This window comes from Schistocerca piceifrons, chromosome 5 (assembly GCF_021461385.2).
Source record: "Schistocerca piceifrons isolate TAMUIC-IGC-003096 chromosome 5, iqSchPice1.1, whole genome shotgun sequence".
Classification (NCBI taxonomy): domain Eukaryota; kingdom Metazoa; phylum Arthropoda; class Insecta; order Orthoptera; family Acrididae; genus Schistocerca; species Schistocerca piceifrons.
Genome location: NC_060142.1, coordinates 352,687,536 through 352,759,624, shown reverse-complemented (window position 1 = coordinate 352,759,624; position 72,089 = coordinate 352,687,536). Strand labels below are relative to the sequence as shown.

The 72,089-nt window shown below is 43.6% G+C and overlaps 1 protein-coding gene across 1 annotated transcript; it reads right to left on the bottom strand.

Moving 5' to 3' along the window:
* Positions 1-43,307: 43,307 nt before the first annotated feature.
* LOC124798290 (Krueppel-like factor 3) lies at positions 43,308-50,189 on the bottom strand. Its single transcript, XM_047261617.1, has 4 exons — positions 49,961-50,189; positions 47,593-47,817; positions 46,157-46,985; positions 43,308-44,763 (listed from the first exon to the last, which is right to left on the bottom strand). The coding sequence occupies exons 1-4, from the start codon at positions 50,024-50,026 to the stop codon at positions 44,474-44,476; spliced, it is 1,410 nt and encodes a 469-aa protein (XP_047117573.1). The 5' UTR covers positions 50,027-50,189; the 3' UTR covers positions 43,308-44,473.
* Between the last annotated feature and the right edge of the window lie 21,900 nt (positions 50,190-72,089).

Sequence of the window (72,089 nt, the reverse complement as noted above, 5' to 3'; positions counted from 1 at the left end):
AAACGGTTATTAAAGGACGTGAATAAAAAACTTTTCACTTGTAATTCATAATAAGTCCATTTAACAATTGGTCTCTCCACTGGTACGTGTTATGTGTCCTATGTGCCGTCATTTCCTTTTCAGCGTCCGCCGTAATTTTTGTGTTCACATATAGTGTCTGTATTTCTGAGCCGGCCGGAGTGGCCGTGCGGTTCTAGGCGCTACAGTCTGGAACCGAGCGACCGCTACGGTCGCAGGTTCGAATGCTGCCTCGGGCATGGATGTGTGTGATGTCCTTAGGTAGTTAGGTTTAATTAGTTCTAAGTTCTAGGCGACTGATGACAGAAATTAGGTCACATAGTGCTCAGAGCAATTTGAACCTTTTTTTTTTTTTTTTTTTTAATCCGTTTCCCTACGGTTCGACGATCCTTATGATGAACGGATAATGGGTCGTCGCAACTGTCAGGCAATCATTTCCGTTTACAATAATTCCCTTGTCCATGGGGTGAACTTTTTGTAGTGGGGCTGGCGACCCAAAATAATTAGAGCTGTCGGAGTCGGGAAAGCTGGATTAAAGGCTGCCGATAGCAAATAACTTGATTTAAGTACTAAATTTTTGGAGGGTCCATTGCAAACGGACCTTCTTAGGAGATTCAACCAATATATTCCTTGCTCCTGCGTATATCTCGCGAAACGATCGTGGAGACAGAAAAATTCTAACGCATGCTTACCAACAATCGTTCTTCCCGCGCATCATTCGCGACTCGGACACGATACGGGGGAAGCGACGGTCGTAAATAGGGTAGGATACAATTGCCACCTTAGCTACACCCCACTGTCGCTCAGCTGTGAGTTTTTGGGGCCCACCAGAACATCAGAGTTTGCGGGCAAGTGGCGACAGTCACAGACCGCGGCCCCAGCCGTCCAGGGGCGGCGCCGGTAGGTTTCCGCGATTGCTGGCTGCTCGCCGCCAGATCCCGCGCGGGCTTCCGCTGCCAGAATAGCGGGCAGGGCCGACCGGCCGCTATTCCTGGCCGGCCGCGACCTCGGCCCGCCCACCTCTGCCCTCTCGTTCAGAGTCACCGTCGCCATCTTCTCCCGTTTGTTTACCAAACCCTTGGCGAATCCCCAGGTTCCAGCTAGATCCGTTTCCTTTGCGTTGAAGAGCGTCTGCTGTTCCTTTTCTGTTTCGTTCCGTAGCGTTGCTGATACGTGGTACTTACTGGAACTAAGGAAAACGTGATAGGGAGGACCCACCAATATACCTTTCTTTTCACACAATCTGTTTATTTAATAATTTGTCAACTGTGTTTTACAGATAATCGAAGCATATAACCATAAAATTTTCTTTAACAAAATGAACAAATTTGCAAAATTCTTTTGACCTAGAAACTTAAGTAGAATAAGTTTTTAATCGTCGCTAAAGAAATCTAAAGTGCTGTATTGCAAAAAAACAAAGAATATGACAATGATTACAAGACGGCTGGACATGCAGCCCGCCCGTTATCGGATGAAACAGCGGTGTATACTACCGCACTGGACACAGTCTATCTTATTAAATGGTCTTCTGCAACACATGAAACTACACAGGGTGTTACAAAATGGTAGGCCAAACTTTCAGGAAACATTCGTCACACACAAATAAAGAAAAGATGTTATGTGAACATGTGTCCGTAAACGCTTAATTTCCATGTTAGAGCTCATTTTAGTTTCGTCAGTATGTACTGTACTTCCTCGATTCACCGACAGTTGGCCCAATTGAAGGAAGGTAATGTTGACTTCGGTGCTTGTGTTGACATGCGACTCATTGCTCTACAGTACTAGCATCAAGCACATCAGTACGTAGCATCAACAGGTTAGTGTTCATCACGAACGTGGTTTTGCAGTCAGTGCAATGTTTACAAATGCTGAGTTGGCAGATGCCCATTTGATGTATTGATTAGCAAGGGGCAATAGTCGTGGCGCGGTACGTTTGTATCGAGACAGATTTCCAGAACAAAGGTGTCCCGACAGGAAAGCGTTCGAAGCAGATCGGCGTCTTAGGGAGCACGGAACATTCCAGCCTATGACTCGCGACTGGGGAAGACCTAGAACGACGAGGACACCTGCAATGGACGAGGCAATTCTTCGTGCAGTTGACGATAACCCTAATGTCAGCGTCAGAGAAGTTGCTGCTGTACAAGGTAACGTTGACCACGTCACTGTATGGAGAGTGCCACGGGAGAATCAGTTGTTTCCGTACCATGTACAGCGTGTGCAGGCACTATCAGCAGCTGATTGGCCTCCACGGGTACACTTTTGCGAATGGTTCATCCAACAATGTGTCAATCCTCATTTCAGTGCAAATGTTGTCTTTACGGATGAGGCTTCATTCCAGTGTGATCAGATTGTAAATTTTCACAATCAACATGTGTGGGCTGACGAGAATACGCACGCAATTGTGCGATCACGTCATCAACACAGATTTTCTGAGAACTTTTGGGCAGGCATTGTTGGTGATGTCTTGATTGGGCCCCATGTTCTTCCACCTACGCACAATAGAGCACGTTATCATGATTTCACATGGGATACTCTACCTGTGCTGCTAGAACATGCGCCTTTACAAGTACGACACAACATGTGGTTCATGCACGATGGAGCTCCTGCACATTTCAGTCGAAGTGTTCGTACGCTTCTCAACAACAGATTCGGTGACCGATGGATTGGTAGAGGCGGACCAATTCCATGGCCTCCACGCTCTCTTGACCTCAACTCTCTTGACTTTAATTTATGGGGGCATTTGAAAGCTCTTGTCTACGCAACCCCGGTACCAAATGTAGAGACTCTTCGTGATCGTATTGTGGACGGCTGTGATGCAATACGCCGTTCTCCAGGGCTGCATCAGCGCATCAGGGATTCCATGCGACGGAGGGTGGATGTGTTGTGGGTTGGCAGGAGAGCCAACACCGTATTATTAGAGGAAGCCGAAAGGCACGCGTTTTAGCTCACGCAGGCTGGCGTGAGGTCTGGAATAGGACAAGGAAATTAGACTTTAGAAAAAACGGACGTAGCTGGTGGAATACTTAACATTAATCCATAACTGGTGAACGTCGCTCTTGACTGTACATGATTCACAATATCAATAGTAACTGAACATGGCGCCTTGCTAGGTCGTAGCAAATGACGTACCTGAAGGCTATGCTAACTATCGTCTCGGCAAATGAGAGCGTATTTTGTCGGTGGACCATCGCTAGCAAAGTCGGTTGTACAACTGGGGCCAGTGCTAGGAAGTCTCTCTAGACCTGCGGTGTGGCGGCGCTCGGTCTGCAATCACTGATAGTGGCGACACGCGGGTCCGACGTATACTAACGGACCGCGGCCGATTTAAAGGCTACCACCTAGCAAGTGTGGTGTCTAGCGGTGACACCACATTCCTCCCCCGCAAATCGGCGTACGGTTGTGGCATAAGGCTTACGCCCGCCTTGGGGAGGACCCCATGTTGACGTATGCGACGAGGTGGGGAGCCTAACAACAGGCGAGGCTGTGCCACCCGCACCCTGCCATTCGGACCGCGGGGAGCTAGGAAACGCCTGAAAACCTGCTCCAGGGTGCACGCCAACATGCGGTGTATGCGCCCGCAGAGAGAAAGGAGGGTGCGAAGGGTCGACCTCCATCGGGCCGGGGCACCCGACGGGCGAAGACGACATATGGTCCGGAGCGGGCAAAAGTTCCATGTCGGAGGACAACCGGTCACGGGAAGCGTGACCCAGGGAGGCGCCCGGCGGTTGCAGCGACGCGTCCACTGCGGGCGTCGCCGGCGGGTGAACAGGCGGCAGCGGCGACGGCGGCGGCGGCTCGTCGCCATGGGACAAAATGGAAGGCAGCGTCAGTAACACCTGGGGCTGACGCGAGCCAGTAGATGGGTCCCCAGAGCGCTGACCGGACGGCACCGTCGCTGAAAGCAGACGGGGAGCGGCAGATCCCGTGCGACGACAGAGGCGCAGCTGATTGAGATGCCGACGCACCTCACCAGAGGCCCCCAAAACCAGATACATAGCGCGGCCGAAGCAGCGAAGAATGCGCCCTTCGAGCCAACGCCGTGAACCTCGATAGTGGCGGTAGTAGACAACGTCGCCTGGGGCAAAAGCAGGTGGCTGACGCTGCGCAGGAACCTGATGCGGCGGATGTAGCAAAAGACATCAAGGTTCGATGAGGGCGACCGTGGAGCAACTCAGCCGGCGAGCGACCATCTCGGGGCTGAGAGCGATACGAGGACAAAAAGAGCAATAACGCGTCCTCCCGAGAATGCGACGCTTTCAACTTCAACATCTGTGACTTGAAAGTCCTGACCAATCGTTCAGCAGCACCGTTTGACTGTGGCGAAAACGGCGCGGACGTCAGATGTTGAATACCATTGGCCTTGCAGAATGACTGAAATTCTGCGAACATGAATTGTGGGCCATTGTCAGAAACAATAGTCTGTGGAAGACCTTCAATGCAAAAGATAGCAGATAACGCTTGGATGGTGGCAGATGACGTCGTGGAAGACATCCGGACAACAAAAGGAAAATGACTGAACGAATCTACCACAACCAACCATCGAGCATTCCAGAATGGACCAGAAAAATCGATGTGTAAGCGTTGCCAAGGGGAAGTGGCTTTTGGCCATGCAAAGAATTTCCGCAGTGGTGCTGATTGTTGTTCGGCACACACCATGCAAGAAGAGCACATATTCGTAATCGCGGCATCGATTCCGAACCAAGTACAGTGCCGACGAGCAAATTGTTTCGTTCGCAATATACCCCAATGTCCTTGGTGGAGAAGCTGTAAGACAGAGGACTGTAACGAACGTGGGACCACGACCCTGGACTGATCATTATCAGAACGCAACAGCAAAACACCACATCGAACAAAACGTCTCTCCTGGTGAGCAAAAAATCGGCGAACCAACAGGACCCCGATCCGTGACTTTGACAAGGGCCATTGCGTAGCAACAAAACGCAGAACGGTAGCAAGGACACGGTCGGCAGCTGTGGCTTTAGCTACACGACGAAAATCAATCGGAAACGATTCGACCACGTCATCGGTTTCCGAATCAATGAACATGCAAGCAAGTTCGGAGGAATCGAATGCTCTATCCTCAGCAACAGGCAAACGGGACAATGCATCGGCGTTTCCGTGCTTAGCAGTGGACCGATACAAGATATCGTAGTGGTACTGCGAGACGAAAACAGACCAGCGAATGAGTTTTATGCGCTGTACGTGGAGGTACAGGCTTGGTCGGATGAAAAAGCGATGTCAAAGGTTTGTGGTCTGTGAGGATGGTAAAGTGACGACCATACAAGAAATCATGAAACTTTGTAACACCAAATACGAGAGCCAATGCTTCTTTCTCGATCTGTGAATAATTTCTTTGTGCAGACGAGAGCAATTTGGACGCAAACGCAATAGGGCGATCGTGCGAACCATCTTTGTGCGCAAGCACAGCACCGATCCCGAAATCTGATGCATCCACCATCAACAAAAGGGGCTTCTGGAGATCGAATGGCGTAAGGCAAGTATTGGAAAGCAACGCCGATTTCAACTGGCGAAAGGCGCGTTCGCATTCCGTCGTCCAGACGAACGGAACACCTTTACGGCGTAAGCGATGAAGCGGAGCTGAAATGGAAGAGGCATGGGGAACATAGCGATGATAATAGTTAATTTTTCCCAGCACACTCTGTAGCTGCTTCAAATTCTGCGGCGAGGGCAAGTCTTGTATGGCACGGAGGTGCTCGGGACTGGGATGTATGCCTTGGGCATTGAGTACATGTCCCAGGTAGGGTAAGTCACGAGCAAAAAACACACATTTGCCCTTCCGCAAGCGAAGACCATTTTGTCGCAAGACCTGAAATAATGTTCTGAGATTGGCTAAATTTTCTTCTTCCATCTTTCCAGAGATCACAATATCGTCCAGATAGTTTGCTGCAGTAGGGAACGACGCACAAACAGTTTGTAGATATTGCTGAAACAATGCAGGGGCGGATGCACACCCGAATGGCAGTCGTTTGAATCGATACAAACCAAAATGCGTGTTAACCACCAAAACGCGCTGGGATTCTTCGTCCACTGGTATTTGCAAGTACGCGTCTGCTAGGTCCAACTTCGAAAAATATTTACCCGGGCACAGTTTGTCAAAAAGATCTTCCGGGTGGGGTAAAGGGAAAGTTGCAGTCACTAGTTGTGGATTCACTGTTGCCTTTAAGTCCACACAAAGTCTCAATTTTCCGGAAGGTTTTTGCAAAATTACTAAGGGTGATGCCCAGAGAGAAGCCTGCACACATTCAATTACACCTTGTGATTCCAAATCGTGTAATGTTTTTGCGACCTCATCACGCAATGCGTGGGGAACATTGCACGCTCTGAAAAATTTCGGTTGCGCATTGACTTTCAGTTCCAAATGTGCTTTCTAGTTCTTAGCGCAACCGAGGCCCGGTGCAAAAATGTCTGCAAATTCTTCACATAGACGAGAAACACTGTCTGAAGGCACAGTCTGGTTCACTGACAGGACCTGAGTTACGATAGACAAGTTAAACAACTGAAATAAATCGAAACCAAACAAGTTCACTGCAGAAGAAGAACAAAGGACGGAAAATGGCACAAGTTTTGTTTGTCCCTTGTATGTTGCAAGAAGGCTGCACTGTCCTAACACAGGGATCTTGTGAGCTGAATAGCTAGTTAACTTAACAGTTGCGGCATGCAACGGAGGTGTGCCCAGCAGTTTGTAAGCGTCTTGATTGATCAGTGAAACTGCAGCCCCAGTATCGAGCTGGAATGGTATCACTTTGCCGTTAATGTCCAAATCCACAAAAAGTTTATTGCCCTGCTGACGACAAGAGCGACTGTCTCGACAACGTGAACTGACACTGGTACAACATCACTTGCAACTGGACGGGAGTTCCGGCGATGTCGACTCACACTATTTGTGGGACGAACACAGCCACTTTTAGAGAGAGGGGCACTGGACAGAGTGGAATGGACTATATGAATTTCCATGGGCAAAGTTTCGTGAGCCTGAGTATCCTTGGTTCGATTCCGATTCCGGCGCGAAGCAAAGGGCCTGGAATGATTTTGAGTTGCCAATCGGAGCTTTTTCTGTCAAACACTCTGAACATGTCCTTTTTTATTACAGAAAAAGCAAATAGCTTGGCGTCACGGGCAATTCTTACGCAAATGTCTAGTAGCACACCGCGGGCATGATTTTAGTACTGCATTTGCTTGCCGGCGCGGTACACGTGGCTGAGAGCCTGGCGGCAGCGGCGCGGCCGGGAGCGAGGACTGTTTACTGTTCCGTGCAGCTCGCCTGGCAGGCCGGTTAACCTGACACACGGGTGGCGAAGTTTCAAATGATTCCTGAGCAAAGTCAAGTGTGTCCTGCCGATCCAATATGTCCATCACTTGTTGAAGGGAGCGATTGATTAGTTTCAAAATCTGTTCCATTATACGAACATCAGAAACGTTCTGTACAATTGCATCACGCACCATAGTATCTGAATAAGGGAGTCCACATTGACACTCAAAAGCACAATCCCTAGTAAGGCCTTGCAAGGTTGCAACCCACTCCCGATTAGTCTGACCTGCCGTACGTTTTCCACGAAAGAAGGTATACCGTTTGGCAACTACATTGACTGATTCTTTCAAATAATCATCTAATGCAGACAAAATTTCGTCATAGGACAGAGTTGCTACGTCGCATCGGGGAAATAATTTGACTATCACACGATACATGGTCACCCCGAAAGAAGATAACAAAAAAGGGTGCCGCTCGTTACCTTGAATTCTGTAGGCGGCGAGAGGGAATCCAAATTGGCGTGATCACTCCGTCCAGCTTTCCAGTGCAGCATCAAAAGGACGAAAAGTTGGTGCAACTGCGTGTTGTGGCTGCGTTAGCGGTGGGGCGTCGGCTGCCGCATCGTTTTGCATTGCACGTTGACCCTGGACGAGCTGTCCAAGGGCATCCAGTAAGGCCTGCATCTGCTGATTATGTATGCGATAAAATTCGGACAGTACATCTGGAGATGGTGGCGAAGCCATTACACAAGTAAATCAGGGCAGTATAGTTAAGAACGCAGTGTTGCCTCGTCGCCAATGTTGTGGGTTGGCAGGAGAGCCAACACCGTATTATTAGAGGAAGCCGAAAGGCACGCGTTTTAGCTCATGCAGGCTGGCGTGAGGTCTGGAACAGGACAAGGAAATTAGACTTTAGAAAAAACGGACGTAGCTGGTGGACTACTTAACTTTAATCCATAACTGGTGAACGTCGCTCTTGACTGTACATGATTCACAATATCAATAGTAACTGAACATGGCGCCTTGCTAGGTCGTAGCAAATGACGTAGCTGAAGGCTATGCTAACTATCGTCTCGGCAAATGAGAGCGTATTTTGTCGGTGAACCATCGCTAGCAAAGTCGGTTGTACAACTGGGGCGAGTGCTAGGAAGTCTCTCTAGACCTGCCGTGTGGCGGCGCTCGGTCTGCAATCACTGATAGTGGCGACACGCGGGTCCGACGTATACTAACAGACTGCGGCCGATTTAAAGGCTACCACCTAGCAAGTGTGGTGTCTGGCGACACACCTTTTACATACAAAGTAACTAAGAACCTTAAGTGAGGATCAGCAATTACATAACAACAGCCAAATATATTAATTAAAACAGAACATTTGCACATTTTGGTATTTCTACAAAAAATTATTTAAACAAAATTATTCAGTCTCAAAGATAACCAAAGACATTAAGCAAGAAAGACAAACGTATCATTTCCTCATATCGTATATATTACATAGCTCAAACTTCCCACATTTCAAAAGACATCAAGTTGATAACAGAGAAAAGAATAAACACTCCCATGGTATGGATTCAATCCAACAACATTTACAAAAACTCAGTGATGTAATATTAAACAAAACAAAAAGGCAAAATAAATCAGTAGAGCGGTAGAGCTATGGTGTTAGAGGGTCAAGTATTTTATGCTATCGACAGATTAAAACGAGCTCCTCGTCCAAGTCTTGAAGGCCCAACGGATGTCCGCCGACAGCCGTGTCACCCTCTGCCATGTGGATGTGATATCGAGGGGCATTTGATCTACACGCCGCTCGCCGACTTTCCAGACCGTTGTCAATCGATTTCAAAAAAGAAACAGGAAGTGTACAGTACAGGTCATAACATAGCTTTTCAGTGAAGAGTATAGCTAGCTCGTAAACAGATGTTGTAACAATATTACAGTCAGATAACAAACAGATGGGCCAGACGTTGAGTGACTGGGTAGTGGAGTGCTTTTGGATATCAAAGAACAATGAAAGAGGAACAGTGGAATGCGACATACTGCGGCGCTGAATGCAGGAAGCTTAAACGACAGACAAGCTTAGAAGTATTGCAAAGAGCCTCTCGGAGTTGCCGACTTAGTACTGGGTGCTGACTGGATTACAATCAGGAACTTTCTTCGAGTAGAAGAAAATACATCCATCTAGGCCTCGGATCGAAGTTAGGAGTCGAACGTACCGCCCAATCATTAACTTTCACCCCAGGCCAAACATCAACGTCATCTTTGTGCGTTAGGCGAAGTAATCTGTCAATGCTTGCTGAGTCGTGGTTGTAACACAGTGGCGGCAGCGCTAATATGTCTGGCCTGCTACGAGCACCCATTGAATTTTTCGATCTCTCTTTTCGGTCTCGTGGTAAGGAGTAGTAAGTTTGTTCAATGATTTTTTTGTTTATTATAAGATACCAGTTCGCTGACTGCAAGTTTCATGTTCTTCAAATAGAACTAGCAAGTCGTCCAACAGCCTCTCAAGTTTGCTCAGAATGTCCTGAACTCAGAATCCGGTGGAATAACTTGTAAAGGGTTTAAGTTAGGTAATCTGCATTCCATTAGAACCGGTTATGTACACTGAAGACCTGTTAAGCTTCGATGTGTGATAAAGGAGACAGCCCACGAAGCACATCGTCGTTTGTTGAATTCCGTCTGATTTCTCCTAGTCCGATTTAAAGTAGTTGTCACTTGACAGGCAACGGGTTGCAGGGCTCCCGCCACCAATAAACCAATGGCAGCCGGCGCTGTCGGCTGCCACTGCGTTGCCACTTCGCTCTGCTGAGCTGACTAAGGCATTGTGCCAGACAGTCCTCAGTGAGCCGTTCTAGACGTGCGGGTGAGAGATTTGGGTGACTTGTAGCTTCGCGTGTTTACGATGTCTGATGAAAGCAGTCGCAAGAGAGGGAGGCCGAGGCTGCAAACTCCTCGGAAAGCTCCAAAAAGTGGCGGACATGGCGTCGTTACACGCAGTCAGGCGCGTGAATACGTGTGTTCCTTAAGGGAGTATTTTGAGAGAGAGAGGGATGCAGGAGGGCCTCTCGTTCCTTTGGATAAGGTGGTGGAGCGAACCGCAGCTGCTCTGCAAGTTGGCGAGCGATCAGTAATAAGAATCTGCAAGGAGAAATTCACGAAAGAAGGCTCAGGTGAATCATCTAAATTGGATACACCTGGGAAAAAGAGGCGACTAGAGAAGAGGGTCACAAAACTTGACTCTTTTCAGGAAGATGCCATTCGTCGTCAAATATACGCATTTTATTCCAGGAAGGAGTATCAAACACTCAAAAAACTACATGCTACCCTCAGAGCGGCTGACCTGTTTCAGGGTAGTAAATCGTCTTTGTTACGTGTCGTGAAAATGTTAGGATTCCGCTATAAATCCATCTCTGGCAGAAAGTTACTAATGGAACGCCAAGATATTGCAGCCTGGCGATAACGCTTTCTTAGAGAATTAGTGGGGACAAATTTTGATGATATTATTTGGCTTGATGAACCGTGGGTGAATGCAGGACACAGTTTAAAAAAAGGCTGGACAGACGGTACCATCAGCGGAAGTATGGCAGCTCCGATCGGCAGAGGAAAGAGGATAATTGTAGCACATGCCGGAAATTCAGAAGGTTTCATTCCAAATTGTCTGCTGCTATTCAGTTCAAATAAGACCTCCGACTACCACGAAGAGATGAACCACAATACTTTTGTGAAATGGTTTGAAGACTGTGTGCTCCAGAACTTAACAAAAAACTCTATTATTGTTATGGATAACGCTCCTTATCATTCAGTAACACAAGACAAAGCACCCACAAAGGCAACGAGGAAAAACGACATTGTTAGCTGGTTACAGAAACATAAGGTGCAGTTCGACAGTAATTTTACAAGGGCAGAATTATTAGAACTTGTATCGCAACACAAGCCAAAGAACCCGATTTACATTGTGGATGAAGTAGCAAAAAAATACGGGCATAAAGTGCTCAGATTGCCTCCTTACCATTGCCATTTCAACGCCATAGAGCTGATTTGGGCTCAGGTTAAACGGCATATTGCTGCAGAAAATAAGAAATTCACCTTAACTGAAGTGGAACACCTTTTGAAAGAGGCAGTTGAAATTGTGACCTCGGAAGACTGGCAGAAGGTAGTGCATCACGTGAAAGGAGTGATACAGGACGCATGGAACAATGAAGGTATCTTACAACAAAGTGTCGAAGACTTCGATTATATCTGTCAATACGAGCAGCGAGACGGATAGTTCCACTGAGTCTGACTCTGAATTAAGCGGTGTTTTCGCATTTTCTGATTAGTGTGTAGTGTACTTACTGCCATTAAATGTTGTGTTTGTGAATTTATTTCGATTAATTCTTATTTTTGTTGTGAGACTAAGAAATACTGTTTGGCCAGCTCTCGTCATTTCCTTACAGTAAATTAGACTGAATTTTAATTCTATTTCATTTTGTATATACACCAAGATGTTATTCAATGTGTGTAATAGTTTTCGAGATTTGCAATCTAAAGAAGAAAACTTTTCCGGACGCGAAAATTTCTCACACTTCAATAGTTAATGTAACAACGGCCCTAATTAAAATTAAGAAAAGATATTTGATTTGCTTATAGATACCACTGAGACCGATACTGTACGTAAATTTCAAAATATTTACATAATATTTATAGGAGATAGAGATTTTAAGCGTCATACTTGTTTCTAGTTCAGTACTGATAGGGTTGCTTAAAAATGCTGTTTTCAGAAATTTATATACAGGAAGGATTCTTTGCCGAGTGCATTATTTTGGTAATGAATGGAAAAAATATTTTGCTGTGACACCAATAGTTTTTCAGTAATGACGTGATAAGTTAGAAGCTGTTTGCGAAATCGAGAATTTAAATCATTTCAAACAAATTAACATAACTCTTGTCCTAATTAAAATTAAGAATAGATATTTGACAGATTGAGAGACATTGTGGAGATATACGTCATATGTGGGTTTGAAATTTTTTACTTACTTTTTGTAGAAGATACAGGCTTTAAAACGATTTTCTATTGCCGGGGGTAGCGATGCGCTGAGGCGGCTGCCTCCAGCCAGTGCTTGACGTGACAACGCCGCAACTTCGCAGCGCAGTCAAGTGACAACTACTTTAAATCAGTTGGAGCTATAATTTAGACGCACAGGGCCTTTCCATTTCGGAAATCGTTAAGGAATTCAATATTCTGGGAATACAATGTAAAGAGTGTGCGAGAATACCAGCTTTCAGGCATTACCAATCAGCACGGACAATGCAGTGGTTGGCGGCCTTCACTTAAGTGTAAAGTCAATGAGTCGGATGCAAGTTTTGCAACTGTGAAATACTTTCCTGCATTATAGAAGCGAATATTAAATTTGAACTAATACTGTGAAAATTTTGTGCTTGGATAGCTTAGAATGAAAATCTTTCTGTTTATTTCAAAGGAAAACAATTGTATTTCTAAAACATTGTCTGTCCTACACAACTTGAAAACAGGTCATGTCGATCAAATCGTATGGAAGAACTGACAGCGACGTATATCGGAAGGCAGAAAGATCTCTTGCCTTTTGGTTTGGCAGTACTCGACAGCCATTTCTATGCGCAAGTAAATGAAGAAAGGCAGCACGTTTTTGCTATCAAGTAGCGTCTTCATCAATTACTTTAGTTTTAATGTAATCTACAAGTAATTGCTGATGTTTTATATTAACATGAAAAGGATTCTGTAGACAGGGAAAGAACCCGTTCTTGGGAAACTACTTCGATTGTGACCAAAAGGTATTAAATGATCTTCAAGCACGAGTGTTCCAGCAGCGGTATGAATAAAATGATAGTAATAATGACGGTAATAATCGAATTATCCGGTAACTTCACACTTCACAGTGGATTTTCTCGAACTAAGAAATTTGCTCAATTTGTGAAAATTCAAAATGGCTTTACTTTCAGCCTATGATGCCTAGAAGAGTCTTTACATCCTGCTGACATGAGAATAGCATAATCTCCGCGTCAGAAGCTTACTTCTACTTGACCATTTAATAGACTCGCATTTTTTCCACCGTGACTAATTATGTAAGCTAAGCACATCATCCGTTTCAGCACACTCTTGAGGCTGGGAAATGTGGCCACAATGGTCTGGTGGAATGAATTATCACAAGTGCACTGCGTGGGTTCAGGAATTTACTTTTAAGAGGCAGAAACAGATTTATTTTACCTCTGGTAACCTCAAGAGAAAGACGTTATAATCCATAGTCCGCATTATACATCACGTTCCTTCATTACCAACTGGGCAGAGCCGGTTTACGTTGGGAAATGACATAGCGGAAATCATAGCAAACAGAAATACAGTCGCCAGTAAACTCACTTACATTTGAAAATTTTATTTTATTTGATGAACCGATAGCCATTTAAAGGAACAGGTCTCTTATTTTACTTGTACTTGATTGAACTAGAGACGTTGAAAAATTTGGTGCTGGACAGTGATTCGAATTCGTATCTCCTCTTTCGAGGATCTGAATCTCTCAGAACAGTATAGTTCAATCATTTCGTTCCTTTTCCCAAGACTGCAATCTTCTCTAGGTCTCCTCCAAAGGATCCAGTACAAAAATATTCATAATTTCATTTCAAGCCCTATCAAGTGCACACCCACCTGCTAGTGAAAATTAACGTGCATTTTTAATGTATGTTCATGTGTTGCCAACAATCGCAATAGGTGTCGTTATTTCTGGTCAAACACGCACACATCTTACTGTTGGTGAGTAAACAACTGATACTTAAGCTATATTCGTGGGTGCACCGTAGGTGTGCAGTTCGATTGTCGTTTAGGCACAAAACTTTGTATCCTTATTTTAGATTCAAACACCTAGCAGCTCTTAGTTAACAATCCGATTACGTGTTGGGTTCATATCTCCGTCACAGAACTTCGCATCTTGCACTTCATCTTTAAATGCATGCACACTTTGTTACTTCAGAATGGAGGTATATCAGACATCTTTCGTGGTTAGCTAACAGGGACGAAAGGGTCTTGATAGGGGTCCCGATTTATTACAAAAATTGTCGTCTTTTATTTTCAAGTTTACATTTGGTTACTGGTATTGGCAAAAATTGCGGTAATTCATGACTCTTCATGGCTAGTCATCAATATGATGTGATTAGATTAGATTAGATTAATTCTTGTTCCATAGATCATGAATACGACATTTCGTAATGATGTGGAATGTGACATTTTAAATGAAAGATTTCTTTACCTATCATGATTCAATTTCTTTACAACAATTTTTTACACACACACTCTCTCTCTCTCTCTCTCTCACACTCTTTTTTATTTCTCTCTCACTCTCTCTCTCTCTCTCTCTTCTCTCTCTCTGTCTCTCACACACACACACACACACACACACACACACACACACATACATTATTATTATTTTTTTATTTGTTTGTTGTGCTCGACTATCGGCGGGGCACGAAAACGCCTGTGAATGAGTTTCTTAGTTTTGAGTACATTTGCGAAAGAAATATAAAAACAACTATGAGAGTTACTGATTTATGATGCTTAGTTTGCAGTCAATTCTGAGATTTTCAGTAACTACGCTCCAGTCCCTAAACCTAGTTACAGAAATGCGAATCAGTCGCATTACGTATTCCAGGCCGTAGCAGCTGTGGCTTGGAGACACCAGCTATGGTCATTTTCCAGCCCGCTGTAGGATCACATCGGTTCGTCTTCTTCCTGCTGGTACTGTAACTGAGATTTGGCAACAAGGCAACGTATGTTTGGCAACTCTGCGATCGACGAGTTACTTCCTTGTGTGCACGGAATTAAGCCTCAAAGTTCACTTGATTTTACTTGTCATTTCCATTGAATAATCTCAGTTATTATCACTTGAGGTGTAACAAAAGATTGTAAACTTGCGGCTTTCAGCCCAGAAAAGTCGTTGCACATAGAAATCGCAACTAATCTCGTCCTTTAAATAGCGGTTTATGAGTTCTAGCCACTATTAGCTTCGTAAGAGGAAGCTCCCGCACATACCTGTTCGCCAGCTCTGTGGTAACGTGCTGACCTGTCAAAAAGCGTCTGTTATGATTTGCAGTTCCAGGCTCACTGACTTAAACGTTTTTTATCCCTTCTGTAAAAGAACTACAAGCAGTCAGATCAAACATCAATAAGGAAATCGCAAGAAAATACTTTCGGCTCATAGTGCAATGGTGGAAAACTTACAATGCTGCACAACAGGTTAACGCCTCTTTCCGCTGCTGACAAGCAAATTTTGGGTTTCTAGAAATACATAACTATATTTATGGAATGCCACATTTGCATACCTCTTGAGAATGACACAGCATGCCAATTAAACACAGACCCAATCAAAATTAAGTGAGTAGTATTTTACTAATTCGTGTCAATAGAGGCATGCTTGTGTACAGACACTCAGTTTTATTAAAACAGACTTTCGTCGTAAGGTTATTGTGGGTAGTTTTATTTCATTTCTTATAAAACGGTGCACAGTTTTCGTAAGGTTTCCTTTAGTGTTGTTGAAACAATAGTAAACATGAGAGCGAAATTAATCATCAACGATATATGCGAATTCTCTGATGTTATCTATAACAGTCTGACGATGCACATGCAGTTTATTGGTTGGTTGGTTGTTTTGGGGAAGACCAGACATCGAGGTCATCGGTCTCATCGGATTAGGAAAGGATGGGGAAGGAAGTCGGCCGTGCCCTTTGAAAGGAACCATCCCGGCATTTGCCTGAAGCGATTTAGGGAAATCACGGAAAACCTAAATCAGGATGGCCGGACGCGGGATTGAACCGTCGTCCTCCCGAATGTGCAGTTTATTGATTACATGCATGTAGAAAACTTATTCCGAGTTAAAGCTGTTAAACAATGTTTGAAGAAGAATAAAATGCCACTACCACACGACAGCTAATGTAGAAAATACTTTCCTGACGTATTTGGGCACGATTCGCTCTCCCCATGCATAACACAAAAGCTTCTAGATGCATCTGCTGCCTGGCTGTCTATTAAACCTGAAAAGAACAAAATGTCACAGAAGTTAGCCCTTTTTCCACATACGATTATTTTGGGTTGAGAAGTGAAGGGAATTATGTTCAAAGTTCCATTTGATTGGTAACTTCAGCAGACAGCAGAATTGCGTTTTTAAAAAATTTAGTAGTAAATGTATTCGAACTCGGGACATCTTACCTACGGCGCACAACACTTACCATTACGCTACTAGTTGACACACAGCTGCAATACCTCCACAGCTGAACAACAATTGCTCCAGAACTTCTGCATACCACAGTGCTGCGAGATAATGCAAATGGCCAGGTCTAGACTTCTGACAATGAGAGAAACAGTTACAGCTTTTCTTTTGCGCTGCACGACGTTTTTTACAAACAGATAGTGCAATAGAATAGCTCAAGTGGAAAGGAACACATTCTCTTTAAATTTCTGCATCCTACACTGTTGGCAGTTCTGTTTAGGTGGCAGTTACGTGATTTTATTTCGGTGATTACAAAATAGAGTCGAATGTATGCACTGGGTAGCCGAGGCAGCTAGTTCATGGTGATTTGGTCAACCAAGTAAATGAATTTACTGAACATGCTGCAATTTACTACAGGGAGCCTGTGTGTCAGAATTCTCATCCAGTGTGGCGCAACGGCGTTACAATAGAAAAATAAGCCCTAGAAAAGAGGGTTTGGTGGTCTGTTGGACTGATGGTAGGTTCTCATACCTATGGTGTGGGTTCGATTCCCACTTCTGTCAATTATTTTAGATAGGGAGAGAAAGATTCCATTCTCTTCTGACTACACCAAGTGAAGAAGATATAATGGCAGTGTGGTCTGAAATTTACATTAAAGATGATATTCCTTCTCTGCCAAGTAGACGTTAGGTTGAACCACAATAAAGTCTGGAGTGGCGACATGTAGAAACTCTATCACCAGTAAACTTTCTTATACTAGTTATTTATTTCTAGTGACGAAACAAACGCTATGTAGAGTCACAGGACACTATTCTATCTTCTATCTGAGCTTCTGTATGTCGATAAAATTGGTTCTGAACTGAGAATGCAACTCAGACCGCCCTTAACGCGGAATTTGATCCCTTCGTGGCAATACAGCTCGGCTACAATTTGTTGTTTGTTCAAAACCGCAGATTCCTCAACATCTCCACATATTACGTGTGAATGGGTTCGAATCCTGGCCCAGCACTAAAGATTTCGTTATGTATTATCAAGCTCTAGCATGAGAATACCTATCTGCTGGTGGATAATAATTTTGATTTTTAATGTTTTTTCATTCCTTGCCAACACTAACGATATCTGACGGTTTTTACTCACGGTGGGACACAGAACTATTTGCGAGATCACTGTAAGTTCAAGATGTTATTCCGAGCTGCTGGTGGAGAAAAATTCGGTAGCTGACGTCTCTTTGTGTGTAGTCAACAACGATATGTGTGGGGCTCTATTCCCAGTGAGCACTGAACTCTTCGTTATATTATTTCTAGTTCAAACATGCTCACATGTCGCTGCTAGTGCAACAAACCCATATTTAACGTTCGTTTTCTCTAGAATATAACAGCGATAGGTGCCGGGTTGGAGTCCTGGGAAGCAAAAAATTAATGTTTCTTCTCGTCATTTCAGTTAAAACATCTAGCTACTGGCAAGGAAATCCGATATGTCACAGTTGGTTGTGTTTCGATATCAATCCGATTAGGTTCTGGGTTCGAATCCCTGTCCAACACAAAGCTTTACCTCACGGCATTTCAAGTAAGTTACTTGTGAAGAAGCAATATTTAACATCTCTCGTAGTTCGTTAATAGGGACAAGAGATGCTGGGGAGGAATTCGCGTCCGTTAAAAAGTTTGTTCAAAAATGGTTCAAATGGCTCTGAGCACAATGGGACTCAACTGCTGAGGTCATTAGTCCCCTAGAACTTAGAACTAGTTAAACCTAACTAACCTAAGGACATCACAAACATCCATGCCCGAGACAGGATTCGAACCTGCGACGTAGCGGTCTTGTGGTTCCAGACTGCAGCGCCAAAAAGTTTGTATTATGTAATTCAAAGTTGATATTTGCTAACTGATACTGTCTAAAATCGAGGTATATCACTCTCTGTATGCCTAATCAGGAATGACTGTTAGTTTGCGTCAATCACGAAATTTTTGCTTAGTCTGCCTGACCTGGGTTTGAATCCATATGCAGAACGAGACGGTTCGTCGTGTCATTTGAAGGTCATACGTATTCTCAACTAGCTGCTCGTGGATAACTTAAATTTTCAGTATCATTTTGTGTTAAATAATAAGTAATGTATGTTACTTTGAAGAGGAAATTATGAATACGACGAACTTACTACGTGCATTACCTATCTGTCGTAATAATGAGAGTGGTAACATTTCAGGTATGTCAAATGGTTCAAATACCTCTGAGCACTATGCGACTTAACTTCTGAGGTCATCAGTCGCCTAGAACTTAGAATTAATTAAACCTAACTAACCTAAGGACATCACACACATCCATGCCCGAGGCAGGATTCGAACCTGCGACCGTAGCGGTCACGCGGTTCCAGACTGAAGCGCCTTTAACCGCACGGCCACACCGGCCGGCTTTCAGGATGTCATTTATTGTAATAAATGTGAGCTTACAAGCCTTAAGGACAGTCTTATCTGCGATAAGGTGTTCCCTGATACACTCCTGGAAATGGAAAAAAGAACACATTGACACCGGTGTGTCAAACCCACCATACTTGCTCCGGACACTGCGAGAGGGCTGTACAAGCAATGATCACGCGCACGGCACAGCGGACACACGAGGAACCGCGGTGTTGGCCGTCGAATGGCGCTAGCTGCGGAGCATTTGTGCACCGCCACCGTCAGTGTCAGCCAGTTCGCCGTGGCATACGGAGCTCCATCGCAGTCTTTAACACTGGTAGCATGCCGCGACAGCGTGGACGTGAACCGTATGTGCAGTTGACGGACTTTGAGCGAGGGCGTATAGTGGGCATGCGGGAGGCCGGGTGGACGTACCGCCGAATTGCTCAACACGTGGGGCGTGAGGTCTCCACAGTACATCGATGTTGTCGCCAGTGGTCGGCGGAAGGTGCACGTGCCCGTCGACCTGGGACCGGACAGGACAATGCACGTCCGCATGTATCCCGTGCCACCCAACGTGCTCTAGAAGGTGTAAGTCAACTACCCTGGCCAGCAAGATCTCCGGATCTGTCCCCCATTGAGCATGTTTGGGACTGGATGAAGCGTCGTCTCACGCGGTCTGCACGTCCAGCACGAACGCTGGTCCAACTGAGACGCCAGGTGGAAATGGCATGGCAAGCCGTTCCACAGGACTACATCCAGCATCTCTACGATCGTCTCCATGGGAGAATAGCAGCCTGCATTGCTGCGAAAGGTGGATATACACTGTACTAGTGCCGACATTGTGCATGCTCTGTTGCCTGTGTCTATGTGCCTGTGGTTCTGTCAGTGTGATCATGTGATGTATCTGACCCCAGGAATGTGTCAATAAAGTTTCCCCTTCCTGGGACAATGAATTCACGGTGTTCTTATTTCAATTTCCAGGAGTGTATTTGTAGCATCGTGGTATTACTTTACTGCGATACAGAGCAGTGTTTTCTAGTGGTGACTTGTTGGAACCATTTTCAATAGTCAAACGATTGTACCAAGGAGCGATTAGAGGACCTGCTAGACAGCTGCGTTATGCCGGTTGCATGCGAATCAGGCGAAATGCAATTCCGGTCGTTCGGATACTTTTGAGTATGACTGTACATTCTCTGAGGGGTGATAGTGTTAGTGATTCTGAACAAAGAACATCATGAACATATATCCCGTTCTTAATAGTTTCCGAGGAAACTAATAAAAAAACATGGGGAACAGGAGAAATGCAGGTAATAGTAAATGAAATATTCTGATGTATGTTTTGTTTAATTGTGTACACTTCCTCACGTAAGATATTCAAAAAGTCCAACGTCAACAGCAATGCATTTTGCAGCTCTTGTAGGTAGCTGCTGTGTTGTCGATCTGAGCTCGTTCGTACTGTCGTTTACTTGAGTACACGCATGTACACTGAAGAGCCAAGGAAACTGGAATACCTGGTTAATATCGTTTAGGGCCCCCGTGAGCACGCAGAAGTGCCGCGACACGACGTGGCATGGCCTCGACTAATGTCTGAAGTAGTGCTGGAGGGATTTGACTCTATTAATCCCGCAGGGCTGTCCGTAAATGCGGAAGAGTACGAGGGGGTGGACATCTCTTCTGAACAGCACGTAGCAAGGCGTTCCAGATACGCTCAATAATGTTCATATCTGGGGAGCTTGGTGGCCAGCGGAAGTGTTTAAACTCAGAAGAGTGTTCCTGGAACGAATCTGTAGCAATTCTGGACGTGTGGGGTGTCGCATTGTCCTGCCAGAATTGCCCAAGTCCGTCGGAACGCACAATGGACGTGAATGGATGCAGATGATGAGACAGGATGCTTGCACATGTCACCTGTCACAGTCGTATCTAGACGTACCGGGGTTCCATATCACTCCAACTGCACACACCCAACACTATTACACAGCCTCCACCAGCAAGAACAGTTCCCTGCTGACTGCAGGGTACGTGGATTCATGAGCTCGATACAATTTGAAACGACACTCCTCCGACCAGGCAACATGTTTCCTGTCATCAGCAGTCCAATGTCGGTGTGACGGGCCCAGGCGAGACATACAGCTTTGTGTCGTGAAGTCTTCAAGGGCACACGAATGGGACTTCGGCACCGAAAGCCCATATCGATGATGTTTCGTTGAATGGTTCGCACACTGGCATTTGTTGACGGCCCAGCATTGAAATCTGCAGCAATTTGCGGAAGGGTTGCACTTCTGTGACTCTGACTTCAGTCGTCGTTGGTCCCGTTCTTGCAGGAATTTTTTCCGGCCGCAGCGATGTCGGAGATTTGATGTTTTACCGGATTCCTGATATTCACGGTACACTCGTGAAATGGTCATACGGGAAAAATCCCCACTTTATCGCTACCTCGGAACGAGAAGTTCCTCATCTGTGTCATCTGTGCGCTTGTTTACTTCGCTCTTAAGCACATCCCATAACAGTAATCTAATTGAATAAGATCGGGTGACGTCGGTGGCCAATAAATGACTCCACGGCGACCGATCCAACGCCCAGGATACCTTTTATTGAGGTACTGTGTCACTGTGCGTATGAAATGCACAAGTAAAGTGCGCAGCCGGCCGCGGTGGCCAAGCGGTTCTAGGCGCTTCAGGCCGGAACCGCGCGACTGCTATGGTCGCAGGTTCGAATCCTGCCTCGGGCATGGATGTGTGTGATGTGCTTAGGTTAGTTAGGTTTAAGTAGTTTAAGTTCTAGGGGACTGATGACCTCAGATGTTAAGTCCCATAGTGCTCAGAGCCATTTGAACCATAAAGTGCGCATTGAAACCGTCAGCGAAGACAACACTACGCAGCTTAATGTTCCTTTGGCTGTATTCGCATTTGACTGCTGGTGAAAAAAGGCAGGCGACTGACACCCGTGGTTTTCAAACAGCTGTATATCGGGTACAGTCAATAAAAGGGTATACACTGAGGCGACAAGTCATGGGATTCCTCCTAATATAGTGTCGGGCCTCCTTTTGCCCGGCGTTGAGCAGTAGTTCGACGTGGCATGGACTCAGTAGTCGTTGGAGGCCCCTGTAGAAATACTGAGCCATTCTTTTTCTATAGCCGTCCATAATTGCGAAAGTGTAGACGGTGCAGTATTTTGTGCACCAACTGGCCTCTCGGTTATGTCCCGTAAATGTTCAATGGGATCCATGTCGGGCGATCTTAGTGGCCATACCATTTGTTCAAATTGTCCAGAATGTTCTTCAATGCAATATGTTGACCTATGACATGGTGCAATGTAATCCATAAAAATTTCGTCGTTGTTTGGGAACATTACGTCCATGAATGGCTGCAGATGGTCTCCAAGTAGCCAAACGTAGCCATGTCTAGTCAATGATCAGTCCATTCCATGTAAACACAACCCACACCATTACGTTGCTACCACCAGTTCGCACTGCACCTTGTTGACAACTTGGGTTCATGGTTTCGCGGGGTCTGTGACACACTCAAACCCTACCATCACCTCTTACCGTCTGAAATTGGATCTGACCAGGCCATGGTTTTCCAGTCGTCTAGAGTCCAACCAATATGGCCACGAGCCCAGGAGAGGCGCTGCAGGTGATGTCGTGCTGTTAGCAAATCACCCGCGTCTGTTGTCTGCTGCCACAGCCCATTAACGCCACATTTCTCCAGACTGTCCTAATAGGTACATTTACCGAACGTCTCACATTGATTTCTGCGGTTATTTCAAGCAGTGTTGCTTGTCCTGTTAGCACTGACAACTCTTCGCAAACAGCGCTGCTCTCGGTCGTTAAGTGAAGGCCCTCAACCACTGCATTGTCCGTGCTGATTGGTAATGCCTGAAAGCTGGTATTCTCGGTACACTCTTTACATTGTAGATCCTGGAATATTGAATTCCTTAACGATTTCCGAAATGGAAAGGCCATGTGCGTCTAGCTCCAACTTCCACTCCGTGTTCAGAGTCTGTTAATTCTCGTCATGCGGACAGAATCACGTCGGATACCCTTTCACATGAATCACCTGAGTGCAAATGACAGCTCCGTCAGTAAATTGCCCTTTTATATCTTGTACATCGTTTACGGACGCGATACTACCGCCATCTATCTGTATATGTGCACATCGCTGTCACATGGCTTTTGTCACCTCACTATATGTCCATTTGAAGTTCTTTTTTCCAGAGTAGACAGTAGTATCGCCCCCGAAAGTATGTACCTTAGCCCCGGGCTCACCTGTACTTTCTTGTTAGCATCAATAAATCCACTTAGGAGTGGAGCGTTGGGGGGGGGGGGGGGGGGGGGAAGGAGACCCTCGCCCACCAGCACTAGGTTCTGCATCCGTGCCTGAGTTCAGATACACGCGCGACGAGCCAGTTAGACAGCGCGTGTGAGGTTAGCGAGCGGCGTGTGGAGGGCGCAGTGACCTGCCCCGTGCTGCTGCCGGCCGCTAGCCGGCATCTCCGCAGTCAACCCTGCAGGGCTGCCAGAAAGCGGCAGGTCGGGCACACTGCCACGTGCCGGCGCCATGCGACGCGAGTCTACTGGCAGCCGGGGCTGCGTTCCAGCCGGCAGCACGCGTTCTCGCTGCCGAAACCAGAAGCTCTAAGGACCAGCTAAGTCAACACTAAACCAACTTAAGTTCGCGCACCGTTAGGTAATATCGACATTTCGAAACGTACTTTTTATCTTATTTGATAGTACACTGAGTGATTAATGAGGGCTCTCATCAGAACACTATTAAATCCAAAAAAGACCATTATTGAGGCTCTAAAGAACACAATGGCATTGAAACGGAGGATGATACACAGAAGTACCAATTCTTGTGTCAATGAAGAAGATGTACTGCTGTTTCGCTTCGAAATGTTATACACCGAAATAAGCGTCCGCAGGATATAAAGTAAACAAAAATCGTTCAAAATGGTTCAAATGGCTCTAAGCACTATGGGACATCTGAGGTTATCAGTCACCTAGACTTAGGACTATTTAAACGTAACTAACCCAAGGACATCACACACATCCATGCCCGAGGCAAGATTCGAACCTGCGACTGTAGCAGCCACGTGGTTCCAGAATGAAGCGCCTAGAACCGCTCGGCCACAGCGGCCGGCAAAAATCACTCAAAAGAGAAAAATTCACTAGACCTGATGGAATACAGATACGACACCGCAATGAGTATGCTCGTCTAGAGCCATCTACGACGGGGCACTGAACAAAAGAAGCGTTCCCAATGACTGGAAAAATGTGCAAGTCACTCCCGTTCTCAGGAACGGTCGTCGAACAGATAAACACAACTATACACAGGGTATTCACAGTTCTTGTTATACACTTTCAGAGGTCGCGGAGGGGACTTGAAGATAAAATTTTACACACGAACCCATGTCCGAAAACGTCATCCAATGACGCTACTGAACGTCAAAGCTATGGGCACCGGCCGCTGTAAATGTATGTATACACAGGGTGATTCCGTGATGATGTTATAAGCTTTCTACGATGATGCAGAAGAACAAACATATCAATTTGAGGTAAGAGTAACTGTATCGGAAACGAACGAGTCCAAAGTTATAAGCGAAAACCGTTCTGAAGCCTCTGATTGTGTGTGTGTGAAATCTCACGGGACTTAACTGCTAAGGTCATCAGTCCCTAAGCTTACACACTACTTAACCTAAATCATCCTAAGGACAAACAAACACGCCCATGCCCGACGGAGGACTCGAACCTCCACCGGGACCAGCCGCACAGACCATGACTGCAGCGCCTGAGACCGCTTGGCTAAACCAGTGCGGCCCTCTGATTGTGGAATACGTGTACTGGTACTGTTGTTGCTAAGATTGTGGCAGTATGGACCAAAACAAGGAAAAAATATCTAGTAAACATGGGATCTAAAATGTACATCTGAGGAGCCATGAGCTATTTTTCATCTTCGCTACTGTGAAACACATCTCCTCTACTGTACAAGTGCTCATAGCTCTTGAAGTATGTATTTTAGAGCCTATGCTTACTAGACATTTTTCCTCGCTTTTGTCCATAGTACCACCTCTGAAAGCTTCCTACACTTCAATCTTAGTAACAACAGTGCCAGTACACGTATTCCACAATCAGAGATATCAAAATGGTTTTCGCTTATAACTTCCGGCTCGTTCGTTTTCGGTACCGGGGCCTTTACCTCAAATTGACACATTTATCCTTCTCTATCATCCCACAAAGTTTGTAACATCCTCACGCAACCACCTATACAAACTGGTACATATATTTACGGGCACCGGCGCCTATAACTTTCACACTGTAGCGCCGTTGGATGACATTTCCGAGCATGGGTTCCTACGTAAAACTTGATCTATTTAGTCCCCTGTACGACCCCTAGAAGTGTGGATCATGAATTGCGAAAAACCCTGTACGTCCCCTCGCCCGTCTGTTGAAGAATTTTAGAAAACGCTTTATATTCAGGTATTATTATATTCCTGCAAACAGAAAAACTCTTCTGTGGAAATCAACACAGACTCTGCAAACAACAATTGTGTGAAATCTAATTCGCTCTGTTCTAAATTGATGCCGTTCCCATTGACCTCCGGAAGGCGTTTGACACACCTCCGCACTGTCGCGTAATGAAGAAAATACGAGCGTATGGAAAATCAGACTAACTGTGTGAGTGGACTAAGGGTGACTCACCTAAAACATGGACCGCAAAATTGCGGAAATCCAAGGTTCTATTGTTGTGCGATGTGTACGGAATGGGTTGGTAGTCAGGGGCACGCATTGTTAGTCAGTTAACAGTTAATACTTAGAAGGTGTATTATACTGCAAACATACACTTTACAAAATGGAAGAATGTCTATTGACATTAACAAACTAAAAGTGTGGTAAATCAGAATGTTAGTGGTGTTTTGTTGCAGGATTCTAGTGCGAATCGTTTACAAGATATCATGTTTTCAAAAGTTTCATATCAATATTCGTTTGAGTCATTAAACATGCGTAGTTGTTAGATACGATGTTGTTATGTTTTGCTTACAGTGGGCTCGTGAGTTCCTTGAGTATAATGCGACTTGCTAGTCAGTCAGTGTCTGACAGTCGAAGCAGTAGGACGTGAGTGGATAATGGGATTTACCAATGCAGAAAAAGCCGACGTGCTCATGGTGTGTGGAGAATGTAGAAATAATATTTTCCCTGTATGCGGTGTAATTAATATTCGATAGGGTGCCTCTTGGAACACCAAAAACGTTGGCTCCCTTACTCACAGGAGCACCCAAGATGTACATCTACATCTACATACATACTCCGCATGCCCACTGCACGTATACGCTTACCTGAGGTCACAACACACGGCAACAGGGCCACTATTGTCTTAACAATGCTGTATCTATTGTTATGCTGGTTATAACGCAAATTTTACGAATGAAAATTACTCCATTTCTTTAAAAAGGTTAATGACTATGACTATGGCTACTATATAATTCAGTATTTTTGTTTTTACTCGGTTATTAGTAGAAATTTTAAAAAAGCTTCTGTATCTGAGACCAAACAAATACCGAAAAATACATTTTATTCAGAATTAAAATTCCAGTATCGGCGTTAACCAGTCGATTTTTCCCATCCCTGCTCCGTTGTTGTTGTTGTGGTCTTCAGTCCGGAGACAGGTTTAATGCAGCTCTCCATGCTACCCTATCCTGTGCAAGCTTCTTCATCTCGAAGTACCTACCGCAACCTGTATCCTTCTGAATCTGCTTAGTGTATTCATCTCTTGGTCTCCCTCTACGATTTTTACCCTTGATGCCTCAGAACATGTCCTAATAACCGATACCTTCTTCCAGTCAAGTTGTGCCACAAATTGCTCTTCTCACCAATTCTGTTCAGTACCTCCTCATTAGTTTCGTGATCTACCCATCTAATCTTCAGCATTCTTCTGTAGCACCACATTTCGAAAGCCTCTGTTCTCTTCTTCTTGAAACTATTTATCGTCCATGTTTCACTTCCATACATGGCTACACTCCATACAAATAGTTTCAGAAAAGACTTACTGACACCTAAATCTATACTCGATGTTAACAAATTTCTCTTCTTCAGAAACGCTTTCCTTGTCATTACCAGTCTACATTTTATATCCTCTCGACTTCGACCATCGTGAGTTATTTTGCTCCCAAAACAACAAAATTCATCCACTAATTTAAATGTATTATTTCCCAATCTAATTCCCTCTGCATCACCTGATTTAATTAGAATACATTCCATTATCCTCGTTTTGCTTTTGTTGGTGATCATCTTATGTCCTCCTTTCAAGACATTGTCCATTCCGTCCAGCTGCTCTTCCAGGTCCTTTGCTGTCTCTGACAGAATAACAGTGCCATCGTCAAACCTCGAAGTTTTAATTTCTTCTCCATGGATTTTAATTCCTACTCCAAATTTTTCTTTTGGTCGCTTTACTGCTTGCTCAATACACAGATTGAATAAAATCGGGGATAGGCTACAACCCTGTATCACTCCCTTCCCAACCAATGCTTCCTTTTCATGCCCCTCGACTCATAAAACTTGCCATCTGGTTCCTATTCAAATTGTAAATAGAATTTCGTTCCCTGTATTTGACCCCTACCCACTTTAGAATTTGAAAGAGAATATTCCAGTCAACATTGTCAAAATCTTTCTCTAAGTCTACAAATGCTAAAAATGTAGGTTTGCCTTTAATTAATCTATTTTCTAAGCTAAGTCGTAGGGTCTGTATTGCCTCACGTGTCCCAACATTTCTACGGAGTCCAAGGAGGAGGAGGAGATTAGTGTTTAACGTCCCGTCGACAACGAGGTCATTAGAGACGGAGCGTAAGCTCGGTTGAGGGAAGGATGGGCAAGGGAATCGGCCGTGCCCTTTCAAAGGAACCATCCCGGCATTTGCCCGAAGCGATTTAGGGAAATCACGGAAAACCTAACTCAGGATGGCCGGAGACGGGACTGAACCGTCGTCCTCCCGAATGCGAGTCCAGTGTGCTAACCACTGCGCCACCTCGCTCGGTCTACGGAATCCAAACTGATATTCCCCGAGGTCGCCTTCGACCAGTTTTTCCATTCTTCTGTAAAGAATTCGTGTTAGTATTTTGCAGCCGTGGCTTATTAAACTGATAGTTCGGTAATTTTCACACCTGTCGACACCTGCCTTCTTTTGGATTGGAATTCTAATATTCTTCTTGAAGTCTGAGGGTATTTCGCCTGTCCCATACATTTTGCTCACCAGATGGTAGAGTTTTGTCAGGGCTGGCTCTCCCAAGGCCATCAGTAGTTCTAATAGAATGTTGTCTACTCCCGGGGCCTTGTTTCGACTCATATCTTTCAGTTTTCCGTCATATTCTTCAGGCAGTATTATATCTCCCATTTCATTTTCATCTATGTCCTCTTCTATTTGCATAATATTGCCCTCCAGTACATCGCCCTTGTAGTCCTTCCACCTTTTTGCTTTCCCTTCTTTGCTTAGAATTGGTTTACCATCTGAGCTCTTGATATTCATACAAGTGATTCTCTTTTCTCCAAACGTCTCTTGAGTTTTCCTGTAGGCAGTATCTATCTTACCCGTACTGATATATGCCTCTACATCCTTACATTTGTCAACTAGCCATCCCTGCTTAGCCATTTTGCATTTCCTGTCGATATCATTTTTGAGACGTTTGTATTCCTTTTTGCCTGCCTCATTTATTGCATTTTTATATTTTCTCCTTTCATCAGTAAAATTCAGTATCTATTCTGTTATCCAAGGATTTGTACTAGCCCTCGTATTTTTACCTACTTTATCCTCTGCTGCCTTCACTATTTCATTCTTCTTCTACTGTATTTCTTTCCCCTGTTCTTGTCAATCGTTGCCTAACGCTCTCTCTGAAACACTCAGCAACCTCTGGTTCTTTCAGTTTATCCAGGTCCCATCTCCTTAAATTCCTATCTTTATGCAGTCTCTTCAGTTTTAGTCTACAGTTCATAATCAATAAATTGTGGTCAGAGTCCACATCTGCCACTGGAAATGTCTTACAATTTAAAACCTGGTTCCTAAATTCCTACTCCGTACGAACCCTAATCTCTCTAATCTCATCTTCGTAAATGCATACGCGAAATACATGTAGACGCCAGTAGAATCGTTCTGAAGTCAGTCTCAAATGCCTATTCTTTAAATTTTCTCAATAGCGCTCGGTGAAAAGAACACCACCTTCCCTTCAGTGATTCCCATTTGAGTCCCCGATGCATCTCCGAAATACTTGGGTGTTGTTCGAGACTACCGGTAACAAATCTAGCAGCCCGCCTCTGAATTGCTTGGATGTTTCCTTCAGTGCGACCTCCTGCGGATCCCAAACACTCGAACCGTAGTCAACAATGGGTCGCACTAGTGTCCTGTATGTGGTCTCCTATACAATTGAACCACACTTTCCTAAAATCCTCCCGTTCTCTTTCCCTACTACGATCCTTACATGCTCGTTCCCTTTCGTCAAGCAGCACGCTACCATTCCAGCATCAGCAATTTTCTCACATTCGAATTCACTTACCTCCGACATAACGCACAAGTACACCGAGCACTGTTCTGACCACGGCTGACACTTTCAGTGTATTGAGGACACTGCACAAGTGCCGTTCGTGGTCAAATCTATACAACAGCGCAACCTGCAGGCTTGGATAGCATCTTGCAGGCTTGGATAGCATCTCAAGCATACATTTCTCGCAGTGTTTTCATGTTTTTTTCCGGCATCCGTAAATCGAAAAGACCATGAAAGTAAAACTAAAGACATTCGAGTCAACGTGAAAGCATAGCGGCAATCATTCTGCCAGCGAACCATTCGCGACCGGAACAGGAAAAGGGAGAAATGGCTTGCGGAGTATACAGGGTGATCACAAAGTCAGCATAAATTTGAAAACTTAATAAACCACGGAATAATGTAGATAGAGAGGTAAAAATTGACACACATGCTTGGAATGACATGGGGTTTTATTAGAACCAGAAAAACAAAGTTTACAAAATGTCCGACAGATGGCGCTGGACAGCAAAACGTCAGTGACTGCGCATGACAATCGTGTATAAAAGGAGCTGTAATGAGAGAGAGAATCAGATGCGCCAGCAGTCGCAGTATGTTGACGTTAACCGAAAAGGCACATTTAGTGAAGCTGTATTACCAGAATGGGGAATGTGCTAGTTCAGCTTTACGCTCCTATTGCCATAGGAAGGGGATTCGAACGGGTAAAGGTCCGTTGAAAAATGCAGCTGTGGCGAGAATGATTTCGAAGTTCGAAGCCACGGGTTGTTTAGACGATAGACCCCGTAATGGCCGACCGAGCACAAGGCGTAAAGCTGCTGAGACAGTTCTGGAAGGAATGGAGACTGTAGCGGGTTCGTCTATGCACGGGGAAGTCAGCGCTCGAGCAGTCACACGTCGCACCGGCATTCCATACACTATTGTTTCGTTGGCACTTAGGCGTACCCTCCGATGCTATCCGTACAAAATCCATCGGCATCATGAACTGTTACCTGGCGATTTAGTGAAGCGGAGGGCATTTGCGGTGTGGGCGTTTCAAAAGATGGCGGAAGATGAGTAACATGCTGTGGACCGACGAAGCTCATTTCACGCTCCGAGGGTCTGTCAACGCTCACAACTGCAGAATTTGGGCTATCGAAAATCCTAGAACTGTCATGGAAACTACATTGCACGACGAGAAAGTCACGGTATGGGCTGGATTTACCACATCTACCGTTATCGGGCCTTTTTTCTTCGAGGAAATGCGAGATTCTGGTTTTGTAACTGCTACCGTGACGGGTGAGATGTAGGCCGATATGTTACAGAATCGCATCATCCCCAGCCTGGCTGATAAACACCCGCTGGAACGTAGATGTTTATGCAGGATGGCGCTCCACCCCATATTTCTAGACGCGTGAAAGATCTCTTGCGCGCGTCGTTTGGTGATGAACATGTGCTCAGCCGCCACTTTCGTCATGCTTGGCCTCCCACGTCCCCAGACCTCAGTCCGTGCGATTATTGGCTTTGGGGTTACCTGAAGTCGCAAGTGTATCGTGATCGACCGACATCTCTAGGGATGCTGAAAGACAACATCCGACGCCAATGCCTCACCATAACTCCGGACATGCTTTACAGTGATGCTCACAACATTATTCCTCGACTACAGCTATTGTTGAGGAATGATGGTGGACATATCGAGCATTTCCTGTAAAGAACATCATCTTTGCTTTGTCTTACTTTGTTATGCTAATTATTGCTATTCTGATCAGATGAAGCGCCATCGGTCGGACAGTTTTTGAACTTTTGTATTTTTTTGGTTCTAATAAAACCCCATGTCATTCCAAGCATGTGTGTCAATTTGTACCTCTCTATCTACATTATTCCATGATTTATTCAGTTTTCAAATTTATACTGACTTTTTGATCACCCGGTATATATATATATATATATATATATATATATATATATATGTAAACGTGTAAATGTACTTGGCGTGTCTCACATAGCAGTTGGAACAGTTTTGTCACGGTTGCTGCTCCTAACGATGTTAACAGTTGTGAGGAAACTGTGTCCTGATAAGGCAGCCAGCGAGCACTGGCGTCCAGGCAGATAGCGGGTGCTGCGCAGTAGGAGCCATGCGCCCCGCCGCTATAAATACACGACGGCTCCGGCTCCGGCTCCGGCCCCGCGACCGCGATGTTTACGCACGCGTCCCGCACGTGGCGCGTTCCCTGGCTCCTTTGTTGAGGGCGAGAGCAGGTGGCGAGGCGCACGGCACTCTTCCTGCCCCCACCAGCGGGCGAACGACCCCTGGCTGGCCGCCTGCACTTCAACACTTATCTCCGCACGTGGCGCGTCTGTTTGCATCACGTTAGGCTGTAGCCGGTGCTTGCGGCTATCACTCACTGCACTTCTCCTTAACTTATCTACATCCTCTCCGCAGGAAAGGTCGCTGTAGCCCGTATTACACAGAGTAGGATTTAAGGAAGGCTGTACTCAGCGGAACTGCACTGCAGCACAGAGGCGCCGCACGATGCGGCTCTATTTATTATGTCGCGCTTGAATTACTGCGCCTACGACAATACGTAGAAAATTTTGCATGCAAGCCGTTTGGTAACCTCCCAGCAACATGGACTAAAGGGACGTGGATGTGATCATAATTTCTTTTTTTACGTGAGGAAGAGGACTATAAATTTATATATGTAAATGTAAATGTAAATGCTGAAGATTAGATGGGTAGATCACATAACTAATGAAGAGGTACTGAAGAGGAGTTTGTGGCACAACTTGACTAGAAGAAGGGATCGGTTGGTAGGACATGTTCTGAGGCATCAAGGTATCACCAATTTAGTATTGGAGGGCAGAGTGGAGGGTAAAAATCGTAGAGGGAGACCAAGAGATGAATACACTAAGCAGATTCAGAAGGATGTAGGCTGCAGTACGTACTGGGAGATGAAAAAGCTTGCACAGGTTAGAGTAGCATGGAGAGCTGCATCAAACCTGTCTCAGGGCTGAAGACCACAACAACATGTAAATGTTGGTGACCTTGGAAAGAATAGCGATGCAGGGATGTTGTGAAGATATGATATAGCAACAAAATTGGAAACAAATACCTTCAATATAACAGGCCCGAAAGAATTACTATTCACAAGAATTCGAATGCCTCAGATGATTGTTGGAGACGAAGCTTTTCCATCAACAACTAATTACATAAGACCTTTCCCTGGTACACAATTAGATGACAGTCGAAAAAAGTTTTCGGTTACAGGCATAAGTCTCCGAAGAGTTTCAGAAACCGCTTTTAGAATATTGTGCCAAAATTTCGCTATTGCAAGCTATGGCTCTTTTCAGAACATGCAGACATCGTGACTCATGCCACAGCCGTCCGGGATGGCCGAGCGGTTCTAGGCGCTACAGTCTGGAGCCGCGCAACCGGTACGGTCGTAGGTTCGAATCCTGCCTCGGCCATGGATGTGTGTGCTGTCCTTAGGTTAATTAGGTTTAAGTAGTTCTAAGTTCTAGGGGACTGATGACCTTAGCAGTTAAGACCCATAGTGCTCAGAGCCATTTGAACCAACTCTTGCCACTTGAGTCTCGCACAATTTTCTCAGACACGATACAGTGTTGTTTGACAATGAAGAGACTGAAGAGATACAATTACGAGACCCTCCTCATAATGGAGACAATTTTGTAAATAATTCTATCCAGATATGGGAAGGATTCAAATGTTACTTCATTTGCCCGCAAGGTAGTTTGGTCTGTCAAAACGGCGTAGTAAGCATCGTCGAAGAAAAAAGAAATAGCAAAAAAAATGCAATAATAAGCATGTAGTCATAAAAAATAAGGACCTAATCGTGTCACAAAACTTTAAAAAATGTATAGTTTGTAAGTCTCTGTACGTGATGTTTACTCCCATTTCCTTGGCAATTTCTTTCCAAATGTTGATTTTTCTGGTCCTAAACATATAATGTTTATTTTGAAGATCGTATAACTCGATATTCGCTTATACGTACTATTAACTTTTCCTCATCTACTATTTTCGTAAACAAACGTTGTTCACGCACAACAATCGAGTTACGATTTGTGTGGCGTGCAGTGTCGTGACACTTACTATATCGCATTAAAACAACAACGCTACCCCGCGTCGCTGTTGGCCAGAGCTGCCGCGACTCAGGTCCACTGCCGGGTAGTGCGTTCTGCCTCATGTGATTTCATACAAACAATATTTGGTCGCGTGGTGCCGTGCCGCTCTGTTGCAGTGCAGTTCCGCTGTGTACGATCTTACCTTCAGTGGATGGCTCCCGTGACGGATCCGTAGCAGGCGACGACTGCCAGACAGTTTTCCTGCAAGGAGATCGCATGTTTTCGGGTGATAAGCCAGTGCTACACCGAGCAAGGTTTGCCGAAGTTTACTTGATGGAACTCGTGACTGTTGGCTAACAGGATGCGAAGATGACTTTCCTGCCGAAGCTGTCACTCCGGTGCAATTACTGTTGTTTCGTGGCGAAATCTCTGTTTCAAGTGCAGATGGTCGCTGCAATAATTGGGAATTTTCCCAGTATAAGCATTAACACTACTCTTTCCTGTATGTGTCAATGAAAGGAAAGTACGTGGCTATTGATAGATGCTGAATAAAACGCGTTTGACAATCAAGAGTGCAATACATGAAGCCTTCAATGACTACCGTAGTACGATATTGTCAAGTGACCTTTCACAGCACCCAAAGAAGTTCTGGTCATGTGTAAAGGCTCTTAGTCGCACCAAAGTTTTTGTACAGTCATTCATGTACGAGACAGATACTGAAATTGAATGGAGCTTTCTGAAATGTTTAACTCTGTTTCCAAACGTTCCTTAACAAAGAAAAACCCAGGAGTATTGCTCTAGTTTAATCCTTGTACCACTGAAAAGAGGAGTGAAATAGATATTAGTGTCAGTGGCGTTGAGAAAAAACTGAAATCGTCAAAACTGAACAAAGCCCCAGGAACCGATGTAATCCCTATCAGATTCTGTACACAATTCGCGGCTGACTTGCCCCCTTTGTTGACTGGAATCTGTCGTAGATCCCTCGAACAAAAAACTGTACCCACTAGATGGAAGAAAGCACAGGTCACCCCTGTCTACAAGAAGAGTAGCAGAAGTGATCCACAAAACTTCATCCATCTTTTTCATTTGCAGCTTCTTGTATTGGCCGTGTTTGCAGTTAAAATTTTTAGATGTGAGGTCCGCCAGTTATGCAAAACACCGTTTTTCTCAGTACCCAAACATGTTTCGGCACCACTGTGCCATCATCAGTGGGTTTTCGTTTTTATTTATTCTGCAATGTGAACATTTGCTAAAAGATTATAAAATTATGTGCATTTTTAGTTCAAACAACAGATCGTTTAAGGGATTTACAAAAAGAAACGATCTGTTGTTTAAACTAAAAATGCACATTGCAGAATAAAAACGAAAACCCACTGATGATGGCACAGTGGTGCCGAAACATGCTTGGGTACTGAGAAAAACGGTGTTTTGTGTAACTGGCGGACCTCACATCCATAAAACTACAGTCCAGTGCCCTTGATACACATTTGATGTAGAACCTTAGAACATATTCTGAGCTCAAACATGATAAAGTATCTCGAACAGACCATCTCCTCCATGCCAACCAGCCGGCCAGTGTGGCAGAGCGGTTCTAGGCGCCAACCGCGCGACTGCTACGGTCGCAGGTTAGAGTCCTGCCTCGGGCATGAATGTGTGTGATGTCCTTAGGTTAGTTAGGTTTAAGTAGTTCTAAGTTCTAGGGAACTGATGACCTCAGATGTTAAGTCCCATAGTGCTCAGAGCCATTTGAACCATGCCAACCAGCATGGATTTCGAAAACATAGATCATGTGAAACCCAACTCGCACACCTGTGATATTATCAGAAGTACGATCATATGGGGTATCAGATGAAATATGTAACACCACTGAGAATTTCTTGGAAGGGAGCACGCAGCGCGTTATTTTGGATGGTGAGTCACCGACAGATATAGAATTAACTTCGGGTGTGCCTCAGGTGTGTCAGGTCTCTTGCTGTTCATAACGTATATTAATGATCTTGCGAAAAATATTAACAGTAACCTCAGACTTCTCGCAGATGATGCAGTTATCTACAACGAGGTACAATCTGGACGAAGCTGTACAAATATTCAGTCAGACTTTGGTAAAATTTCGAAGCGATGTAATGATTGGCATCTCCCTTAAAATGTTCAGATATGTGAAATTGTGCACTTCACGAAAAGATAACGTAGTAGCGAATGAGTACAATATTAGTGAGTCATAGTCGGTATCTGTAAATCCGTACTACGTGGATGTAACGGTTAGTAGACTACGTGGATGTAACGGTTAGTAGCGACATGAAGTAGAACGATCACCTAGGCACAGTCATTGGTAAAGTAAGTAGCAGTCTTCGGGTTATTGATAGAATACTGGAGAAATGCAATCAGTCTACAAAGGAGAGCACTCACGAATTACTCGTGCCACCCATCCTACAAAACTGCTCAAGTCTGTGGGACCAGTACCAAATGGTACTAGCAAGGGATGTTGAATGTATTATACAAATAAGGGCAGCACGAACGGTCATATGTTTGTTTAATTTGCGGGAGAGTGTCACTGAGACGTCAAAAGGACTGAACTGGCACATTTCTAAAGATAGACACTACTCCGAGAAATTCTACTGACAAAGTTTCAAGAACCGGCTTTTAAATGATGACTCTAGGAATAAAGTACAAACCCCTACATATCGCTCCCATATGGATCGTGAGAATAAGATTATATTAATTGTAGAGGCACAGAGGCATTGAAAGAATGATTTTTTCAGCGCTCCATACGCGAATATAACGGAGAAAAGTCTTAATAAGTGATACAGTGGGATGTACCCTCTGCCCTGAACTACACAGCTGTTCAGATGTAGATGCTTCTTTACCCTACTGTGCAGACATTCGTTGTGGTGGGAACAGCCGAATGAAAACAATTGATTCAGTCGGTTGTTGAAAAACAATCGTTCGTTCCGTTGTAGTTTTACGTAATGGCTGAATTCACTCATTCTTTTGAGTGAAACCAGTCTATCGGAGCAACGGAACGAAAACGGGCGATCCACTCGGTTGCAGTTTTACGTTTTGATGGGACTATTCATTAATTCTTTTGAATGAAACCAGTCTGTGGAAACAGCCGAATGAAAACTGTCAACGCAGTCCTGCGCATTCAGTTCGGAGCATTGTTAAGTTACTATTGTTGACTGCATTCTGTATTCGCCTGTCGTTGCCGTCACTACTGTTGCGATATTTGCTTCTTACTGAATGCCGCTAAGTAGTAGTTCAGTTTTTCTTCCATGTTTATGGGTAGGCATCTTCTTGATAGTGTATTTTGTGTCTGGGTCAGAATGTCGAAACGCTCAGTGGCGTGGAAATGGAAGAATCGTATGTCTGGATGAAATGTGATTTTTAACATAAATTGAGAATGACGTAATGTAGCTGCAAGAATGATTCATATTATGAAACTACACTATTTGAAGAAATTCAAAGAAAATTAACGAATTATGATAAATATTTCCCGCAAAAAATACTTTCGAAAAGAGCAAGTGATTAAATCACCAAACAATTGTATATTAAATGCTCTCTGCTCATGTCACGCCAGCATTTACCGAAATAGAATTTTTGGTAATGGGTGCAGTCCAGTGGGAAGAGAGAGACGGAACTTCAGTAAATTTATTTACGTAATTGTTCATTTATTTAAAAACGAATTTATAATGTAACATCAGTTATGGACTTTATAAAATCAACCTAAAATACAAATTTGATGTCAGAACTACGAAAAATTCATATTTAAGAAAATACAAAAATTCTGAAAATACTTCATTTTTAAAGCTATACCTGTCACTGCTCCTCCTTAACTATAAGATACGTTATTTGTCTCTAATAAAGTTTGCAACCCTAGTCATTAGGGTCGGAGTCAGGAAGGGCACCTGACCCCTCCTTACCACTAACACTGCCAAATCCAGATCCTGTAAAGATACCAGATAAGGGCAGGAAAAAAAGAATATGATTAAGTTCCAACAAAAGGTCTTACCGCAACGATGTTCCCGTGGTGGATAGACCGGTTTCCGTCAGATCAGCCAAGCTGAGTGCCGTTGACTGTGGCTGGCATTTGGATGGGTGACCATCCTGGTGGCCATGCGCCGTTGCCCTGCTGCGGTGCACTCAGCTCTTGTGAGGCCAGTTGAGCGGCTACTTGATTGAGAACTGGCCGCTCTCGTCCCGAAACTGACAACGGCCGGGATAGTAGTGTGCTGACCCTGACCACTCCACATCCGCATCTGATAATGCCAGTCGGCCGAGCATGACGGGCCGATCGGTCAGTAACATTGGGTCTTTTGGCCACACTTGCAGGTTGTGTCGTCAAACGCCAACAGCGTAAATGATACACACGTAATCTTGCAAGACTCGCAGACTTGCCACCCGAAACTTCCTGCAGGTAAAAATTGTAGCACTCAACTGCACCTGCAAAGAGCCATCAAGGAAGCAATCTGGTACACTTCCAGCAAACATTACTGCAAGTGGCACTAGCTAGAATTCAGATCTCAGGGGCAGAGCAAATTTTCATCACCCGTGACTGGATGTAAATGGAAAAGGGCACAGCGACGTACGGTCCTCGGTTAGTAGACACTGTCATAACCTCCTGGGTAAAATCTCACACACTTCCAATCTCAAGTAACTAGGATGCGAGACACCGCTGATGGCGGTCAGTGTGTGGGCTGCGGGAAGAGCTTCTTTGGTGATATCTGGGTGTTTTCGTCACAATAAATAGAGACAGGTTGAAACCGTGGCTCCGGTGAGATAATAAGCCGTTGCCGAAAGAGGGGCTGATACGTTCTGTAGTATTGCCGTGAGATTGAGACACTTGTTCTGTACCGTTTTCCAAAATTATGACACCTGGTGTACTTTCTACATTCTTGTTTCTTTACAATTGCCTCTAACACTGTAACTGGCCAGTCATCACATACAAACATTAATTTTAATTTTTCACAAAAGCTTACAGTAAGTTGACGAACTAGCAAAGTGTACGTGGTATGCTCCATCCAGCACTATCATACAAGTCTGACATTTATTTCATTATTTGTACCGTGATCTCTGAAGCAATATATGAACTACTGCGAATGCGGGAACTACAGTTCCTCCCACAAAAGCGACAAGTTCACAACCGATTTAGTTGTGGCCACTGCTCCGAACCATTAGAAGCCACAAAACTGTAAGGAAAAATAAACTGACAAGATTTTCTTCGATACAAAGCAGTACTCCATCTATTTTAAGAAACAATCGGTATGATCAGTTTAGAAATCATCAAAAGTGAATCTTATCGTCAGCATGTGGCAACCGGTATTCTGTCTTTGTCGATAAGTAGTGAGGTTCTTCTGTATCAAAATAAAACTATCGGAGTTTGATTCAGAGCGCTGCACAGATTAGGACGTTAACAAATACGTGTCTTATGTGGAAATACACAATGATCTACTTTACTACAGCAATTTTACGAATCACGCACTCACATTCGACGATAGAGTGTACGGTACACTTAATCCTTAAAGCACAAATGGCAAACTGAGCTAATTGTGAATCATATTGATTTTTTATTGACAACAATCAACTCCAAAATGCATTGTACGTGCCATTGCCTTTAATTCCTTGTGGTAAATCTCCAACTAGTAAATTCTACAACTAATCATAAATTTTCTGGATTAATTGTTTCGCGCGACAGCTGATGTCAGGGTGTAGCGCTTAAATCCCGATAAATTTCATCCGCCATATAGTAGATCCGCCGGAGGTCGCGATTGGCGTTCTTGAATGCCATAGGCGTCTAGTAAACAGTAAGAACCTCAAAATGACCGAGATCTTACAGACAAGTGCGGAGTACAGCCGAAGAACGGCGATTACCGAAAGTCGCCGCGCTGGGCGTTCGCCCACTGAAATAGTTCGATTCTTCAGGTACTCGAGATCAACTGTTGACGAAGTTGTGGTTAAGTATAAAGCTTCGAAGAAGTACGGGGAAGGTTCCGCTAAACCGGCGATGAAACGTCATTCGAGCAAACGCGTGTCACGAACTGCGGCAGTCATCGAAAAGGCTCAGGCGCTGATTTCGGAGGACCCAGGGCAATCGCTGAGGAAACTGGCGTCAGTACTGAATATCAGCTAGCGAACAATGCGTCGGATGGCAGAGGGTGACGCCATACGAGCTTTTTCGTTCAAAACCTTGATATGTCCTGGTCAAAGGAGTTCCGCCTCCGAATAGTCCGGATTTGAGCCCCCTCGACTACTATGTTTGGAGCATAGTCGAAAGAGTTGCCAGTAAGACGAGGCACTCTAGTGTTGCAGGTCTACTCACCGCTATCGTAGCAGCATTCCGAACACGGGCAACGCTGTTTTAGAGTGCGTGCTGTCGCTTTAGGACAGACTGGAGGAGGTCATTGCGGCTGAAAGGGGTTGGTTACGTCGAATAATGTTACTCTTGAAAGATACAACTACTTATATCTAAAAGGATTTTCATTTGTATTGAGTTTTAATAAATTTGCTTTGAAAAAAGTTTCATTTGCCCGGATTTAAGCGTTGCACCCTGTAGAGAGGGGAAGTAATTATGTTATCCATTTGGTAATATGTGCATTGAAATCAGTGAAACAGTCTGAGGAAGAATTAAATAAACGACTACGAATTTCTTCAACCGTTATCTAAATGCTTCAGATGAAAATATTATCTTAGAGCACCCACTATTCTACACGACAACCGTCCTGCCTGAGAGGGCTGTAGCGTTTTGTGAAAAAAGAAGTTGAACAAACTACTGACATTCGGATTACTGTGCGAGTGAACGTTAGACAGCTCAACAAACGATTGCAATTCGTATGACTGTGCTTATGAACTTTATAGGCGTAAAAGTTATTTGCTATATTGTCATGCCATTGTGTTTGGAGAGACTTAGATGCCGTGCTAAGGTGAAACGTGACACGAGATTTATGATACAACGGAATCGAATTTCATTCCTAACTAATTCTTTGGCTTCGTAGTTTCGTTCAGGTTCAAAAATATTTTTCAGATCACAGAAGCTGTTCACTACTCAGTTTTTATCAGATCTCATCATTTCAAGGCTGTTGCATCAGTAGAATCATAAGTTAAGATATTGAATCTTAATTTACTAAGATTGTTTGCAATTCCTCTTTGAGGCTTCATCGACTGATAGTTTCAATAATAGCTGTAGAGTCAGTCTGCTTTCTTTGCACTGTTTTGGCGACAATAGAATCAGTAAATATGTCATTTTAGTACGCCGCCACGTATCTATTCAGCGAATAAAACAATAAAGTGGCTTGAGGGGCAGCTGAAAAGTCATTTCGTGTTTTTTATGAATTTTTGACTTTGAGTCCTTTCCTATTGCTTGCTTGGCTATGAAGAAATAGTATTACGTCACAGACTTTACCCTTTTCTCACCAGATAGATCTGTGCACGAATCCTTATGGGCTACTAAACTTTTTTTAATGTACCGTCGAAACCATACGATGGCGGAGAATGTTCTAAACGTAAAGATGAAAACGGCTACCACAGTACAGCAGCTCGCGGCACGATGTAACTGCTCAGTGGCCAGTCGTGACCTGTACGAGTAGTATATCGCTCGCCTCGTTATAAACAAAAAGTCTCTGCGTATCTTCTCACTATACTCACTTCAATGTTCTCAAACATCGTAAGGAAACTACAAAGGTCTGTCTAAAAATACATTAAATATTTCAATTTCTTTCTAGACAAAAAAACATTAGACATGTAAAACAAGCAGCAAAATACACGCCATTTATCGTAGTACCACGTGCAATTTTTGTTACGACACCTCAATGGTTCCACAAATATTTCAGTGACCCGTCTGTAGATGTCCTCACAGAATTCTCTCCAATTTCCTGCTATAATTGTATGCGACTCGACTACATTGCAGATTTTACTATACTGACCGCGACGAGAAACACAGCAGCTTTAGCTGCCAATACATTTCTTGGGTTTTCTTCACTGTTACTGTTCACGGGAAAATATTCCGTATCCTTGGTGCGACTGCGGCTTCAGCGCTGATCTGCAGTCAAGATGGATACGAACCTTCACAGGATCGCGTCGAAATAATGACTTCAGTGCTTGCTATGCCGCTTTCTCGTTAAGCCCTTACCGAATACATAGGAGCCGTCTGACACACTGTCGCACAATTTACATCGCCGATTTCCAAGACAGAAACATACAGGTTGCAAACCTGCCACAGTTTCCATAACGACGCCCCCTGCTTTTGATGCGCAACGGAATCACAACAGTTTACTTTTTGTCTGTGGAAGAAGAAAATAGCTGAGAGTTTGCAGATTCTATATTCAGTTTTACATTAGAGAGCTATTGTAGTGCGCTCAAAAAGACACACCCACAGTGTATTGTAACCGTGTGCATCTACACTTAGTCCCAAACACAACATTCGAAAAAAGAAAATATCGTTTTCTCCACTAATATTGGAAAAAAAGAATGAAATTTCAAGGGAGAAAATTTTGTTGATCTCCAGGATTGGGAATTTCTCATAGTCTGTGGGTGCAACACAGTGCCACATGCTTTCACAAAGGTACAAACCAATTGGTAAGATGCAAAATAAGTAAAAAAATACTGGAAACAAGGGGATCATCTTGATGTGCATCTATGCTGCGTAAGCTGATTCCACCAGTCACTTTGAGAATGGTTTCGGGAAGTTCCCCACATTTATCTAGTCTAATTATAGGCCCTAGCCCAAATTCTACTTAATGAAAACAAAAAAATTTAGCTTTCAAAACGTTTTGTACACCTTCCGTTAATGTAGCTGGTACTAACGAAGTTGAGATCATGAAAGTAATGCAATGAATCAATAAATGTGAACAGATGTGAAATTCTGCTACCTAATAAAATATTATATTTGGATTCATGTTGAACTGGATAAGCAATTTTTTTTTCAGATTTATTTCCTTGTTCTAAGTACTTCCTCAGTCATTCTGCCTTCTTGTTGCATTTCAGATTTTTAATTTCCAGTTTCAATCTAACTTTATGGGATTATGCACAAATTATTTTTGTGAATAGTTCCTAGATTTATTTTATAGCCCATTGAATATAGTGAATTTCACCATATGAGAATGTTATTTCACATTCAACTAGGTGGTATTCATATTAAAAATGTAAGATTTACTTTGCACATGCTTTTGAAATATGCTTACTGTTTAAGTACCAAAGCAATCCACCTTGAAAATAGTAAGTATGTAACTATCAATATTTTGAAATACAGTAAATTTTGTGTATTCATTTAATTTAACTCTTTGGAATATTTTTCCTGACTCACCAAATCAATTGTATTCAAAGTGACAAGTTTTGAATCTTGCTTGCTCTTGGAAAAATTTCAGTGGGAAACCTTGGACTCACCTCATATTTACTATATTCAACTGTACTTCCACACACCTTTGTCATGGACTCTGATATTACAATCTAAATCGTTAAGTCTAAGTCCCAGTATTTTCAATCAAAAAGAAGCAAAAGCAAGAAGTGTCACACTAAATACCAGGACAACTCAATACATTTCTATTTTGTAATTAACTCTTACAGGAATTCAGGTGACCCTACTCCACACACACACACACACACACACACACACACACACCTGTTTTAAAGCCCAAACATGGTTCTCATCTGTGTGCCAGTATCAGTGTGTACTCCAATTTATTTCTCAACAATTCAAACAATCACATCACTCATATTGTAGAGTTCTTATTCACAAATGCTATGAGACTCATCAACTTGGGATTTTAAATTCATGGAAAGAAAATTACTGAATACTAGCATTTAACTCAGTAATCTGAGGAGGAAGAGGAGAACTTGGCTTTGGGAAAAAAAGTCATTTTAAATATTAACATATTTAATATATAATAATGTACACAAAATTAATGTGATGTATTATTTACAATATAGTATGAGAAATTACAACCTCATGTTCCTTTTTAAAGAATTCTTTTATACCATCTTTTTTGTACAAATTCAACAGTCATGGTTATAGTTGTATAAACTTCTTTTAAAAATAAAAATATAATAAATATCTACTTTATTGCAGTACTTAGATCACAGTATCAGTTCTTTTTTAAAACCTGAAAATTGCTTAATGCTTAGTCAGTCAAGGTACCCCCCACAATTAGAAGGGTCCACAACTATGCTTTGGTAGGAAAAAAAAAGTCCAGTACATAACACCTGCATACCACTCCCTTAATAAATTCTGCAGAGACAACTAAACAAATAAGGAACTGCACATTAAATGACATGAAATAATTGCCCCTGTGTTTTGTTTTACAGCAATTGCAGCAGGAAACTTCCTTAGAAATTTCTCGTGCACCACCAACTGTTAAAGATATAAGCCACATATGAAAATTGAGAACAACAATATTAAAATTTCTCCAATAAGTATGTGGTGGTGGACGCAGTTTTCCTTTCAACCTTTGAAAACCAACAACAAATTACTACTACTTCTTGGCAAATTTAGGAACAAAATTCTTACAGCTTGGAATGCTTCAGTGTTTAAATCAAATTTAAGCTTAACCTCAATAAAGCCAATGGTAAATAAAAACAAAATGTATCTAGTTACTATTACTAGACCAGTTTAACCCAGAAACAAATTAGACAATATGTTCAGTTCCTGACATCCACAAATAAAACAATTTAGCATTTACTATTCTGACAAATCAATAATTATTTTTCCTACTCTGGATAAATTGAAGTAAAACTAATACATTTTTGTGCCTCTGAAATCTAAACTAGTGCAAGCAGCCCACTTGATTATCAAAATCAGGTACTCTAGATTACAATTTTCCCAGAGCAAAATTAATTTGATAACCAATGTAAAGCAGTTGGCAGGTTGAGGAAAATATAATGGCAGAAATCCAGAGATCTACAAAGAATGTGACATGTCACATGGTCATTCATCTGTCTTCACAAACGTTCTTTTGATATGCAGGTTTCTAAACAGTCTTTTGTAGTATTTGCCCCCATGTCTTATGGCAAGGAACATTTGGGCAATCACACTTGCTGCGCAATCGCTTGCAGCACGCTCAGCTGCAGTGGCGCGGCTCCCGGTGGCAGTAGACCGACAGTGGTAGCAGTAGGCCTCGGCGTGCTGTTTACTGTCACATCCCGCGCGTGCCTCTTCACGTGCTTCGTCAGGTGATCGGACCGCATGAATCGCCGCTGGCAGACCGAGCACAGGAAGCGCTTCTCTCCAGTATGAGTCCGTTTGTGCCTCGACAGCTCATCAGAACGTGAGAAGCGCCTGCCACACTGTTCCCACGCACACACGAAAGGCTTCTCTCCTGCAGACAACAGAAAAACAATTAGTGATCCATAATTCCATCTGCCAGCTGTTTACTTTCAAAGCTCTGCTTCATTTCTACTTTGGTACTGATTGATGACACCATAAAAGACAGTCTAGCAACAATACGGAAATATAGGCAATAAGTCTTTGTCAAAACTATTCTAATTCATTCTCCTCCACTCCTCTAATGTTCCATGCAAGGAAGTTTTTAGTACTCTTGAGTTACCACATGTTTCACAATATCTGGTTAATCCCTGTCTTGAAAGTTTCAAATACTTAATCTGACTGGAATGCACTTAAGTCTTCCAATGACATTCAAACAGTCACGAGGTTCGTGTTCTTGCAGAAACTGAACAGTAGTATGGACACTGAAATAAGTTTAGGACGAGGAGTGATGAAAGTAGCCCATAGAATGCTTGGAAAAGCAAATGCAGTACTTAAAAAATAAACCCCTAGGTGCAGGATAAGTAAGTGGTGTGTTCTGCCAGTTCTGTCCTAAGAATCATTTCACCACCATGTAGCAAACATATAAAAACTTAAATGTATGGGAAACAGCAAGCAACTGAAGAATATATAATTTTAAATGACAACAATGTTATCAACTTCTATATACTTTACATGATAGCCTGCAAATAGGGGATAAGAAATGACAGAAGATAGTAAATAACCTGGTATCATTTCACTGAAGAGGAGGCAGCAGCCGCAACCCTCATGTGTAAAATTCTCTCTCCTCGGAATGGGACAACTGCCAGGTAAAATTAAAGAGAGAAGATGCCAAGGATTTGTTTGTCAGTAGAAGACGATCACAGATTTATCCAACTTCAGTATGGACACAAAAAAATCTGAACTATGGGAAAGTTAAGCATTAAAAAAAAAAAAAAATGTAAAGGAAATGTCACTGTGTTCCATATGTTTCATATAAAGCAGTAACTAAAATGGAAGAAATTTAAGCCTATACATATCATTACCAAAAATCTTTCTTCCTGAGCACTGCTTGCAAGTCTAACATTAAGCCCAGTGACATAACAATAGTCCAAAATATGACATTTGGTGCCTTAACGGTACACATAATCCTTTTATTAAGGACTGTTGTAGATGACCCCCTACCGGAAGCGCTTCAAAATTTTCCAGGCATGAAAGAAATAATCCTTTCAAGAGTGGCTATGTGCAAGGAGACTTTGGTAATTAAGTCAAATTGTGAGCCGGCTGACTTAGTTTAATTCATTCACTGTCCTTAGTCTTTGCAATTTCTTGCATAGCCAAATCCACTGTTTAAATATTGTACAGAAAATGGTAGTGGCAAAAGGGAAGGATAGAAGGAAATACAGCCTTAACTCAGCCAACATAGTCTACTTGGTACAATTAATTATAGGAGATGTATTTGAGCTCACCTGTGTGAGTTCTCATGTGGGCCTTGAGGTGGGATGACTTGAAGTAGTTCTTGTTGCAACCTTCGAAGTTGCACTCGTAGACCCTGCGGCGCGTGTCTACCGGGGCCTGGACGGGCTCTTCAGCCGGCGGCGGAGCAGCCAGTAGGACGATGGGCGCCGCCGTTGCAGGGGTGGAGGCCGGTGCGCTGCCCCTAGCGGGACCACCAGTGGCAGAGGGTGGCGCCACGTGCAACAGCGTCAGCGCACGTGGCGACACCGGGATGAGTGCGCCTCCCGCCAAGATGACTGCCTGGGCACCTGCCGTGCGAGGTGCCACTGGCTTGGGTGCAATGGGCACCGGCTGGTGACCGTTGCTAATACTGTGCAAGGGCGGCGGGACAGCACACCCGGCCGCCGAGAGATTCAGCTGAGATCGCTGCTGCTGCTGTTGCAGGCCACAGACCACGGGAGGCGGCGAGAGCGACTGCCGAGGCGGTACAACAGCAGACGGCAAGTTTGCAGGTACTGGAGAGGTTATTTTCAGTTCCGGTACACTGCTCTCCCGATTAGTGTCTTTGCTGTTAACAAAGATCTCCTCCTTGCGGGTGCTCATCTTGAACTTCAGGCTCTTCAGGATATTGACCTCCCTCTCCTGTGGCAGTTTCGAAGGGTCTGGAGTCACAGGTGCGGGCTCAACAGATTTATCTCCTCCCGTCTTTTCAGTGGCAGCGAATGGCTGTGGTGAGCATGTGCCATCCTTGTTGGCCCTCATGATGACAGAAACTGGCATCGAAGTCACAGCAGTGGCCTCCGGGCTCGGTGTCCTCGGGGGCGTTGGTGCTTGAAGAAGCTGCACAGAGAAGAAACATGCTGCTGTCAGTGAAATACACAAAGTCTATCTCTGAATACCCTAAGATCATTTTGAATATTGGGTAAGAATGGTACTAACCAGGGAAGACAATAAATTATATAATGAATCATTTAAGTAGACAAGATATTTCTTCTCACAATGAAGATTATGTAAAGCTTCATGAATTACAATCCTCAAGATTCTCCTTGTGTGACTGATAATTGCTGGCAGTAATCTGACAAACTTTCCTTCCATTGGCACTAGACAACCAATCTATTGTTCTCAAGATATTTTGTGACAAATTACAATAGTGCAATGTTTACATTTACTGCAACTGTTGGAAAATGAGAATTTGCAATATCAAATGAATTGTAATATTTCGTCCTAATGTGCGTATAACATTTTGAAATTGAATGAAATATTAACTGGGCGGACGAGTATGGGGGGGGGGGGGGGGTGGAAGGAGGAAAGAAAAAAGGATCCTCATTTATTGTGGAATCCATTATATTGGGCCTCATAAAATCATCCATATTCAACCCATTTTTATGGCGTTTTCCTCCATATTTCTGCGAAGAGACTCGCAGCAGTTAGCGGATCGATGACTCACCGTGGCATACTGTCTGCAGACCCTCTTGCGAGGTGGCAGGTCAGCAGTGATTGCCACCTCCTCCCCTTCAGAGTCGGATGATTGTGGTGTGGGTAAGGCAGGTGGTGACATCTGTTGACTGAACTCGTAGGCTGCTATTAGCTTGCGCTTCCGGCAGCCGGCGACGGCGGCGCTGGCAGTCAGCAGCGAGCTCACCGCCTGCAGATCCACCGCGGCAGCGCCAGCCTGGAAACCGATGGAACATTTCAGGTCGACTTGTTGGGACAACACATTCTATGAATATGCGGATACAGTATGTAGCAGTATATAGGAATTACCTAAGACAATTTTACAGTGTCAGAATCCCATATTCACGCAATATTAGCCTACACATTATTCGAATGAAGTGGTAGTCTGAACGTGCCCCCCCCCCCCCCCCCAAACCAAATCCAGAATATCAATAGAATTTTCCTTTTCTTCGCCCCACTATTTCGTAACTTATTAGAGTAAAACTAATTTTTCCGAGTAAGATAATTCCATTTGAATCTCAACTACGAAAACTATAATACACTGATGTTAACGTCGTGACTCCATTCTACCTTCTTAAGACTATTATCCCGATTTGCAATTTTCTTTTTAGAAGAAGGGCCTATGTGTTTTGACAAAAACAAATACTAAGAATTAACAGCTCCTTAAAAGGTATTTTCTGTTATAATGCGCTCAATTTCCAGTGGTTGTTAGCTAGCATTATGAGCATCCAAGAAACAACAAGCAAAATCTAGGTACTAATCAAAAAAATGGCTCTGAGCACTATGGGACTTTGTCATCAGTCCCCTAGAACTTGGAACTACTTAAACCTAACTAACCTAAGGACATCACACAACACCCAGTCATGGTACTAATCCCAATACGCACAGTCGAGTGCGTGATTAGAATTACCGTGGTTAGTTTTAAAAAGACATTCCAATCGCTACATCCATAACTCCCAATACACATTTTCGTTAAGAGTTTTCGTAACGACTGAGTCAGAGCGAGAGCATTATAATAATTTTGGACCGCCAAAATGTGTTCCTACAGATCTTTGAAAAGGAAAATAAATGTTTATCTGGTGAAGATATGAACGATAAGAATACGAGCGCACGCACGAGACGGCTATCAGTTTTTAGTCACTTTGGAATCAGGATGCAAGTTTTCTTCCATTTCCCAAAATTTAAGCTCGACAACAGGGCGGTTCTTCTGATTTGTTTTCTTATTCTTGTCCGATCTGACCTTATAACCCCGTCTTTAAATGGCTCTGTCGATGGAATAATGAACGAAGTGTTTGGCAATATGATGCGAAAGAACCAAAGCATCTGCTTCGCACTGATCAGAAACTCTGAACGGGGTTAATGACAACCTCTGCTGTCTTCTAGCGGCAGATTATGGGAAACATAGGCACAAAGAGAATAGCAGTGTCCAGCGGCTGGATTTGAGCCATCTCCAGGGTCGCGTGTTTCTAAATCGGTTTGGCGCGTCGCACGCGGGCCGCTCAAGGCCAGCGCGCGGCTTTGTTTACAGCGCACTGTTCACGTGAACACCAGCTGACAGCGCCGTGATTGAGCCGTGCACAGCTGCCCCTGCATGACGCAACCCGTGCCGTCCAGCTTTCCCCGGGACGCCTTTGCTCTCTCCACACCACAGACGAACGCTCGATATTCCTCTTTAGTACGGACAAAAAAATCTCCGAAAATCCACTGACAAAAATCCGGCCTCCGGAACTTAAAACTCAACAACACAACTTCCTTATCGATAGTGACACAAAAATGTCTTGACTAACCGTTACAGCACTCAAACTATTACTACTTTTAACAATTTTGTCCTTCGCTGTTACAAACTTCTTCAGAGGACCAGGAACGTGTTAACAACAATGGAAAGTTTAACTAAGAGAATTTTTGCACATCTAACTACAGAAGCAAAACTTCCCCAATTTAAATAAAACAAAGGAAAGAACGAACCTCACAGAACATTAATTTTTTACCAAAGTTAACTGGATTCACTGAAAAGAAATGGATCGTTGAGACGAAATGAATTAAGATGCTACAACATGAAACAGTTTCACTGAAAAGTGATCAGAACATTTGATCACAAAAAGTAATATTTCGGGACAAATAAAAATTTGTGTTAGATTTGTTTAGAATGTCTGCCTGGAAAACATTTTCTTAACCCGCAACTTACACTCAATTCGTCACATCTGACTAATTACATAAACGCAAACTGAACTGAAAACAATGAAAAGTTCAGAAATTACCGACAATCACCAGTAGGCCGTGCTCAGAAGTGACGAACGTACCAGCAACAAAGAAAAGCCAACGTAAGTAATGAAAACAGTTTAAAACTTAATTTTACTTACATTCCGCTGCTGCGGCGGTGGTGGAGTTGTGGGCGGAGAGAGGACCATACTGGACGATCCTTCCATCCCGCTTTGCGACGAGGAATGTAAAAAAAATCTAGCGCTTTCAATCACTCAGTGTGTCTAACTAGTGGTTCTCACGAGCTTCTCAACCACCGAATCCCAAACGAAACAGCGGACTGAGGGTCGCGGGCCCGACGCCCAGCGTGTTATTGCGAACGGGCCGCGGGTGTGTACCGGGGCCGGGCGGCCGCACAGGCGCTCGTATTGGGGCGGGAGGCGCGGGCCAATGGCGCGCGGGGGCTCGGCCCGGCCGGCCAATGAGAGCGCGCCGGAGCACGCAGCCAGCGCGTGAACACCGGCGTGCTGTTCACGTGCACACTGGCTGACCGCCGCGCCCCGAGCCGTGATCGTGACGTCACCGGGCGGCGTCAGCGCGCGTCACCGCTATCGACTGCGCGCCTGCGGCAGCACCCGGGCCGCTCGCTTCCGGCGCCGATGCGATCCGCCCACGCCGTGCCTTCTGCCGTGCTCGGAAGCGCGCGTTTACCATATTACCCACCACGTTACGCCTTGTCCAAGCTCCAGAGAAGACAGACGCTGAACTAAGCTATCTTAGACCTTCGCAGTATCACTAAAGAAGTCTGTTTTTATTTTTTATTTCATTTACTCACCCAGGGAGCATTCCACAATGATAGAAGATTTTTAATTTTAACAGAATTGAAATAAATAGCTCAAATATACACACGCAGAATGTACACTGATGAGCCAAAACATTGTGACCACCTGTTTAACAGTGTGTTGTTCCACTTTTCAAACACAGTGCAACAGAGATTCTGGCTAGACAGGATTCCAGAAGTAGGTGGCACCACATGTCTAAGCACAGGTCAAGAAATTCCCGCAAATTGCGGAATGGTTGTTTACGGGAATGCACATGGCGTCCCATATGTGTTCCGATGGGTACAGATCAGGCATATTTGATGGCCAAGACATCAATGTGAGTTCACTATAATGCTTTTCAAACCACTGCAGCACCATTCTGACCTTGCAACACGAACAGTCACGCTGCTAGGCAGACTTCAAGCATGAACCGATGCAGGTGGTCCGCAATAATGTTCATGTAGTTTACTACTGTCAAGATGCCTTCGTTTACCACCATAGATCCCATTGAAGCCAACTCAGTGTACTCCATAGCATAATTTTGCACAGTTTTGCATCTTTGGCGCAGTGCATGTTTCGTGTAGCCATTCGCCCAACTGACGATGTCGTTGGTCAACACAGGAACACGCAGGGGTCGTGTGATGTGGAGCTCTATGTTCGACAAAGAACTTTAAACGGTATGCTCCGAAACAATTGTTCTTGCACCGGTATTGTACTCTGTCCTCAGATCTACCACTGGTCTCTGCCTATCCTGGATTACACAGCGGGTGATACCGCGACCTCTACGTTTTGTGATGAAACGTGGTCGTCCAATACCATGCCGCCAACTCGTTATTTCACCATCGCGGGCAGTACGCCAACAGTCGACCAGCTTCGCCGTTCCTGAGATTCTCGTTTCCAGCCGCAGGACCACAACAACGTGCCCTTTGGCAAAACCGCTTTTATCAGTGGATTTTCGCATTTGCGGCCTGCATCTTCGCTATAAGGGCTGTCAATTCGTTTCTCTTCTGCTAACTTTCTTTCCTTGCTGTGTAAAATGCCGTTGCCGACAGCGACAGTTAGTAGACACTTACACAAAGCTTTCGGTCATAGCTTTTATCGGCAAAATGGAAACAATACAATTCACACACACAAGCAAGCGCACCTCACGCACACATGGCGGGCTTCTCGGCTGCAGCACCACCTGGCGAACAACGACTGCTAGTCGAGACACAAGCACGGTGCATTAAGCTTGATGACTGTGTGTAAAGTGGGGAAGGAGCGCGATCTATCTGAGTCTGACCGAGGGCGGATTCCGATGGCCCGGAGGCTCGGTACTAGCATTTCGGAAGCTGCATGACTTGTCGGGTGCTCGAGGACTACTGTGGTGAGTGTCTTCAACACGTGGTGAAACCACGTCAAGACGTCGTGGTGATGAGATGTTTGGTTTGTGGGGCACTCAACTGCGCGTTCAGCAGCACCCGTGCCAAGTCCCAAGTTTTGCACAGTCCAGTTTTTATACATTCCAATCTAGGCACTGTCACCAACAATGATGCTCTGGGGAACATTCGCGTGGACATCCATGGGTCCAGTGGAGCTCGTGCGAAGCACCATGACGGCCAAGGAGTATCGCACGCTGGTTGCAGACTACGTACAACCCTTCATGATGATAACGTTTTCCGACAGCAGGGGCATTTTTCAACAAGATAATACGCCCTGTCACAAGGCCAGGAGTGTGGTCGTGTGGTTCGAGGAGCACATTGCAATTGATGTATAGGCCCCCAACTCGCCGATATAAACCTGATCGGCCGGCCGCTGTGCCCGAGCGGTTCTAGGCTCTTCAGTCTGGAACCGCGCGACCGCTACGGTCGCAGGTTCGAATACTGCCTCGGGCATGGATGTGTGTGACGTCCTTAGGTTAGTTAGGTTTAAGTAGTACTAAGTTCTAGGGGACTGATGACCTCAGATGTTAAGTTCCATAGTGCTCAAAGCCATTTGAACCATTTTTCAACCTGATCGAATACGTCTGGGATATGAAACTTCCTGGCAGATTAAAACTCTGTGCCGGACCGAGACTCGAACTCGGGACCTTTGCCTTTCGCGGGCAAGTGCTCTACCAACTGAGCTACCCAAGCACGTCTCGGTCCAGCACAGAGTTTTAATCTGCCAGGAAGTTTCATATCAGCGTACACTCCGCTGCAGAGTGAAAATCTCATTCTGGAAACGTCTGGGATATGATTGAACGTGGTGTCACAGCTTATCGCGCCCCCCTTCCCTCCCTAGAATTTACGGGAATTAGGTGACTTGTCTGTGCAGATCTGGTGTCATCTTCCTGCAGCGATCTGTCAAGGACTCATTGCTTTCACGCCACGATGCATCGCCGCTGTTATCCGTGCCAAAGGTGGACATACAGGCTATTGGGTAGGTGGTCATAATGTTCTGGCTGATCAGTGTACAAGCATACAAGTTGTCCTTGTTGTTTTTAGACCTCTTTTTTCCGCAGTCGCAGTTATAAAAGTAATCTAAGTTATATACAGTCTTTTGCGACTGTAAAATGTTTACGCAAATGATACGCATTTCGCTTTATTTCAAAGCATCTTCAGTGGTCAGATCTTTTGCTTCCTATTCATTCCTAACGTTATTTCGCACGCAGAGCTCGATTTTTAGTAGACTGCACCTCATCGACACTGGAAATATTTTTGTGTTTGGTTATGGTGGTGGTAGTAAGTTCCTATGGGACCAAACTGGTGAGACCATCGGTCCCTAGACTTACACACTACTTAATCTAAACTTCCTTACGCTAAGGACAACACCCACACCCATGCCCGAGGGAGGACTCGAACCTCCGATGTGGGAAGCCGCGCGAACCGTGGAAGGCGTCCAAGACCAGGCAGCTTTTATTTTTGTGCCGTGCGGGTACACGAGGTGCAAGCGCATCTACCCAACAAGAAAAAAAAAACGTATCAAGCGTCAGTGAAGTGCAATCTTCTAAAAACCGAGTAAATATTTGTGAAAGAACATGGGGAATGAAGCAGGAAGGAAAAAAAAATTGACTATTGAAGATGCTTTGAAATAAAGCGAGGTCAGAGTCTTAACTACCACACTATCTCATTCGATTGATCCCATTTATGCAGAGTTCTTTGATTTACATACAGTTTGGTCCTGATATTTATAATATAAAATATAGTTCACTTTCATTGCTGTACACGCTACAGGCAGCCGCTGGTTACTGCAGTCTTGCAGTCTGTTCGGTAAACTAACTCCAGCTTCATAAACATGCATCTACGTCTTACGTCCTCCCTTCAGTCCACCTGAAACACTGTGTCAACATAGCTCTCCTAGACTGCAGGGAAGCATTCGACAATGTCAAATGGATCAAACTAACGGAAATTCTAAAGATGATTGAATTAGACAGAAGAATAATTAAAGAACTATATATAAAAACCAAACAGCTAGAGTAAAGACAAGAAATACACAAAAAGTAACTAGAATTTTTATAGGTATCCTTATTCAACATCTACACAGAACACACAATAAATGAGTTCAAAGAATACTGTACGACTGTACAAGTATCAGAATGAATATAGATGCTTAGGTTTGCGAGTGACATAGCTGTGGTAGATCCAGGTCAAAGGCATCTCCAAAAAATCAGATACGGTACAGTATCGGGCTTCGCTCGAAAATAAATGATGTAGTCTGCATCTAAAATTCAAACTCAAAAGTTTATTTTTTTCCTATATTAATTTTTCGTTGATAATTTACCATTATTGTATTTAGAATCTGACATTCTGGTCAAACACGTCTGCTGACTACGAGATTTCAAGACAGAGTCAGTTTTTTTATTTCATTGCTTCCTTCAACGATATATACGACAAAAGAGCCAGCGTTGAAAACCGTCGATGTCTTATCACTCGCTAATAAAGCAAAAAATAATCCCGTGGACAAACCGAATAATGTATTAATTTATTACAAAAGCAGAAGAACTCCCGTTCCTGCCGAAAGCGATGTGATATTACACGATCTGTGACCATTTATCAGCACGTAAAACGATGAAAATACTGAATATGTACAGGGTGATTCAAAAGTCATGCCCCATAGGACGAAGTCTACATTGGTGATTTAATAGTCTTGGCCCATAGGGGAAAGTTGTATTCAGGTATATGATAGGACCGATCATTCGAAGCAAAAATAAATAAATAAATAAAATAAAAAATAAAAAAATAAAAATAAATTTAAAAAAATAAAAAAATTAAAAAACGCACACACACGTTAAAATGGGTTTTAAAGTGCGTAATTGTCTTAAGAGCTGTGAGAACTTCTTTATCTTCGAAGCTGTGAAACGAATACCTTCTACTGCAAACTCTTTGCTTTCCATGTTTTAGTAGGAGGTAATACAAACCAAAACAAGATAAAGTTGCATGGGCTCTAAAATGGTTGCCTTAAGATCTATTGTTCAGTAGAAGAGATGTGTTTCGCAACAGCGAAGCACTTAAGGTATACACTTTCGAACCCACGTTAACTGGACGCTTTATTTCTTGTCTCGGTCCATATTATTTCTTCCAAAAAATAGAAAACAAAGAGGTTGCAGTAGAAGAGATTTGTTTCACAATATCGATGATGAATAAGTTCCCAAAGCTCTTTAAATATGCATTTTAGAGCCCATGTTTACTCTACATTTTTGCTTCGAACGATCGTTCCTGTCATGCCCCTGAATATGACTTTGTCCTATGGACCAAGACTATTGCGTCATCCATGTAGATTTTGTCCTATGCGACCCTGTATACATCTCTACAATGTTTTCATCAACTGATAGCAGCCAAATAAGTAAGTATTCTGCTTTTTGAAAAATTTTATTTAATGTCATTCATGAAGCCACTAAGAAGAGCGAATGAACTTATTTAGCACCATTTTTCAGCAGTTAACCGTACGCAGCGTTTCTTTTTACGTTATTCAGGCTATCCTCTCTCCTGCCGGGTTGTCTTCTCAGGAAATTTATATTCGTGAATTAGAATTTTGAATTCTGATGTTCGAACATTGGTTCGTATTATAGGCGAACAGGATTAAAACCATTGTCAGTCCTCCGTTGCCTCTAAGTTTTCCGTGGTTCTATTACATCGCGTAAAGCGAATCCCGGAATGTGTCTTAGAAACCATCGCGGCCAGATTTCCTTCCTTATCCTTGTCTAGTCCGAGTTACACTTCATCTCTAGCAACACCGCCGTTGACGGGAGTTAAGCCTTAACCTTCCTTGAATTTTGATTTGTAATTTTTTTCTGGTAGTTGATATATTTCGTGCGATTTCTTTCTCATTCAAATTTCATTTCCGATTCCCAGAAGAACTTTATTTTTCTTCTTCACGAGTGTTTCTATTAGAGATCTGCCACCAACCTCGGTGTCCGACGCGTAAATTACTTTGATAACTGTATTACATTGTTGAAGTTTTGTGACAGATTTGTTTTTTCGTTTTGTCTGCTGTAGGTACCCCCTTATACTTTTGCAGCCCTTCCTTCGTTTTCTATGTGGTTTATAACGACAATGTTTTTACGTCAAACATTCTGTGATGGTGCCCACACCAATAGCGCAGACCTTGTGACAGTTGTGCGAATAATTCTTGTACGGAGATGGAATGAACTGACATTTCTGCGGATATCAAGACACTTCAGGCAATTTTTTGCTTTCACATTCCTTGGCTTCGCCAAACTTACAGCCAAGCTTTTACATTCCAACCTAACCTAGACCACGGGCTAACCCAAAGATCAATCTCTCACCATAATCTGGTTTCTTGCTTTCATATTCGTTGGCTTTGGCAACTCAAAACTAAAGGGTCACATTGCAACCTAACATAGGGTTAAACTACAGCTCAGTCTATTTCTTTCCACATCTGTTAGCTTCCCCAATTCATACCAAACTGTGACATTCCAACCTAACATGGACCCCGTCTAAAGGTGGGTAAATCAGCCTGAAACTTTTGAAGCCAAAATAACGTGCCTTAAAAAAGTGAATGGTCTCAGTTTTCTCAACGTTTCGGTATACGTTGAAACTAATCCCTAGTCACCCGAGCAGCAGCAAACTGTTCTACTTTGCTAGAAAGGAAACAAATATAGTGTGCCTGTCTGCTATCTGCGAAAAGCCATTTATCTTAGCAGGAGCCACAGGCTCCGTAGAAATGTCCCTCAGCAGAAGTGTCACTCGGTGCAAGAGTTCCAACCCCACCGGCGCACACGGAATGTCAGCTGGTCCGCTGATAGGTGTCTGTCTCACCGGAAGCCCTTTAGGAAGTGCTGTCTTCGGCCCTCCTTTGTCCCCACGTCTTGCAACTCTGCCCTCAACTTCATGCATCAATGTTTCTCTCCTATCCACACGCTAAACATAGCCTTCTACTGTTCTGAGTCACACATCGTCTTACGCCATGCACAACAGATATTACTTTCTTAAACGATGAGGATTTTATTTAAAACTCATTAGATAGCTTCTAGACCCGAGCGCTACAGTTCAGCCTAAACGTATGTTCGTTTCGTAATTTGGCTCGGCTAAATAACTGCATAAAGGGGCCTGGAACGCGATGCAGCGTGGCGGCTCGGGCCTTCTTTGCAGTAGACGTTAACAGATTTTCAAATTTTCAAATTTGTGTGAATTCCTAGGGGACCAAACTACTGAGCTCATCGGTCCCTAGACTTACACACTACTTAAACTAACTTATGCTAAGAACAACACACTCACACTCATGCCCGGGTGAGGACTCGAACCTCCAGCGGGAGCGTCCGCGCAATCCGTGACATGGCGCCTCAAACCACGCGGCCAACAGATTTTCACAACACTATTACTAAAGGGATTTTTTCCCATTTATGGCCTTTTTACATGACTCAGCAACTGTTGAAAATCATTAGCTTCCTTTTAGCGTGTTAATTTAATACTTTAGGCAAATCAAAATGTGTCCAAATGGTTCAAATGGCTCTAAGAACTATGGGACTTAACATCTGAGGTCATCAGTCCCTAGATTTAGAACTACGTAAACCTAACTAACTTAAGCACATCACACACATCTATGCCCGAGGCAGGATTCGAACCTGCGACCTTAGCAGCAGCGCGGTTCTGGACTGAAGCGCCTAGAACTGCTCGGCCACAGCGGCCGGCAAAATGTATGCAACTGGCCCATTACATCGTTAGTGATATACTGATTACTCTTAGTACAACATCTGCAAATTAAGATTCATGAGTTATATGACGCAAGTGGCCTATTACGATGCTCATCCATTTTCCTATGTTATCATATATTTTTGAAACATTGGTAAAACGTCTACCACCTACATTTTTCTCTGTGACTGTCCTTGTGTCGGTAGGACATAGGCTGCTTGAAACTAGTTATTTATTTTACCAATGAAACTAGCGCTGTGGTCATCCACATGACTCAATTCTTTCACTCGCAACGGTACTGATTAAGAGGGAACTAATTTATCGTGGCACTCAACTAGTGTTTGTTTATAGAAAACTGGGTGCTAAAAAATATTCCATATTTTGAGAGATGACAGTATGGACCAAAGTACACTATTGGCCACTAAAATTCCTACACCAAGAAGAAATGCAGATGATAATCGGTTATTCATTGGACAAATATATTATACTAGAACTGACGTGTGATTACATTTTCACGCAATTTGGGTGCATAGATCCTGAGAAATCAGTACCCAGAACAACCACCTCTGGCTGTAATAACGGCCTTGACACGCCTGGGCATTGAGTCAAACAGAGCTTTGATGGCGTGTACAGGTACAGCTGCCCATGCAGCTTCAACATGATACCACAGTTCATCAAGAGTAGTGACTGGCGTATTGTGACGAGCCAGTTGCTCGGCCACCATTGACTAGACGTTTTCAATTGATGAGAGATCTGGAAAATGTGCTGGACAGGGCAGCAGTCGAACATTTTCTTTATCCAGAAAGGCCCGTACAGGACCTGCAACATGCGGTCGTGCATTATCCTGCTGAAATGTAGGGTTTCACAGGGATCGAATGAAAGGTAGAGCCACGAGTCGTAACACATCTTTCATAAATGTAACGTCCACTGTTCAAATTGCCGTCAATGCGAACAAGAGGTGACCGAGACGTGTAACCAATGGCACCCCATACCATCATGCCGGGTTATATGCCAGTATGGCGATGACGAATACACGCTTCCAATGTGCGTTCACCGCGATGTCGCCAAACACAGATATGACCATCATGATGCTGTAAACAGAACCTGGTTTCATCCGAAAAAATGACGTTTTGCCAATCGTGCACTCAGGTTGGTCGTTGATTACACCATCGCAGGCGCTCCTGTCTGTGATTCAGCGTCAAGAGTAACCGCAGCCATGGTCTCCGAGCTGATAGTCCATGCTGCTGCAAACGTCATCGAACTGTTCGTGCAGATGGTTGTTTTGCAAACGTCCCCATCTTTTGACTCAGGGATCGAGACGTGGCTGCACGATCCGTTACAGCCATGTGGATAAGATGCCTGTCATCTTGACTGGTAGTGATACGAGGCCGTTGGGATCCAGCACGGCGTTCCGTATTACCCTCCTGAACCCACCGATTCCACTTTCCGCTAACAGTCATTAGATCTCGGCCAACGCGAGCAGCAATGTCGCGATACAATAAACCGCAATCGCGATGGGCTACAATCCGGCCTTTATCAAAGTCCTTACACGAGTCATCACAACAATGTTTCACCAGGCAACGCCGGTCAACTGCTGTTTGTGTATGAGAAATCGGTTGGAAACTTTTCTCATGTCAGCACGTTGTAGGTGTCGCCATCGGCGCCAACCTTGTGTGAATGCTCTGAAAAGCTAATCATTTGCATATCACAGCATCTTCTTTCTATCGGTTAAATTTCGCGTCTGTAGCACGTCATCTTCGTGGTGTAGCAATTTTAATGGCCAGTAGTGTAACACAAAAATGTCCAGAAATCATGGACTCTAAAACGTATACTTTAAGAGCTATGGGCACTTGTTCACCTTCGATAATGTGAAACATATCTACTCTACTGCATGCTCCTTGCTATTACGTACGACCTATGCAATGCAGTAGACTAACGAGGACACATTCCATGGTTATAGTATGCAGCAAATATCTGTTAGTGTTGTAAATGTAAACCGCAATTAGTTGTAATGAAATCAGTTGGGTTTCTGGTAAGTTCGTGAAATGCTTTTACATTGTACTTTAATTTATGTGCTTACTAACATTGTGGAAGCCTATTATTCTACACGGGAAACTGCAGACAAGATATGGGTCAGAAGTGCAACTCATGTGCAATAGCTTTAGAACTTTTCCTGTTTCACAGTAACTGAATAACGTATTCTCATTTGTTTACTGCACTCTGTAGGCTATTGATAACAGCAACGAACTTGCAGTAGAAGAGATAAGTTTTACGATAGTGAAAATGACGTGTTCTTGGTTCTTAAGGTACGCATTGTAGAGCCGACGATTATTGGGCATTTTTTGCTTGTTGTGGTCCACAATATCACCTTTCAAAATATGGAATATTTTTTAACACCCTGTCTGTGTCATACGTACAAGGAAAACTCTGAGTCGACTGTTCACCGGTTGGTTTAACTTGACAGAAGTGATAAGTGTTGAACAATTTAATAATAATTTAACGAGTGTCTGACCCATGAAACAAAAGGGAAACCGCTGGTAAGGGCTGCAAAATTTTGAAACAGGGGGAACTGATACAGGCTCTGCTGTGGGAGATCGAAAGATTGCCATGCAGCGAAGGCCTGATAGTCGGGGGTGTGAAACTCACACAATACATTATATTTTAGTCGTATTCCATGGATCACAAGCAGACTGTGCAACATGTGGTGGAAAGAAGTGGGATACGTATTTTCCACTCGCTTTAAGTGGAACAGAGTGAAATACCTTAACATTACTGTATTACAGTGCTAATTCTAATTATAAACCAAGACATTAAATTTAAGAGATTCTGTGAAGGTATTCTTCAGTGGAGAAGAAAGAGTTGCCGAACACAAAAATTCTTTAACTCGGTTTTAAGTGGTGGTGGTTGGTTAGTGTTTAACGTCCCGTCGACAACGAGGTCATTAGAGACGGAGCGCAAGCTCGGGTTAGGGAAGGATTGGGAAGGAAATCGGCCGTGCCCTTTCAAAGGAACCATCTCGGCATTCGCCTGAAACGATTTAGGGAAATCACGGAAAACCTAAATCAGGATGGCCGGAGACGGGATTGAACCATCGTCCTCCCGAATGCGAGTCCAGTGTGCTAACCACTGCGCCACCTCGCTCGGTCGGTTTTAAGGGACAGCAAATAATTTACATGGCATTTAATACACTGGTGTATTTATACAGCCCCCTCACAGTCGGTCGCACGTTTCAAGTCCGTTTTATACTGCCAGTTGTGGGACGGGCCGAAGAGCTGTAGCTTCTTCTTAGTGTTTCTTTTTCTGTGTTGATAGATGGCATGACATGTTATATACCATTGGAAATCTGAGAAATCGAACTGTTAAGTGATGTATAACATACTCGATTTCTTTCGACGTTTTGCGAGCTTAAGCAACCGGTTTTAGGTTTTATTAGGTTCATCCTCCCTCAATCCCATCAAGAAAACCCCCTCCAGAAATAGTGCAGTGTGCAAAGCAAGGAAGAAGAAAAGCGGTACACGGTATTAGTGTGGGAAATGTCTAGCGGTGTTGCACATGCCTGTATTTTTTGGGTGTACCGCACCAACAAAAACTTCTAAACCAGTGTTCCCTTCACTTCTCACCACTTCAAATAAATAGTTTGAGCAGATCTATAAGGAATACCTATCAGAAAAATACATAATTCTGGGAAAAGTCTGTTAGACAAGATACGCATATTTTCGTAAATTTAAATGGTAAACGCAAGATTGACTGTTGGGGAATAGGGGAAGTCAGTGGGTTAATGTGCCCTGTTGGATTGTTGAATACATGTGTATCCATCTATTTGACTGTTGTCTGTATAAGGTAAGCCCCTTCAATTTCCTGGAGAGATTGCTTTAGTTTCTACTGTTGTATTCTTTATTTTCACTATTTTTTGGGAAACAGAAATATTGCTAATGGCAAAGGACATTAATGAATATGTACTGTAATATTTGTCAAAATATTCATTTTTAATAGTTCTCTTTATGATGTTCTAGAAATAACACCAGGTATAACTCTTGTAATATACTTGTGTATTCTTGAAATAGTGTCCACGTACGTTGACGTTCTGCAGAAAAATGTTCCATAGCTCGTTAGTGAGTCAAAATATGCAGGATAAACTAGTTTCTTACTTTTTAAATCAGCCACAGTAGTCATCTAGCGTACTGCAAACACAGCTGAACTAAGATATTTCATTAATTCTACATGGTTGGTTTTCCAATTACTGTTCTGATCTGTCTGTAGTTCCAAAAACAGTTTCTACTTCTTGTGTTTCATTATTTGAGAAACCTGTTTTTATAACTTATGGAGTTCTATTAGAAGTGTCACGCTGTATGTACTTAATCTTCTTAAAATTCAGTGATAATCCATTTATATTGAAACTTTTCACAAGATGATTACTTGAACTATCCGCTGATATTTTCGAATATTTCATTACCTGACTTTTCAGCAAGGGGATTGGTACTCTTACATTCCTATAATTGTATTATTTGTAAAAGGGCAAAATATGTATATTCTAAAACTGCAAGAGGAAGATCATTTATGTATGTATATGAGGAACCTACCGAATAGAATTCGGAGGAGAGGAATTTGTGGTACAACCTGACCAAAAGAAGGGATCGATTGGTAGAAAACGTTCTGAGACATCAAGGGATCACCAATTTAGTAATGGAGGGAAATGCGGAGGGTAAAAATCGTAGAGGGAGACCAAGAGATAAATACACTAAGCAGATTCAGGAGGATGTAGTCTGCAGATGCCAGAGCTTCTTCGGCCTGAAGGAGGAGTTCCAGTCAACGGGAAAGGCTTCGCACAGTTATAGTGAAAACTTAGCGCTGATGTAATGTCACTGAACGGGGAAACGTACACAAGATACAGACATGGTACATCAATCGCGTGAGTTCCTTGTTGGTTGCCACTGTCCATTCGGTATCCACAAACGTGCTGAGCACATGCCCCTCCACATCCGCACCGAGTGACGCCTATGGTCTAAGGATGACTCGGCGGTCGGTCGGTTCCGTTCGGCCTTCAGAGGCCTGTTCGGACGGACAGGGAGGGAGAGAGAGAAAGAAAGAGAGAGAGAGAGAGAGAGAGGGAGAGAGAGAAAATTTCAGGTTCGCAGAACATCGTTATTAGTACTTCATTTTTTCTGTTTTTTCGCAATACCTTTCGTATCTGAAAATTTTGATCAGATTAAATACACATCATGAAGAAGAATTTTGGAAGAGGAATGACACAATAAATATATCACCGTTTTACGGTTTATTGACACAACACTCTTACAAATAATTCGTTACCAAGTGTCAAGTTGTAGATGAACACTTTATGGACAATTATATAAATTGATGGTGGGTTGGGTTGGGCTGTTTGGGGGAGGAGACCAGACAGCCAGGTCATCGGCCTCATCGCATTACGGAAGGACGGAGAGGGTAGCCGGTCGTGTACTTTCAAAATGGTGCAAACGGCTCTGAGCACTATGGGACTTAACATCTGAGGTCATTAGCCCCCAGAACTTAGAACTACTTAAACCTAACTAACACATACATCCATGCCCGAGGCAGGATTCGAACCTGCGACCGTAGCGGTCGCGCGGTTCCAGATTGAAGCGCCTGTAACCGCTCGGCCACACACCCTTTCAAAGGAACCATTCCGGCATTTGCCTGGAGCGATTTAGGGAAATCACAGAAAACCTAAATCAGGATGGCCGGACGCGGGATTGAACCGTCGTCCTCCCGAATGCGAGTCCAGTGTGCTAGCCACTGCGCCACCTCGCTCGGTAAATTGATGGTGGTTATACCAATTTTCAGGAAGTGCAAGTGAAATGCAGAATTCTGGCTGAGTCACAAGTCCGTTGACATACTACGCCTAACGAACGTTGAAGTCCTAGTTCCAGCATAACACTCGCATTCTAAATCCACGTTACAGCCAAATCTACATCGAACAGCGGGTCCACCGCACCGTAGCACTTCGGGTTGTGGAGTAGAACATATCACGATGAGAACTGTCTTGCAGACGTCAGTAGAGGCGTTAAATAACGCTCCGTATTTAATGGAGCCGGCGGCTGAGGTCGCTATACAGTATATTCTGGGCGGCCAATCGCCGAGTGTTATGGGTGGCCAATAGCTGTGGTTTGAAGCGCGCGCACGCGAAGGCGGCCTGCGATGTTAGCAACGGCCGCACACGGAGAAGTCCGACCAACGATGCGTTTCTCGGCCGCGCGTAGTGGAGTGCGCCGCTGCTCGGTGCGGAGCATTAATAGTGGTGGATACCATAAATTTGTTACTTAATTACTGACGGGAAAAAAAAGAAAAAGACCCTGAAGACACAATGAAACCAACAAACGATGTCCCAATAAGTCTAAACTGCAAAACCTGAGAACAAATTTAACGGCTCCCATGACACTCACTTAAGGAACACTGCTCCAAAGGCAGAGGTGGTACGGACAGAGCCATTTATTTAGTTATTTCCACAACGCTGCTACTGTGCGTGTAACGGAGACAATACACAGTATCCTCATCATGTACTTCCTAGTCACATTTGAGAGTCAAAGTACGGAATGAGTCACCTAAGCATCAACCTCGAAATTCCCGACACCTTTGAATACATCGTTTTTCTGTTCTCACACAGACGAGTTGTAAGAAAGTCCTCACTAATTTACGTGTAGTCTCTTGTCATCACTGCTTATAGACATACTGGCATCAAGTTCGTTTCCTGAAATGGGAACACAGTAATTTCTGCAGCTAATATCACAGTTCTAATAGAAACTAATTCAAAGGCGTTTTGCTGTCTGAAATCCTGTAAATGGTTTCGAATTAATTACACTAGGTAGAACTCATTGCTGTCTTATGCGTAAGATCACGATTTGTTATCTAGATAATATTAATAATGTTGTTGTTGTTGTTGTTGTGGTCTCCAGTCCTGAGACTGGTTTGATACAGCTCTCCATGCTACTCCATCCTGTGCAAGCCTCTTCATCTCCCAATACCTGCTGCAGTCTACGTCCTTCTGAATCTGCTTAGTGTATTCATCTCTTGGTCTCCCTCTACGATTTTTACCCTCCATGCTGCCCTCCAGTACTAAATTGGTGATCCCTTGATGCCTCAAAACATGTGCTACCAACCGATCCCTTCTTCTACTCAAGTTGTGCCACAACCTCCTCTTCTCCCCAATTCTATTCAATACCTCCTCATTAGTTATGTGATCTACCCATCTAATCTTCAGCATTCTTCTGTAGCACCACATTTCGAAAGCTTCTATTCTCTTATTGTCTAAACTATTTATCGTCCATGTTTCACTTCTATACATGGCTACACTCCATACAAATACTTTCAGAAACGACTTCCTGACACTTAAATCAATACTCTCTCTGTTAACAAATTTCTCTTCTTCAGAAACGCTTTCCTTGCCATTGCCAGTCTACATTTTATATCTTCTCTACTTCGACCATCATCAGTTATTTAGCTCCCCAAATAGCAAAACTCCTTTACTACTTTTTTAAGTGTCTCATTTCCTAATCTAATTCCCTCAGCATCACCCGACTTAATTCGACTACATTCAATTATCCTCGTTTTGCTTTTGTTGATGTTCATCTTATATCCCCCTTTCAAGACACTGTCCATTCCGTTCAACTGCTCTTCCAGGTTCTTTGCTCTGTCTGACAGAATTACAAAGTCATCGGTAAACCTCAAAGTTTTTATTTCTTCTCCATGGATTTTAATACCTACTCCGAACTTTTCTTTTGTTTCCTTTACTGCTTGCTCAATATACAGATTGAATAGCATCGGGGAGAGGCTACAACCCTGTCTCACTCCGTTCCCAACCACTGCTTCCCTTTCATGTCCCTCAACTCTTATAACTGACATCTGGTTTCTGTACAAATTGTAAATAGCCTTTCGCTCCCTGTACTTTACCCCTGCCACCTTCAGAATTTGAAAGAGAGTATTCCAGTCAACATTGTCAAAAGCTTTCTGTAAGTCTACAAATGCTAGAAACGTAGGTTTGCCTTTCCTTAATCTTTCTTCTAAGATAAGTCGTAGGGTCAGTATTGCCTCACGTGTTCCAACATTTCTACGGAATCCAAACTGATCTTCCTCGAGGTCGGCTTCTACCAGTTTTTCCATTCGACTGTAAATAATTCGCGTTAGTACTTTGCAGCTGTGACTTATTTAAACTGATGGTTCGGTAATTTTCACATCTGTCAACACCTGCTTTCTTTGGGATTGGAATTATTATATTCTTCTTGAAGTCTGAGGGTATTTCGCCTGTCTCATACATCTTGCTCACCAGATGGTAGAGTTTTGTCAGGACTGGCTCTCTCAAGGCTGTCAGTAGTTCTAATGGTATGTTGTCTACTCGCGGGGCCTTGTTTCGACTCAGGTCTTTCAGAGCTCTGTCAAACTCTTCACGCAGTGTCATATCCCCTATTTCATCTTCATCTACATTCTCTTCCATTTCTATAATATTGTCCTCAAGAACATCGCTTCTTCCACCTTTCTGCTTTCCCTTCTTTGGTTAGAACTGGGTTTCCATCTGAGCTCTTGATATTCATGCAAGTGGTTCTCTTTTCTCCAAAGGTCTCTTTAATTTTCCTGTAGGCAGTAACTATCTTACCCCTAGTGAGATAAGCCTCTACATCCTTACATTTGTCCTGTAGCCATCCCTACTTAGCCATTTTGCACTTCCTGTCGATCTCATTTTTGAGACGTTTGTATTCCTTTTTGCCTGCTTCACTTGCTGCATTTTTGTATTTTCTCCTTTCATCAATTAAATTCAGTATCTCTTCTGTTACACAAGGATTTCTACTAGCCCTCGTCTTTTTACCTACTTGATACTCTGCTGCCTTCACTATTTCATTCCTCAAAGCTACCCATTCTTCTTCTACTGTATTTCTTTCCCCATTCCTGTAAATTGTTCCCTTATGGTCTCCCTGAAACTCTGCACAACCTCTGGTTCTTTCAGTTTATTCAGGTCCCATCTCCTTAAATTCCCACCTTTTTGCAGTTTCTTCAGTTTTAATAATAACAGTAATAATAATAATAATAACTGCGTATGGTTCAACGGCCTGGTGCAAGTCTCTCAACTGGACGCCACCAAGGCGACTTGCTTGTCCCTAACCTACCGCAGTTATCCACAAAGGGAAAGGGGACTTACAGTTTAATGTACAATCCGAACCACGTGTCGTTTCTGGCGAACCTCAACCTTAATGAGAGGTGAATGCCTGGGTAAAAGACAGACTGAAAAGTGTGTGTTCTGACCGGATTTCGAACCTGCGACCTTCCGGATTCCAATCGCGCAGGAACATCAGGTCCGACAAATGACTAGATAAGAAGACACATTCCTCGAGATAAGTAAACAACAGGCTGTTGCACCCCCGGATGATCACAAAAAATGGCGAGAGGACATACAGTTGTAGCTCTATCCCGCGGCATGCTATCGTCAACATTATAAACCTCCTGCAACCTCATCATTGTCACATTGCAATAAGAAATTTTGCAGCTCCATCGCGAAGATGATTTTTTTCATAATCTCAGAACTATATTAACATTTCTTTGAATTTTTGTAATTTAAATTGTATTTGAATTGTGAAGACGAACTATCTTCGTATAGTTTTTAAAACAAAAGATTTCGGTTAATATGTTTTGCTTTAACAAACGATTGTGAACTATGGTAGATTTTGAGCTGAGAGTGGTTTTTATTTTCCGCAAGTTGGTATCACCGAGTAGAATTTAAATAACAATAAAGAGAAAAATGCAGCTTTATATTCTCTCTGTCCAATACTGCGAATACGAACTATACTTCCAGACTGCAACGACCCATCTGCCGGGCGCGACATTTCTTTATGATGATGTGAGTCGTTCGATAAATCGCCACTCTCCCCTTCCCGCCCGTGAATCAAAAGCCACCATGACCGGTGCCATTTGAAACTCACAGTGACGCTAGACCTCTGCTTAAATGTCTTACGTTTTTAAATAATTATAGATAATCAATTACTATAAATGACAGAACTATTGAATACCTTTTTAACAGGTATTCAGATTTTAGGACTTCGGGAAACTACTGTACAGCATAGAAGGTATGCCACAACAAAACCTTTCAACTTGTATTTAAATACTTGGGGTTTATTGCTTTTTTTCAGTTCTCCTGGAAGTCTATTGAAAATGAAACCTGTTGAATAGACCACACCTTTCTGTACAGTGCTTAAGAAAGCCTTAATCAATTGCATATCTAGCTAGTATTCATTGAATGAACCCTGCAGTTTCTCCTGAATTAATTGACATTGCCAACAACAAACACCACGACGGAAGATACGTACAGGGATGGTAGAGTTTGATTTTCGAGACATCTGAACAACGGCCTTCACGAAGTTTGTAAGCTGCCACAGCGGATCAGTGCAACCGTCCTTTTCTGAGCTAAGCATATTCTTGGTGAGTTTATGGCCACATTTTTCTGATCCATTCTTAGTCATAAATAAATAATTATGTGGCTCGTTCAAAGCATGTGTTCGTGGTAATGTGTGTGAAATCTGGAAGACTTTGTACATACCAGAGAGTGGAATTTTATAAAGGACAACTTTTTTCGACTGTTACCCTTACCTGTTATAGCTGCACAGCTACGCTGGATTCCTATATTTTCACTTTGTGCCTCCACGCGTGCTGCGCATGTTCATTGCTTCGCTACTGCAAACGTCCCAGTGACTCGAGTGAGGTTACGCAGTGAGTAAGACGCTGGACTCACATGTGGGAGGAGTCAAGTTCATATGCCCCTCTTGCCGTCCAGATTTAGAATTTCCATGGATTTCCTAAATCGATTAAGGCCGAGTGACGAGTCAGTTCCGTTAACAAAGCCATCTTCAAAGTCCCTTCACATTCCCTCGTCATTTTTGGGCTGTGTTTCGTTTGCCATGGCCATTGAACACTAACATTTCCTTCTTGAAACTTCCTGGCAGATTAAAACTGTGTGCCCGACCGAGACTCGAACTCGGGACCTTTGCCTTTCGCGGGCAAGTGCTCTACCAACTGAGCTACCGAAGCACGACTCACGCCCGGTACTCACAGCTTTACTTCTGCCATGTCTCCACAATATCCTTTCTTTCAGGAGTGCTAGTTCTGCAAGGTTCGCAGGAGAGCTTCTGTAAAGTTTGGAAGGTAGGAGACGAGGTACTGGCAGAAGTAAAGCTGTGAGTACCGGGCGTGTGTCGTGCTTCGGTAGCTCAGTTGGTAGAGCACTTGCCCGCGAAAGGCAAAGGTCCCAGTTCGAGTCTCGGTCGGGCACACAGTTTTAATCTGCCAGGAAGTTTCATATCAGCGCACACTCCGCTGCAGAGTGAAAATCTCATTCTGGAAACATTTCCTTCCTGTTTGTCTGCCCTTCGGTTATGTGTACAACACAAACAGACCATTGTAATATGTCTCTGTGAGACGTCTCAGTGATAACTTGGGGTTTCCTTTGTTTCGTCTATTGGGCATTGGGCTGTTGGTCCATACATCTAGCACACTACCATACTGGCAGGCTTCTTAAGTATTCCACTGTAGTTTTACAAGCACCACACATACGTTTGAGTGCTGATAGTATAAAGCATACCCACCGTAATGGCACATTAACATTCACAGCCATGTCAAAGATAGGGCTTGAACCGGCGACCTACGCTTCACGAATTTGTGACACTGGCGTGACGATCGAAAGTCGATGGTAGAACATCCTGTCGCTGCCATACATTATGTAACTGTTTATTTATTTAAATAATTTCCCTACGATAATTTGGGACTTCTCTATTCGCCTTGGAAGTGTATCTGCATTTCCCAACTTCATTCCTCCTCAGCCATTGACTTCATCCTGTGTCATCCATAATGCTTCATCCTGTACAGTTTAACTTGTTCACATTTCCATACGTATCTTGTACAAATGCAGTGCCAGTACATGTGAAACCTGACACGTCATATAAACTATTCTAATCCTGGCTGGCGTTCGATCGCTGCGCAACTTCCTTCTTGTTAAAAGTCTGCGAGCGCTGAGCAGCGACGTGACGTTATTTCCGCCGCTTCGTAGCGAGAACTCTGCCTTGATTGCCGTCAACAGGAAGTTAAAAGTGGGGAACATATAAGATCGAGTTTGCTCTTTGTCACACATCGCAAGCCAAAGAAATATTAGTAACTACGAATTTTCGTCCTCTGTTTGCATGCATATGTGTAGTACAGCGTAGTATATTTAAAATATTTGCTACTTGTGTCGAGAACTGCCATCAAGCAATGGTTAGAAGTGGACGCACCTGACAGCGACTCGGCCCAAGAAGGATGTCTACATTTCTCTGTCTTTTGTTACTTCTGACTGATCACGAGCATAGTTGGGGGTGCGAAAAAGCAGACGACACAATACTATTTCAATTTTAAATATATAATAATGGGAAATTTAGAAATGAGAGAGAAATCGCACGACACGATTCCCCACCACCAAAACTTTACTCAGATGCCCTAGATCAGGGGTCTCCGAACTTTTTAGTCTGCGGGCCACATTGACTCCTCCACCAAGTCGTAAGGGCCAAGATCTACCTAGTGGGATTAAAGCACCCTAGCACTCCATTATCACCGTAATGTACGGCTAAAGGAAAGATGAAATCGCAAAAATCTAAGGTTGTGGGAATAGCTAGCACTGAAACGAACTACGATTTTTATTTAATTACATAATTTTGATTGGTGGATGCACATGAGCGAAATTCTGACGTATTTTATTCTGACGAATTTCACCGACAAAAAAGTATGTCACTGCACATTCTTCACGAAAGCGTCCTGCAAAATTAACGAAATCTCAAAATCATTGTTAGCAACACTGTTACTGCAAGACGTAACAGAGGTAGAGTATGTCTACATCTACAGCTACATCCATACTCCGCTAGCCACCTGACGGTGTGTGCCGGAGGGTACCCTGAGTACCGCTATCGGTTCTTCCTTCTATTCCAGTCTCGTATTGTTCGTGGAAAGGATTGTCGGTATGCTTCTGTGTGGGCTCTAATCTCTCTGATTTTATCCTCATGGTCTCTTCGCGAGATATACGTAGGAGGGAGCAATATACTGCTTGACTCTTCGGTAAAGGCATGTTCACGAAACTTTACCAAAAGCCCGTACCGAGCTACTGAGCGTCTCTCCTGCAGTCTTCCACTGGAGTTCATCTATCATCTCCGTAACGCTTTCGCGAATACTAAATGATCCTGTAACGAAGCGCGCTGCTCTCCGTTGGATCTTCTCTATCTCTTGTATCAACCCTATCTGGTACGGATCCCACACTGTTGAGCAGTATTCAAGCAGTGGGCGAACAAGCGTACTGTAACCTACTTCCTTTGTTTTCGGATTGCATTTCCTTAGAATTCTTCCAATGAATCTCTGTCTGGCATCTGCTTTACCGATGATCAACTTTATATGATCATTCCATTTTAAATCACTCCTAATGCGTACTCCAAGATAATTTATGGAATTAACTGCTTCCAGTTGCTGACCTGCTATTTTATAGCTAAATGATAAGGGAACTATCTTTCTATGTATTCGCAGCACATTACACTTGTCTACATTGAGATTCAATTGCCAATCCCTGCACCATCCGTCAATTCGCTGCAGATCTTCCTGCATTTCAGTACAATTTTCCATTGTTACAACCTCTCGATACACCACAGCATCATCTGCAAAAAGCCTCAGTGAACTTCCGATGGGTCATTTATGTATATTGTGAATAGCAACGATCCTATGACGCTCCCCTGCGGCACACCTGAAATCACTCTTACTTCGGAAGACTTCCCTCCATTGAGAATGACATGCTGCGTTCTGTTACCTAGGAACTCTTCAATCCAATCACACAATTGGTCTGATAGTCCATATGCTCTTACTTTGTTCATTAAAGGACTGTGGGGAACTGTATCGAACGCCTTGCGGAAGTCAAGAAACACGGCATCTACCTGGGAACCCGTGTCTATGGCTCTCTGAGTCTCGTGGACGAATAGCGCGAGCTGGGTTTCACACGACCTTCTTTTTCGAAACCCATGCTGATTCCTACAGAGTAGATTTCTAGTCTCCAGAAAAGTCATTATACTCGAACATAATACGTGTTCCAAAATTCTACAACTGATCGACGTTAGAGATATAGGTCTATAGTTCTGCACATCTGTTCGACGTCCCTTCTCGAAAACGGGGATGACCTGTGCCCTTTTCCAATCCTTTGGAACGCTACGCTCTTCTAGAGACCTACGGTACACCGCTGCAAGAAGGGTGGCAAGTTCCTTCGCGTACTCTGTGTAAAATCGAACTGGTATCCCATCAGGTCCAGCGGCCTTTCCTCTTTTGAGCGATTTTAATTGTTTCTC

Excerpts from the sequence above, each read along its gene's own strand:
- LOC124798290 (XM_047261617.1), bottom strand. The coding sequence starts at position 50,026 with ATGGAAGGATCGTCCAGTATGGTCCTCTCTCCGCCCACAACTCCACCA. Across the intron at positions 46,986-47,592 it reads TCTGCAGACAGTATGCCACG|CTTCTTCAAGCACCAACGCC; the intron begins GTGAGTCATCGA and ends TTCTCTGTGCAG. Across the intron at positions 44,764-46,156 it reads CCACATGAGAACTCACACAG|GAGAGAAGCCTTTCGTGTGT; the intron begins GTGAGCTCAAAT and ends TGTTGTCTGCAG.